General features: G+C 34.8%; 1 protein-coding gene and 2 long non-coding RNA genes across 3 annotated transcripts; 1 reads left to right on the top strand and 2 right to left on the bottom strand.

Annotated features, from left to right (window-relative positions):
• Positions 1-2142: 2142 nt before the first annotated feature.
• Positions 2143-4112, bottom strand: LOC141674644 (uncharacterized). Its single transcript, XR_012555846.1, has 3 exons — positions 3961-4112; positions 3058-3127; positions 2143-2296 (listed from the first exon to the last, which is right to left on the bottom strand). It is a non-coding gene; the product is annotated as an uncharacterized LOC141674644 (long non-coding RNA).
• Positions 4113-10944: 6832 nt separating this feature from the next.
• Positions 10945-12947, bottom strand: LOC141670737 (uncharacterized). Its single transcript, XR_012554703.1, has 3 exons — positions 12762-12947; positions 11862-11930; positions 10945-11094 (listed from the first exon to the last, which is right to left on the bottom strand). It is a non-coding gene; the product is annotated as an uncharacterized LOC141670737 (long non-coding RNA).
• Positions 12948-20925: 7978 nt separating this feature from the next.
• LOC141672027 (alpha,alpha-trehalose-phosphate synthase [UDP-forming] 1-like) lies at positions 20926-40817 on the top strand. The gene is made up of 18 exons (XM_074478512.1): positions 20926-21213; positions 21929-22331; positions 22546-22643; positions 22773-23161; positions 23729-23846; positions 23946-24047; positions 32939-33089; positions 34009-34097; positions 34637-34685; positions 34982-35088; positions 36023-36210; positions 37757-37874; positions 38576-38752; positions 38827-38949; positions 39041-39128; positions 39222-39352; positions 39444-39542; positions 40127-40817. The coding sequence occupies exons 1-18, from the start codon at positions 21154-21156 to the stop codon at positions 40439-40441; spliced, it is 2805 nt and encodes a 934-aa protein (XP_074334613.1). The 5' UTR covers positions 20926-21153; the 3' UTR covers positions 40442-40817.
• Positions 40818-72089: the final 31272 nt, after the last annotated feature.

Genomic DNA, 72089 nt, shown 5'->3' with positions numbered 1-72089 from the left:
TCATGGGATAGTGATCTCAAAAGATAATTTTCCCTTAAATCATTATATGATAAGGGCCGTATGAGAAAGTTCCAGATGCGTCAGCAATTGGATCTATAATGTGTACAATGATATGTATTTATCCTGATGTTTCGTATACTTTGAGCATGATGATCAGATACCAGTCTAATCCAGGTGAGGGTCACTTGATAGTTTTCAAGAAAATTCTTAAGTACTTAAAGAGGACTAAATATTTATTTTTGGTGTATGGAGAAGATAGGGAACTGGTTGTAAAGGGTTACACTAATACTAGTTTCTGAACCTAATTTTTGGATAGACAAGGATGATTATGAGTTTATGTCTGTTTTGTGTTTTGTCTAAATATAATTGATGTTAGCTTGAATAGTTCACAGTAAGAACATTGACGATTCTGTGGAAGCCGAATATATTGATATTTTTTTGAAACAGCCATAGAGACTGTTTAGGCATGTCCTTAGGCAATATCGCCTTATTAATGAGATTAATGATTACGGAGATATAAAGGTAAAGTGCTTAGTAATGATAGTGTTGCAGAACCACTGACTAAGGCTTTCTCGCAGCAGAAGTACGATGGTCATACTAGTTCCATGAGTATTAGATACATGGGTGATTGGCTCTAGTGCAAGTGGGAGATTGTTAGTGTTTGTGCCCTAGAGACAACACTATGATGTTTTAGTTTAAGACATTAGGATTATTAATGTTTATGTCCTATCGATTATTCTCTTTATAATTTATTAATTCTTAATTTACTGCGATATAAATGTTAGATTAATAATTATCCTTGGAATATGATATGCAATTCTATATCTCTAAGTACGTGACTTAGAAATGAGATTATGAGAATAGTATCAATATTCCTAAAGGTCCCTAGTCGAGTATTATTATTAAGATATAATAATAATAATGCATTCAGACTGGTGTGTTTGTTGACTAATGATCACATCTCATTGATCATAGGTATATTGATACTAAAGTCAAAAACACAGGCATATGTATATGTACATGGTGCTGGACATACCCAATCTGAGATTCTACATGTCTGTTATGTCATAAGTAATTCTCACAGTGATAATGATGTAATGGTTCTTAGACCTGAAGTCATTATATTTTTATACGAGAATTAATATACATCGATTCCGTTAAAAGTTATCCTTGACTGGGTAATGATAAAAGTGGACATTGGGTATATTATGAATCGTATGAGAAATATGAATGATCTAGATGGGAATTAACCCTCCTATTTTAGGAGTGATATTATTGGCCTCTTGTGTGAGCTAGATTATGAAATGCGTGGCCACGCTCAAATGTTGATTTGATATGATAGTCTACTCATTGATCAAGGAAACCTAGATTAAACATTGATGAGGATGACACATTACATGTCTCTAGTTTAATCTATAATATGTGGTTAAAGGGATTATATTATATTGTACATTATTCACGAAAGGTTTAATCGATCACCGATTCAATTATTATTACTCGGGTAGCAATGATGTATTACTAGATGTCGCTCATTGTTTACGATTTTAAATTAGATTTAAAATTCGTTGCCAGCGTAATAATAACCTATAGGGTCACACAGAAAGAATGCTTGAAGGATTTAATTTAAACTGGATTTAAATTATATTAAAGTAATTCAAATTATTTATAATATTAATTAAGTATGACTTAATTAATTACATATATATTGATATTCGAATTTACTAATATTAATTATGAAATTCATTTGTTAAATAATTAAGTGTGACTTAATTATTATACAAATAGGAATTTCAAATTAATAATAACTCCTAATTAGTTTAGAGTTATAATTCTTATTATATTCTCTATATAATATATCTTGTGTGGTTGATTTTGGGTGCAAGACTTTAAATAAAACCCTAGCTACCAAGAGAGATGATGGAGAGAGCAAAAAGAAATGAGTTTGTTCTAGTACACATCTAATCCTTGAGTTCAAGCATTCGTATGGATACCGATAGAGCATAGATGTGACGGCCTCAACCCCAGGGTCAGGAGTTGACGTCACTAAACACAATTACCAAAAATATAAACAACAGAATTATTATTAAAATATAATAACTTGACCCCAAACCAAGATCCGATCCAGGTTCAAGTATAATTCAGGTTCTCAATACTACAAACTCTTTATTCAACATCTAACACATTATAACTTTATTCAGCAATTCCTCAGACCTCATGGCCTGATACAAACTATCTTAGGGGAGCCGGGTCCAGTAGGGGCAAGAACATGGGTCGGTCTGACTGATCTTCTAGGCATCTGCGAAATATACATAACAGTTTGCAAGGGTGAGCATAATCGCTCAGCAGTACCAAGATATGAATAACAGAATAAAAACTGGAATGTAACAATAAAAGGAACAGTACTGTAACCATGATATCAACATTTCATAATGAAAATCAAAGGTAACTGGATATCACTATTTTGCATGCTTTGTTAAAACATCATAGCAGTGTGCTGTGTAATACCAGAGTCCAATTTTAGCATGCTAATCATTTTAATAAACCGCTGTATCAACCAATTATGCTCTTATATAATTCACAAATCCCAATCAGATATATAGCGGATATGTGAAGACAGCTGATCAGGCTATCAACACCAGACGGCTCTAACTACCATCCCACTTACCTGTTCGGGAACTCAGAGACTAGCTAGGTCTCTGACCTGCTGGACTAATCGGTTTTATAGTGCGCGCAACCGAATTAGCCTCTTACGCCACCTCAATAGGCTACTCTGGCCCCAATGTATCCCATATCTGACCGTTTTATCCAGTTTTCAAAACTCTTGTACCTATCTTCAAAATCATTTAGTTAACCAGCACACATATAAAATCCGTTTCACAAATCATTCCATTCGAGATAGGTATCTTTTGAAGTTACTTTTCCCCCAAAACAATTTGAAAACAGTGAATTATAACTACAGGGGATACGTAACTTAAAACGTTTCTGTTCCATTACGAGAATAAAACATTTAGCTATTCATATGCACTGAACCATAAAAGAATGGTCAGGGGTACTTGCCTTGCAACGCTTTACAAAATCCTAAGTAGCTTTCACACTGACTTCGATCCTGGGAAAACTCGACTGGTATCTACAAATACAGAGTACCCTAATTAGTTACACCGACATGCTTGATATCCTCAAATCCTAACAACTCAATCCGATAACCCGACTCGTATTATTATTATTATTCACATAAACTCGTTATCACATAGTCACATAGTCAGTATATTGATAGGGGTAACACGTATAATATAAATACGTACATTTTCGAATATATTTTTAGGAAATTTTGGCAGCATCTTATTTATTTATAAGACTACCCGTCGACTACAATCGACGTCATCAATCACATAATTCACAATATTACTTCATCCTTTTATACAACTTACATCCCAACACCAATCACAATTAATTATTTAAGTCCGAAAATATTTTACGTAATCCTTTTTATTTATTTATAAAATTTAGGACTCAGAACATCGTCATCACCGTCCACCGTCCGCTCGTAAAAGTCATCGCGGACGGCGGTAAAATTTCACGGGTACCCGATAATTTTCGGGTTTCCAACGCAAAATTTCACCGATTATTCCTTAAAATAATTCCGCCCGAATAATTAATATCATAAATATTAATCAAAATCCTACAGAAAATTATTAGAATTATTATAATAGTCCAATTTACAATCTGTAAAAAAAACAGAACAAGAACCCATCATTCAACACGCGCAAACGCGCCACAGAAACGGACAGGGTAGCAACACAGGCGGCGGTGCCGCCTTCCACCACCACTCACACAACCACGCTTAAACACACACACACACCTAAACATACACACATCATACACACAGATATATACATGAGTATATATAACAAGCCAAACAGGGAACAAAGAAATCGCCGGAAATTCGGCCGGAGAACTCACCGGAATAAACCGAGAGCAAAACGGCTGGAAACAACGGGAAAAAGGGAGAAAAGAAGGAAACGGAGAAGAAAATAGAAGATGACAGAATAAAGAAGGGGAGAGAGAGAGGAGACTGCAGAGAGAGATCGAGATAGAGAGAGAAGGAGCAAGAGATTGATGCTGCGATCGGAAAGAAAAAGAAGGGAATGAAAAATAAAAACAAAAAAATATACAATTCTGCCACGTATTAACTGATGACCATGAAGTGCAACACGTAGCACTAGTTTTACTAAATGCTGACACGTAGAGTTTGGGATAAATATGAAGGTTTGATAATATGTTTTGCCCCGAAACTCAAAATTTACGGAATGAGGTGCGAATAAAACAACCTCCGAAAATTAGGAAAACAGCGTTAAAATATTATAAATATCCCGAAGTAAATAAAAACGTAAATTTTGAAATTTTTAAATAATTTTTAAGGTACGCTTTATACCCGTTTTTTAACGAATAACGAAACAACGCGCGGGTAAAACCATTTCCAAAAATTTCCAAAATAATTTTAAAATTCTCAGAATAATACGAATTTAATAAAATATAAGTTTCATAATTTTTAAAGATTCCCATAATTAAATATGGATTTTAGCATTTAACACACTCAGAAAATCATTTAAAAATGAATAATTAACGAAATATTGATTTCTCAATTTTATAAAGTCCTAAAAATAATTATTGAAATTATTAAATTAGAAAACCAATTTTAAAGACAACACAAATATTTATGGAATTAAAATTACAATAAAATCACTTTTACAAGCAAAATAAAATCATATAACTCACCAATAAATCACATAATTCCAATCTCACATATCAACAAATCATAAATAATTAAATAACAATCAGTAACCGCTGCCAAAATCAATACACACCTTTTATTTATTTACTTAAACTTTTATTACACTTCCAAATATTAGAAATAAAATAAAAATATACGAGTCGTTATATCCTTTCCCCCTTAAAAAGATTTTGTCCCCAGAATCTGACTTAATTAAACAGATGAGGATATTTATCAAGCATGTCTGACTCTAATTCCCAAGTAGACTCTTCTACTCGAGGATTTCTCCATAAAACTTTTACTATAGGAATCGATTTATTCCTAAAGACTCGTTCCTTACGATCTAGGATTTGGACCGGTTGTTCCACATGGGATAAATCTGGTTGAAGCTTAATCGGTTCGTATTCTATGACTTGATTCGAATTAGGGACATAGGGCTTCAACATAGACACGTGGAACACATTATGAATGTGCTGCCACTGCGGTGGTAACGCTATCTCGTAAGCGACCTTTCCCACTTTCTTCAAAACCTCAAAGGGTCCTATGAATCTAGGGCTAAGTTTACCCTTCTGACCAAATCGTACTAACCCTTTCCAAGGTGATACTTTTAGTAACACCAGAGCCCCTATCTCAAAGTCCATATCTTTCCTATGCAAATCTGCGTATTTTCTTTGTCTATCTTGAGCTGCTTCCAACCTTTTCTGAATTAATACTATGGCATCTTTGGTCTGTTGAACCAACTCAGGACCTAACACTTTCTTTTCTCCTACCTCATCCCAGTACAACGGGGACCTACACTTTCGTCCATACAAAGCTTCGTAAGGTGGCATCCCTATACTAGCATGGTAGCTGTTATTGTACGAGAACTTAATCAAAGGTAGGTGCTCATCCCAATTACCTTTAAAATCTAGAACACAGACTCTCAACATATCCTCTATGGTCTGAATCGTCCTCTCACTTTGGCCATCCGTCTGAGGATAATAAGCGGTGCTCATATTCAATTTCGTTCCTAGGCACTCTTGGAATTTAGTCCAGAACCTGGAATTAAATCTCGGGTCTCGATCCGACACTATAGAAACAGGAACTCCATGTTTGGTAACTATCTCATCCAAGTATAACTTAACTAGCTTTTCCAACGAATACCTTTCATTAATCGGAAGGAAATGCGCCGACTTAGTCAACCTATCAATGATTACCCAAATAGCATCATGATTCACTCTCGTCTTTGGCAATCCCACTACAAAATCCATAGCAATTTCTTCCCATTTCCACTAGGGAATCTCCAAAGGTTGTAACAATCCACTCGGTCGTTGATGCTCTGCTTTCACCGTTTGACACACGTGACACTTACTTACCCAATTGGCAATATCCTTCTTCATTCCTGGCCACCAAAAATTTATCTTCAAATCCTGGTACATCTTGGTACTACCAGGGTGGATAGAAAACCTAGAGTTATGTGCTTCCTGCAATACTTCGTTCTTCAACTCTATTACATTAGGAATCCAAACTCTGGATGAAAATCTATATAACCTTGACTACCTTTTTTAGTACACAACTCTTCTCATGTCAAAGTATCCAACTCTTGTTCCCTAACTCCTTCTTGACATCTTTTGATCTTTTCCATCAATGCCGGCTGGAAAGTAATTTCATATAGTTGCTCCTGACTTCCGTTAGATACTCGAACTTCAATTTCCATTCTTTCCAAGTCTCGTGCCAATTCCTCCGCAATCTTAACCATATCCAGCCTTTCTTTCCTACTTAAGGCATCAGCCACTACATTGGCTTTACCTGGGTGATAATTAATCGAACAATCATAATCCTTAATCAAGTCCACCACCTTCTCTGTCTCATGTTCAGATCTTTCTGCGTGAATATGTACTTCAGGCTCTTATGATCCGTGTAAATATCGCATTTCTCTCCATACAAGTAGTGACGCCATAATTTTAAAGCAAATACTATAGCCGCCAATTCAAGTTCATGAACTGGATATTTCTGCTCGTGAGGCTTTAGCTGTCTAGAGGCATACGCAATCACTTTGTCATGCTGTATTAACACACATCCCAATCCTTTCAAAGAAGCATCACTATAAATTACAAAGTTTCTTGTCTCATCTGGCAATGCTAACACTGGAGCCGTCACTAGTCTTCGTTTTAACTCCTGGAAACTCTCTTCACACTTTTCCGTCCAAACGAACTTCTCATTCTTCCTGGTCAACTTAGTTAGTGGGGATACAATCTTCGAGAAATCTTTCACAAACCTTCGATAATATCCTGCTAATCCAAGAAAACTCCTTATTTCCGTTGGTGTCTTCGGTTGCTCCTATTTTGATACGACTTCAATCTTTACCGGGTCTACTTTGATACCTTTCTTACTCACCACATGTCCAAGAAACTGTACTTCCGTCAGCCAAAACTCACACTTAGAACACTTAGCATACAATTGCTTTTCTCTTAACTTTTGAAGGGCAATCTGCAAATGCACTGCGTGATCTTCTGGATTCTTCGAATATATGAGGATGTCATCAATAAATACAATAACAAACTTATCCAAATACTCCTTATATACCCTATTCATCAAATCCATGAAAGCCGCTGGCACATTCGTCAATCCAAATGAGATTACTAGAAACTCGTAATGGTTATACCTTGTTTTAAATGCGGTTTTGGGGATATCTTCAGGCTTTATCTTCAGTTGGTGGTAGCCAGATCTTAAGTCAATCTTTGAGAAGTAACATGCTCCCTTAAGCTGATCGAACAAATCATCGATTCGTGGCAATGGATACTTATTCTTTATTGTCAACTTGTTCAATTCTCTATAATCAATGCACAATTTCATGCTTCCATCCTTTTTCTTCACAAATAGCACTGGAGCACCCCACGGGGAAACACTGGGTCAAATAACTCCTTTATCCAATAATTCCTGAAGTTGCTTAGCCAATTCTTTCATTTCCATCGGGGCCATTCTGTATGGAGCCTTAGAAACTGGTTCAGCTCCAGGTATCAAATCAATGGAAAACTCTATCTCACGATCAGGTGGCAATCCTGGTAATTCTTCTGGGAAACCGTCAGGGAATTCTCTTACTATAGGGATCTCATCCATAATAGGGTTCTCTTTCTTCGTATCCACTACATGAGCCAAGTACGCTTCACATCCTTGTCTCAACAATCTTCTTGCTTGTATCACTGAGAGGAACTTCCTATCTTGCCTCTGCCCTTGGTAACTGATCCTTTTATTATCTGGGGTGTACATAACGACTCTCTTTTTCTTACAATCAATATTTGCCCTATATCGAGACAACCAATCCATACCTAAAATAACATCAAAGTCTCCCAACTCGAAGGGTATTAAATTAACAGGGAACATATACCGTGAAATCTCTAGGGTACAACTAGGACAAAATTGTTTTACAAGTACTTTATCTTTATTAGCCACTTCTATGGTTAGAGGTTCGTCTAAGTCTTCTATCATCAATTGCATTTTATTCATGCAATTCACAGATATAAAAGATTTGTACGCTCCTGAATCAAACAAAACGTTAACAGGTACGGAATTAAGAGTAAGCGTACCTGCAACCACATCAGAATCATGAAATGGAGACTTCTGAGTCATCTTAAAAGTCCTAGCTCTCGCAGTACTGGTTGCTGGTCCTTGGGACACACTCCTTCCGACATTACCTTGAGTCACTGACTTGCAATTCCTAGCTATGTGTCCTACTTTGCCGCAACTAAAACAAGTAACTCTTTGAATCTCAGACTTACACTCTGTGGAATAGTGACCTTTCTGTCCACACTTAAAACAATTAACATTCTCTAGGCACTGTCCACTGTTCTTTTTCCCACATGTCTTACAATCAGCCACTGGCTTACTCATCCTCGTCGGGGCAGAGTTAACTAATGTTGTACCGGGTTTAGCTTGGGGAAAGTTCTACCTTCTAAACTTCTTATTTTTATTCTTGCCAAACCAACGCTGGAACTTCCGACTTGCTATTCCTGATTCTGACTTAGCAGGTCCACTTTCAAATTTCCTCTTCTTCTCACCCTGCTCCTTTGCAGCTAACTTCTGATCACTTTCTATCACTAGGGCAGCCTGAACTACCGAAGTATAAGTCTTAAGCTGTAAGGCTACAACTCCACTCCTTATTTCTGGCTTTAATCCTTGTTGAAACCGCTTCGCTCGTTGAGCTTCTGAACTCACATATTCCGGTGCTGTACGGGCCAACTCCGTAAACTTCGCTTCATATTCCGTGACACTCTTATCTCCTTGTTTCAGTTCCAAAAATTCCATCTCCATTTGACTTTGGAGACAGGTTGGAAAGTATTTTTCCAAAAACAATTCTGTAAATCTGGCCCAGGGAACTGGACCTTCTCCTTCTAGGGCTCGCGTATATTCCCACCAATAATTCGAATCATTCCTCAGAAAATAACTAGCATAATCAGTTTTTAAATCCTCACTCACCTTGGTGAGCGCAAACGCCTTTTCCATTTCCTTTAACCATATCCTGGCAGCGACAGGATCTACTTCTCCTTTAAACTCTGGGGGCTTGACTGCTTGAAAAGACTTAAAACTAACACCTTGATTTGCCCCTCTCATCTCGTGCTGCTGTTGGATTTGTAGTTGCTGCTGTTGGATTTGCTGTTGTTGTTGCTGTATGAGCTGCTGTTGCTGTTGTTGTTGCTGTTGCAATTGTTGCTGCTGCTGCTGGAATTGTTGTTGCTGTTGGGCCAGCTGTACAGTCTGCTGACACAACAAATTCATCAAGTCACTCATGGAAGGATCCCCAGCAGATCCGTTATTGGGCTGAGATTTTCTCTTTGGTGGCATCTCCTGAAACATAATAGTCATATATAAGAAAATGGATTGCTCCGGCAGTTTATATTTATGCATCAGGAGAGCGTTGCCACTAAGACAATATTCTCATCCCATCATAATTGGATCCGTCCTGAGTGAATGATTATAATCTAAAAAATACCAGCAACAGAAACAACCATAATAATAACAACAATAATAGCAACGCACAATATATAAAAACTGAACAATAAGATAAAGCAGCTGAAATACAGTAACCAACAGAATCCACTAGTACAACTGACAATCCAACTGAAAAGAACCATCTGAATACACACCAAAATTGGCTGTCATAACAGCCTCGCCTACTACAACCTACCACAACATAATATACATATACATAGTAAACAACTACAGATCTACCAGAGGTCAACTCGGAGCTCTGCATCCCTCTACTGCAGCTCTGTCTAGCCACTACCACTCCAACCAATGGAACATAGCTCAAACACTAGCCAGTTTACTAGGTCCTGATACTGCACAACTCTGAACTCTAAACTAATGAAACGGTCAACAGATCTAGCCCTCTCTACAACCATTTGGGTCAATGCTTTCACACAGGCTCGCACCTCAGGGGAAGGGGCAGAAATCCCCTGAAAATGTGCAATAGGTACCTGGTCTAACTGAGCAGCAAACTCCGGACTCTGATCTCTGATAAAGGAAGTATTCACCGCCCTATGAACATGGTAAGGGATCGGTGAAGAAGTACCACTAGGGGCCATAGGAGGTCTCATCATGGAAGAACTGGGACCGCAGCCGCGAGGGAAATCCCTGACAGCAGACATAGACCTACGTACCCAATGGGGACGAGGACCTGATCCAGGGATGTCTCGAGGCATAAAAGAGGGGACTGGTGGAGGAGGCATAAGGGTCTCCTCAGTAACAGCATCCGGGGGTCTCTCAGAATCTGAGCTATCTGAATTAGAAGGATTCTCCCGAGATGGAGAACTCGAAATCGTAATAGGCCACTGTCCACATAATAAATATACAGAAAAGACACAACGAGGTCAAGGCAATTCTATCAAAACATTTAATAGATGCCAGGGTAATGCCGTTGGAACCCTCGAATGACTCTAAAGGTTTGCTCCTCTATATGAGTTGTTGACTCACACTTAAAGACTCACGTTATCACCTACTTGACACAGTCCCTAACCTGAATCAGGGACTTGAACTTGTAGCTCTGATACCAACTGTGACGGCCTCAACCCCGGGGTCAAAATTGACGTCAATAAACACAATTACCAAAAATATAAACAACAGAATTATTATTAAAATATAATAACTTGACCCCAAACCAAGATCCGATCCAGGTTCAAGTATAATTTAGGTTCTCAATACTACAAACTCTTTATTCAACATCTAACACATTATAACTTTATTCAGCAACTCCTCGGACCTCATGGCCTGATACAAACTACCTCAGAGGAGCCGGGTCCAGTAGGGGCGGGAACATGGGTCGGTCTGACTGATCTTCTAGGCATCTGCGAAATATACATAACAGTTTGCAAGGGTGAGCATAATCGCTCAGCAGTACCAAGATATGAATAATAGAATAAAAATTGGAATGTAACAATAAAAGGAACAGTACTATAACCATGATATCAACATTTCATAATGAAAATCAAAGGTAACTGGATATCACTAATTAGCATGCTTTGTTAAAACATCATAGCAGTGTGTTGTGTAATACCGGAGTCCAATTTTAGCATGCTAATCATTTTAATAAACCGCTGTATCAACCAATTATGCTCTTATATAATTCACAAATCCCAATCAGATACATAGCGGATATGTGAAGACAACTGATCAGGCTATCAACACCAGACGTCTCTAACTGCCATCCCACTTACCTGTTCCAGAACTCAGAGACTAGCTAGGTCTCTGACCTGCTGGACTAATCAGTTTTATAGTGCGCGCAACCGAATTAGCCTCTTACGCCACCTCAATAGGCCTACTCTGGCCCCAATGTATCCCATATCTGACGGTTTTATCCAGTTTTCAAAACACTTGTACCTATCTCATTTTCAAAATCATTTAGTTAACCAGCAGACATATAAAATCCGTTTCGCAAATCATTCCATTCGAGATAGGTACCTTTTGAAGTTACTTTTCCCCCAAAACAATTTGAAAACAATGAATTATAACTACAGGGGATACGTAACTTAAAACATTTCTGTTCCATTACGAGAATAAAATATTTAGCTATTCATATGCACTGAACCATAAAAGAATGGTCAGGGGTACTTGCCTTGCAACGCTTTACAAAATCCTAAGTAGCTTTCACACTAACTTCGATCCTGGGAAACTCGACTGGTATCTACAAATACAGAGTACCCTAATTAGTTACACCGACATGCTTGATATCCTCAAATCCTAACAACTCAATCCGATAACCCGACTCGTATTAATATTATTCACATAAACTCGTAATCACATAGTCACATAGTCAGAATATTGATAGGTGTAACACGTATAATATAAATACGTACATTTTCGAATATATTTTTAGGAAATTTTGGCAGCATCTTATTTATTTATAAGACTACCCGTCGACTACAATCGACGTCATCAATCATACAATTCACAATATTACTTCATCCTTTTATACAACTTACATCCCAACACCAATCACAATTAATTATTTAAGTTCGAAAATATTTTACGTAATCCTTTTTATTTATTTATAAAATTTAGGACTCAAAACATCGTCATCACCGTCCACCGTCCACTCGTAAAATCATCGCGGACGGCGGCAAAATTTCACGGGTACCCGATAATTTTCGGGTTTCCAACGCAAAATTTCACCGATTATTCCTTAAAATAATTCTGCCCGAATAATTAATATCATAAATATTAATCAAAATCCTGCAGAAAATTATTAGAATTATTATAATAGTCCAATTTACAATCTGTAAAAAAAACAGAACAAGAACCCAGCATTCAACACGCGCAAACGCGCCACAGAAACGGACAGGGCAGCAACACAGGCGGCGGTGCGGCCTTCCACCATCACTCACACAACCACGCTTAAACACACACACACACACCTAAACATACACACAGCATATATACATATATATACAGGAGTATATATAACAAGCCAAACAGGGAACAAAGGAATCGCCGGAAATTCGGCCGGAGAACTCACCAGAATAAACCGAGAGCAAAACGGCTGGAAACAACGGGAAAAAGAGAGAAAAGAAGGAAACGGAGAAGAAAATAGAAGATGACAGAATAAAGAAGGGGAGAGAGAGAGGAGACTGTAGAGAGAGATCGAGATAGAGAGAGAAGGAGCAAGAGATTGATGCTGCGACCGGAAAGAAAAAGAAGGGAATGAAAAATAAAAACAAAAAAAATACAATTCTGCCACGTATTAACTGATGACCCTTAAATGCAAGACATAGCACTAGTTTTACTGAATGCTGACACGTAGAGTTTGGGATAAATATGAAGGTTTGATAGTCTGTTTTGCCCCGAAACTCGAAATTTATGGAATGAGGTGCTAATAAAAAAACCTCCGAAAATTATGAAAACAGCGTTAAAATATTATAAATATCCCAAAGTAAATAAAAATGTAAATTTTGAAATTTTTAAATAATTTTTAAGGTACGCTTTATACCCGTTTTTTAACAAATAACGAAACAACGCGCGGGTAAAACCATTTCCGAAAATTTCCAAAATAATTTTAAAATTCTCAGAATAATACGACTTTAATAAAATATAAGTTTCATAATTTTTAAAGATTCCCATAATTAAATATGGATTTTAGCATTTAACACACTCAGAAAATCATTTAAAAATGAATAATTAACGAAATATTGATTTCTCAATTTTATAAAGTCCTAAAAATAATTATTGAAATTATAAAATTAGAAAACCAATTTTAAAGACAACCCAAATATTTATGAAATTAAAATTACAATAAAATCACTTTTACAAGCGCAATAAAATCATATAACTCACCAATAAATCACATAATTCCAATCCCACATATCAACAAATCATAAATAATTAAATAACAATCAGTAACCGCTGCCAAAATCAATACACACCTTTTATTTATTTACTTAAACTTTTATTACACTTCCAAATATTAGAAATAAAATAAAAATACACGAGTCGTTATAGTAGATCGCGAGAGCGGGATGCGTGGTAATTGAACAAACTTTGGGTCTCTATTAGTCAACCAATTGATAAAGCTTCTTAAGATAAACAATCTGATCTACGAATTAAATATATTTTTTTTGCATAGATCCTGCGGTAGGTTTCGAAAATTCTGATTTTTTACGTTTTAATTACTGTTTCCGTTGCGTTTATGTGCTCGAAACCCAACAAGAATCTACTACCAAGATGGCTCCTTCATTTTTCTTAGCAAGACAGTAATAGAAATATTTCAACTACAGAACGGAAGAGAGTAATCAGCTTGATGAAGGACAAGGAAACTAGTACAAGAATGTGGAAGGCTGTGAAGTCTGAAAGGTTAAAAGAAAGGGATAAAAGATATGCAAGGTTGAAGGCTGAAAAGAGGAAAGGGACAAAAAATATGCAAGGGAAACAGAAATATTTGAGCACAGGTCTAATGAACTCAAGGTAAGGGGGTTGAGTAGAATATCAAAGGATGGACACTTTCATAACATATCAGTTGGCAGATTCTCCAGATGCAGAGTTGGTTACCTTAATGGTTACTCATTGGATGATTGGCTCAAGCTTGTTAAAACTCTAAGAAGGACTGAAATTATAGAGGAACTTCAAGTGCTTGTAGATCTTAAGGACCTCAGTAGAAAACAATCAGGCTATGAGAAATTTATGAAATGGCTGTAATTATTGAACTTTTGTAATTACTCAATGTATAAAAGATGTATTTGTTAATCTGTCATTATTATATAATTTTCTTTGAAGTTGGGGTTGGTCTTGTTATCAGGCATAAATTTGTGATAAGCAATTTTCTCATAAATTGGGGGAGATTGTTGTGCAAGACATGCCTGTATAATAACAAGACTAAGTCACATTGACAACACTAAGATTTACTTGTTTGATAATCAACTTTGTATTTTATATTGTATTACTTGAGTCTATAAAATGGTTAGAATATTAGATTGGAGTATTTTCCGTAAACATATTCAAGCTAAGGAATAAAATTTGGAAGAAGATCAAGTCATGATAATGCCTCGGAGAAAAGTGAAGAAGCTTAGAGTTGAATAACCTGTTTTATGAAAAATATTCTAATTCAAGATATCGACAAGTCACAGATCAAGCAATATAGAGAAGTCATTCGAAAACTCTAGAATGACTTATCGAGAAGTCCAAAATGGCTTATAAAGATGTCTCTGAGATATCGACAAGTCAAATGAAGATGTGAAGATTAGAGATATCGACAAGTCATTTCTGCATGTAGAGAACTCAGAGATATCGACAAGTCAAAATGTATATAGAGATCTTTGAGATATCAACAAGTCAAATTCTAGATATAGAGATTTCAGACATATCGACAAGTCATTTAACATGCAAATATCAAAAGACCTCGACAAGTCAAAAATACCTATATAGATTCATATATCTTGATAAGTCATTATACTTATCGAGATGTCACTTCTTTATAGATCAAACTGGAGATCTACATGCCTCTTAAATACAGAATGCAAACAAATGAAGATTCAATATTATCTGTCAACAAACGATCTATCAACTAGATTGAAAAGTTTATAAAGTAGCTGGAGAGAGTACACGATCAAGGGCCAAGATTAACTAGACAAAGGATGGTCACAGACCTACAAGATTCTGCATATATTTGCTAAGCCATAAATGTAAATAGAAAAGGGTTGCTTTAGAAAAGGGTTTAGTACATTTTAGTGCAAGTTTTGTAAACATGTGTTGCTGGTGTATAAAGCATGAACAGGTCCTTAGTTTAGAAGTAACAAACAAATTCACATTTTTCTTGTATTCTCTTAAGTAAGAAGTTGAGTTCTTATTTTTAAAAATACAGAATTTGTAGCAAGACAAACTTAATTTATACAAATTAAGTGAGTTTTGAAATATTGTATTTGTTGTGCTTGTTTAAATTCTGCTAACACATTAGCTCTACAATTAAACTACTTTGTTCACACACCATATCCAAACACGTTTTAAAAAGGGTAAAAATTCATAAAACACATTCAACCCCTATGTATTGTACAAAATATCTAACATAGATATAAGATACTTTTTATGTCGTCAATATATTTATATTTACGAAAATACACATAAGATATGATTATTAATGTCTTATAGTCAATTATGCACTTATACTAAAAAAACTAAATAAAAATTATAATTTGAGTTTATTATATATTGATACGATATATATTAATTACACATATAAGAAATGATAATTAATATCTAATGATCATGTATACACTTATACCGAAATAGAAAATTATAAAACGTGTTTGTTCAATATTTATACAATGTATTTGTTAAGTACTATGTAGATTAAAATCATGGATACAAGACACATGAACATTATATCGACTAAATAATTAAAAAAATAATATTTTTCATACATACACCCGCACATATGACATTATCTTTACTAATTATAAAATATTTATTGGTAATTACTCATTCAGATTCATTGATCAATTGAAGAATAACAAAAAAAATTATGTTATGAAATTAAGAATGATAGATTGGTTTTGAAATTCTGTTCACTGGGATAAAAATTGTGTGGATTAGATCAAATTTAACTGATAATTTATGATATTGACAATTATCCGACATCCCATAAAACTATGACTTTGCTCAAAAGTTTAAAAAATTAAGTACATCGAATCAAGTTTAGTTTACATGTTATGAAATTGATAGTAATATAATATCAACCTAAATAGTGATATTTCATAATCTAACATTTTTTTGTTAAAAAAGAACTTATTTTTATGGTTGCGTACTTTTTAAATTATTCAATACAACGATTGTAAGTTTTTACGACTTTGTTCAACATTACGATTGTAAGTTTTTGCAATTTTTGTTATACATGTTAAAATTAAGTATGGTACTTGGAAGTTGGTAGTAACTTCAATAACTGATAGTTCATTTATCCAAAACTCAAAAGTTATGCTGAATTATGTAGTTCACACTTCACAATATGCATTAGTCTTTAGTTACTTCTCTTGGACACATTGACCGTATTAACTTTTAAGCATACACTGACTTGCATTCATTCAGGAAATACAAATTACATGGCATAAAAAAAGAAAATGTATAATTTATTTAGTGAGCTATATTAGCATATTAGCAATGTTGTGTAGGTTGATAACGTATTACATACAAATCAACGCATTGATAATTAATTGATTATATTTGATATATCTGATATATTGCATAATATTTACCGATTAGAAAATAATAAAAAACGCTATAATTACATAATGCACAAAACAAATCTAAATAATGACCCGTGCATCGTATAGGTTATTATGCTAGTTCAAAAAATAACACGAACATATAAAATTTAAATTTTATATCTCGAAATTTTTAGTTCAAATTAAATAAAAAAATTATATAAAATAAAAAATTGGTACATTTATAACCCATTAAATCTAACCTTTTCTATGTATAATAGAAGAACATGATGATAATATTCATGAGATTGAAAAGTCTCATCGAAAAGACTAAATTACCTCAAATTTTTAATATATATATATATATATATAAGATGTGTTATGTGGGAATTGAACTCGCGATATTTCATTCAGCTATAAAACCTCGTACCACTACACCATATTATCACATGTGCTTTTTATCCTACACATGATATGTAAGTATGTTAAATGAATATTTTATTTAACTTTAAAGATAGTTATTTGAATTCCAAAAAAAAAGATAGTTACTTGAATCTTTGTACAGTTAATTTTAAAGAATTGAATTCCAGATATAAAGTTAGGCATAGTACATAAATGGATTATTATCTTATTTATTAATTATTTTTTAGTTTAAAAATATATCTAATATATTTTTAACATATTTTTTATTATAAAAAGTAATTAAAATGTACATATACAATTTTAAAGAAAATATTAAAAATAGAATTGATTATATATAAATAATCTATATTGGTATTACATATTTAAATAAGTTCGAATTATAATGAGTCAATGCATTTTAATTTTTTTCGAATTTGAAATCAGAACTTGGCCCATTGTTCAAAAAATACGCGAAATTTAACTACATGACCTGGCCGAAAAACATCGTCACATTTTATATTTAGTAAATTTAAATTACAAGCTCGACAGGAATATCTTACTAATAATGTAAAAAAATTCAATATCTTATGTTGATATAAATAAATGTGTTTGAGGTCTTTATAGGATCAAGTCAATTGATTATTTGTATTAAAATTACTAATGTCACTGGTAGCGCATTATTGTTTTTGGGAGTTGGCCTGATTTTAAAAAATATTTGAAACTTGATATGAGATCTCACGAAATTTGTTAAACTAAGATGATATATTAAATCAATTTATTTTTTATTTTTCACTTTAAAAAAAACTAGCTTTTTAAAAAGAATCATTTTAGATAAGCCATATTCATTGATCAAGTACAAATATTTTAAATTATTCAAATAAAAGTTATATCTATAATATATTGTAGCATTTGATTCAATGCATTTTATACTATTTAAAAAAAATATACGTTGTTCAAAAATTTGAAAGAATTAACCAGTTCAAATGATATTTATAAAACTTTATCGAATTAAAAATATTTAATTTTGAGAGAATAGTATACAATATTATCAAATTATTATATGAGGAAATATTAGAGTCGTAATGAAAGAAACTTAAAAATGATTTAAATAACGATATAATTACAATTTTTCCTTCGAATTATTGGAAAAATCATGAATATCAATAATAAGTCTTTACAATATAACCTAGAGGTGAGCAGAAAACCGCACAAACCGCAAAAACCGCCCGCACCGCACCAAACCACACCGAAAAACGCGGTTTTTAATTTTCATGGTGCGGTTGCGGTTTGAATTTTTAATAAACCGCGCGGTGCGGTGCGGGTTGTGGTTTTAAATTTCTGAAATGTGGTTCAAACCGCACCGCACCGCAATATTTAATATATTATTTATATATATATACACACTTATATTCCTATCGGGTAACATAAACAACCATTTTATGTTCTTAGTTAAACTGAATTTCACCATATGGCCATAACATCCTTATTGAGTTAGAATTATATGTTAAATTTATTAAGGAATTCAAATGGACCACACAATCTTCTAACAAATAAAAAAGAGACTACACAATCTCTTGTTTGTATTTCTTCACTGGGAAAACCAAAATCCAAGTATTTATACTAGTGAACTAAGATGTTGCATTCTGATTGACTAAAACTATTTTCGGAAATTTGATTAAATTTAAGTTTTGTATTTATTTAATTTTTTTGAACTTGTAAAGTATAAACCGCAATGAACCGCACCACACCACACCGCATTTTTGTGATGTGGTTTATGCGATTTTCGAGGGTACGCGGTGCGGTTGCGGTTTGGAAACTTGAGCAAAACGCATGTGCGGTTTGGTTTGCGGTTTGAGGAAAACCGCACCGCCCGCACCGCGCTCACCCCTAATATAACCCGTAGGGGTTGGCTCAGTGGGTTAAAAAAAGGATAATTATCCTCTTGGTCACAGATTCGAATCCCACGGGAGGAGAATTTATAATTATGCCTTTTGAACCAGAGCATGTCGCTTAAGTGTAGTTTACCTTGGTTCGCATGATTTGCAGGATATTGCGTGAGCCTGTTGGGTTTACACAGTGCGCACCCGAAGAGTAGCGGCAATTTATTTTTATGGTATAACCATGATTGATACTCAGTTGCGTAAAAAATAGATATGGATTGTTTGTTAATGATAATGTGAATACCATATATAAATTATTGCAATTTATTTATTACATAATTTTAATTTTTGAATAATTATAGATGCATGTTATTTAAGTAATCAGTTGCCTCACTAGATGTTAATAATGATTATACATGTATATAAATCAAATATTTAGCATATAAATAATTGAAACTATCGTAATTTACTAAAAAATGTACACAGACATATAACTTAATCTTATTTTGTTAACAGTAGTGTAAATACATACGTTGAATTTCAAAATTTAACATTTTTCTTTAAAATCAAATTTTATATTAACAGTAGTGTAAATTTTACATTATTGTATATTATGATTGCAAGTCATTATGACTTCAATTATGCCTTTTTTATCTTTTTAAATTAAATCAATTGTAAGTTAGTTGTAAACTCGGTAATAATATAGACCAATCTGGTCAACTCTGTATTTAACATATATGTTAATTTTTAGCTTTTTATTTGTTAACATACTAACAGCATTTTATAGATTAAATTTAATCGTTTCGTTTTAAACATACACTGACTGCCATATTTATATTTATTTATTAAATACAAATTATACAACACAAATAAGAATATATATATATATATATATATATTGCTTAATTAATAAGTTATATTAGAAACGTCATGTGATTTGAAATGTCTTGTATAAAAATAATCACATTGATAAACAATCAACTTATATTTGATATATGTTAGACATTATACAATATTTACAGATAAGAAAACAAACATTATAATTGCATTATGTATAAAAAAATTTATAGAAAATGACACGTGTTTCGTACGGGTTATTATGCTAGTTCATTTTTAACCTATAAATCTAATTTGAAGGTTGGGCAAACCGGATCAATTTATATTTTGTGCAGTGTAGATCAGTATAAATAACATTGTTACTCCGAATCGTAGTTAATAGATTTTTTCTTTTGCAAAAATATTTTTAAATTTTTATCCTCATGATTTCGATTCTAAATTTTAAAAAATTGGAGAAGAAAGGATTAATTTTTTTCGATCCTCTAATATGTACGAGGAAAAATCAGTGTAATTCATATTGCTACACTTGATTTAATTCTATCAATTTAATTTCACCACTTATTGGAAGATATCAAAATCGTTAATAAATTATCAGAAGAACTTGCTCTTTTATGTCTCTCGATTTTTCGTAAGACTTCGATCTCTTACCCTAAATAAAAAAGATTGTAAAAAATACAATCCGATAAAAACTAGTGAGTTGCATTTTGAAGGCGGTGCCACACGTACACATAAAGATACGCTGCAGAGGCGTCTGCATGGCAAGAAAGTGTATAGTGTCCATCTCTAAGTAAAATCTTTGAGGTGTATGGTGTAATGAGTTGTAACTCCCTTTGGTTCTTTCTCAACCTCTCCACACAAATTTCTTTCTTTGTTTCATCACTATATACATTCCCAACTTTCTTTCTTTCTCTTTTCTAATTATGGATACATACTCGTCATCATGTGTATTTGCTTCTAAAGATTTGTGTCTAATCATACTCACCCAAAAAACCCTCCTACTGCCCCCTATTAATTTCCCCTACTTGTATATATACATAAACCTTGCTTGGCCTTCTTCACAATTTGCTTTAACTTTCTCACTCTAGGCCTCTCTCTCTCTCTCATTATGACTGATATGATCAGGGTCAAGTCTTGTGAAGAAATCGCCGCTTTACAAAAAGATTTGGTAATTTTTGTGCTTTTTGTATGAGTTTTAGTTATCCTTTTGCTTTTGATTATTACCCCTTTTGATTTTAGTCAATTTATGATACTGCATTTAATGGATTTTGAATTTTTTAAGGTATTATACATTTAGTTTTTTTACTCTTTGTAATTAATTGTATGAAGTTTTCTGTTTTTAGGGTTTTATTGATGAATAGTAGTAGTATCAGATTGTTTTAGTTTCTCAGGACTGGATAATTATCACCATTCTGTTTACTGAAACTTCAGTTTGTGATTTTCGAATCGCACTTTACTGAAAGGATGCTGATTTACTAGTGCGGAAGTGTATAGTGTAATATTATGGCTGATATATATGTTAGTGCAAGTAGAATGAAAGTGACCCTTTTGATTGATAAGTTGATGAAAGTGGTTTTATGTATTATGGATCTGTTGCTGATTGATTTTAAAATTGCTTATCAAAAAAGTTGCAGATAGAGACCTTTGTTGACAGCGAACTTAATGAGTTTTCCTTTTTTGAGCTCGAGACATATATAAGCTGCACTTCAAATGATAATTAACTTAAGTTCTCGTTATGTAGTTCTATACAGTGGTCACTTATGGAAGCACTTGCTTCCAGAAAGTTCTGTACCATATAGCATCGTACTAAATCCGAGCAATTAGTATGTGACAAACTGTCCATGGGAGGCACTAACTCACGTGCAATCTATCACAATATGCAGGCGGAATTGCAGACCGGAGATATGTCTTCTGAAAACTATGATCACAGTTCTGCCATGCTGAGGACTAGACTGGAGAGGCTTTTAAAAGAAAAAGAACTCAAGAAATCCAACAGGTCACTCAATGCAAATGAGGAAGAAGGGAAAGATTTTAAAGGGGATAATGGCACTGTCGAGGACGGCCAAAATTTAGTTGGTGGGGAGGGCCTCGATAATGAACAGTCATCGGATGTAATCACAGAGGCAGGAGTTCTTAATGTCTATGGACAGAATACACAAAAGAGAAGGCTGCCAAAACAACGTTTATTGGTGGTTGCAAATAGGCTACCTGTAAATGCAAAGAGGACGGGGAAAGACTCATGGACACTAGAAGATAGTGTAGGGGGACTAGTCAGTGCACTTCTGGGTAAGTGTCCATTCAGTTTACATCTATATGATCATAAAATTTTACATCAGTTCTTTCTTGTCTATAATACTACTGCTGTTTGTAATATTAGTTTCACCTTAAGGTCAAAGTTGATATTTTCTGTATTACTTGTGTCATTCTGTATTCAGTATGCATGAATAAAATTTTGAGGACCATTGAGCATGCTGAAAGATGTTGCAAAATTTTAATGTAGGCATTGATGAACTTGAAGCGAAATGGATAGGATGGGCTGGGGTGAATGTACCTGATGAATTTGGACAAATATCACTTACTAATGCTCTTGCGGAAAAGGTTTTTATCATTAAGTCTCATACCATTTTTCTAATTTGTTTAAGAGTGTACACAAATTTACTATGTAATGTTACTGCTTTGGTAGCAGCTGATGTTATTTATCTACTCTTAAATTCTCTTGTATTTCAGAAATGTATCCCAGTTTTCCTTGATAAAGAGACTTTTCATCAATATTATAATGGCTACTGTAACAACATCTTGTGGCCACTTTTTCATTATCTTGGCCTTCCACAAGAAAATCGTCTTGCCACAACCCGTAGTTTCCAGTCCCAGTTCGATGCATATAAGAGAGCCAACCAAATGTTTGCAGAGGTGGTCAATGAACATTATGAGGAAGGCAATGTTGTTTGGTGCCATGATTACCATCTGATGTTTCTTCCCCAATACCTCAAGGAGCATGACAGAAAAATGAAAGTTGGATGGTTCCTTCACACACCTTTTCCTTCTTCAGAGATTCACCGGATGCTTCCATCTCGGTCAGAGTTACTAAAATCAGTACTAGCTGCTGATTTAGTTGGGTATATCTCGAAATATCATGTTTATATCAATTTTATTTTCCATAAAAGACTTTTATTTTAATAATATGGAAAGGAGTCTGTATAAGACATACAGTGCTGGAGAAGCATATGGGTCTAATATTGTTTGATATGTCATTACTCATGAGTCACAAGCTTAATCTGGTTAACTGTGATAGGGTTTTAAGGCTTTGAGGTTAATTTTAAAGGGAGGAGTAGAAAATTACCATGTTCAATCTTCCTTGGCCTCATCTACGAAAAGGAATTTCATTGTTACTATTGTTTTGTCTTCATCATTTAAAGTAATATTTCTTAGTTTCTTTCATAACATTAGAACAGTGAATCCAGATCAATAAATAGTTTCTAGACCCAAGAAATCACCATATCATAATGTCATATTTGTAAAATTAGATATTTTAAACATCATTCTTGAAAAATAACGTTGCTAACAAAACTTTTAATAAGCTTGTAATATAACTTACAATTTTAATTGCATTTAACTGTACATATATTATTTGACAAATTAGCGACACACTTGCAAAAGAATCTGATTTACTCTTTGTCTCTCAGATTTCACAGTACTTATGACTATGCGAGGCATTTTGTAAGTGCTTGTACTAGGATTCTTGGGCTTGAAGGCACACCTGAGGGAGTAGAGGATCAAGGGAAGATTACACGAGTGGCTGCGGTATGCACCTGTTTACTTGTATTCTTTTGACATGTATTATTTTTGAGACTAATACAATATTATTATGTAATAACATTAACTATGAAATTTCAAACACAGTATCCCATTGGGATTGATCCCAGTCGATTCATTAAAGCTCTTGAACTCCCAGAAGTGCAGATGGATATCAAAGATCTAAAAGAAAAATTCTCTGGTCGCAAGGTAAGTGATTAATTTTAGTCAAGATGGTTATCAATTTATTATTTTCTAAATAAAGCTACATTACTTTCAAATTTGAAGAAATGGTATTGCCTTCAAACTGTTCAGTATACTTGTATAGTGCTTTCTAATTTTTGTCATACTTCTGGAACTGTTACATATTATTGTCTGAATATTCTTTGCTGTTGCATTCCACCGAGACTAATAAATTTTTAATGCAACTTAACTTTCTTTCTTTTTTTGCTACAGAACTTTTCTTTAACATATTCTTGTTAATATTTATATTTTTTAGGTTACGTGTAATAATTTCAAGTGCATAGATATCGCTTTCAGCTATTTTCTTAAACTAGGGCAATCCAATTTATAGAACTCATACATGATAGAATCAGTATAGGAGGAATCACTACAAGAAATTTCATTATTACCAACGCCAGATTCGGTTGGCAAATCAAGCAAATCCATAGGTAAAAGACATTCCTAACGAAACGCCCACTGAACTAGACCGTTGGAGGAAACGTCGTTGGGAAGCACCTTACTAACCGATTGAGTGTTCGTTACTAAATTAGTAACGGATTAATAACAAACTAATAACACACCACCTCTTCAGAAACTAACAAAATAAACACCATAAACTAACAGAATATTTCGGTTGCTAAATATAGCCACAGAATTCTAATGAAAATCTGTTATTAAAAAATAGTAACAAAATAATATCGGAATGTCAGTTGTTAAATTTAGTAACAAAATAAATACCAATATATTGGTTGCTAAATCTAGTAACAAAATTCTAATGAAAATTTGTTGTTAAATTCAGTAACAAAATGCTATCGAAACATCTGTTGTTAAATTTAGTAACAAAATAAACACCAATATTTTGGTTGCTAAATCTAGCAACAAAATTCTAATGAAAATCTGTTATTAAATCCAGTAACAAACTAGTATCAAATAAAAATCTGTTGTTAAATTTAGTAACAAAATAACCAACAAGGAATTAATAGGCTATCCGTCGTTAAATTTGGTTAAAAAGAACCAAACAAAATGTATGTTAGTAAATTTAAAAACACACAACAGTTTCCCAACAAAATAAATATCAAAAGAAACACTTGGCTAATATCCAAATTCCAAATTGGGAGTAAGAGTTAAGTTATCTCAACCCCTTGGAATAGTACACCAACATATCCAAAAGCAAGCCTTTAATTCTGCTGAGGTACTAGTTATACTATCACAGTTCACAACCAAGTGTTCACCCTTGCAACACTATTATAGTGTCATACAACAAAATACAGTCAAGTGCACAAAATATAGTCAATTGCACCATGAAAAGTCTAAACTAGTTAACATGCGAAACTAGTTAACATACTAAACTAGTTACTCATCATCATTCTCGCTTTCCAGATCAGCGTTAGGAGTGGTAGGGGACTGAACAGCTTGAGCAGAAGTAGCCTCGAGAATTTTGGCAATTTGGTTCTCCATTTTTTTCATTTTATCCTTCATAAATTTTAATTCCTCTTGCAACTTCTGATTTTCTGCATTGGGAAAGGATGAACTGCAAGTAGGAGTAATCTTTGAGCCATAAAAGATACTTTGCGATGAACCAACTCCATAGACCCTCTTTTTCTTGTCAACACCTCCTGCTGCCTCAAGAAAAATAGCATTCTTATCAACAGGCTCTCCAGCTTTCTCATGGAGCTCACAAAGTCTCAGGAATGTTTCCTGCACCCATCCACAGTATTACCGGCTATTGAACATAAAATTGATAAAATTAATTGTAACCAAAGAAACAACATTTCCTTCCTACATAAGCACATTTCCCCAGTAGAGTAATCTTCATAACAACCCAAGGTCATGTATAAAACCGCAATTCTAAGAAATCACAATGTGCATAACAATTCATACCAACATAAAAATTAAATTGTCTTTCATATGTCGGGTATTTCATTTTTCCAGTTTAAGACCAAATTAGACCAAATCTAAATATGTCTAAAAATATCAGCGGTTAAATTTAAAGATTCGACCAAAACTATGTTAAACATATAAATCACAACATAAAGAATCTGGTTGCACGTACAGTAATATCAAATAGATGATGATTTAATAATTATTGGTCACATTGAATACAAATAATTGGTAGATTAATATGCATACCCTTCACGCAACAACAAAATGGTCAAAAAGCGGAAGAACCACATAAGATAATACTGACATAAAAAAATAATTAGGCAGAGGAAAGGAGGAAAGAATTCTGCAACTCCTAATTTATCTTGTACTTGTAATTTATCTTGTACTTGTAATTTTTTACCATTTTTGCATAAAAGCAAGCTAAAAATAAGCACATACGAAAATTAAAATAACTTACATATGTTTGTTGGCTTTTTTTATCAACCCAAATCCTTTCGACACCAGAGTCAAGGTCATCTTCATCATCGTCGTCATCCTCGCCATTCTCGCCATATTGCAAATTCTTCTTTTTCTTCACACGTTTAGTGTGCGTCAATAAAAACACCTGATCTGCAGTTGGCTCGCGATTGTACTTCATTTTCTATAAAAATGAGCAGCACACCTTAGAGCATGGGATTATAATTTAAAAAAAACATATAATGTATCAATAAAAAATTACCCAACGAGCTGTAACCGTCCTATGGGAGGCAGAACCTCTCGTGTGTGTTGAATGGTGGCCATCAGCCCCGCCGCAACGATTATTTTTCTGAATCATCGACTTCCTTTGAAAATCTGGAGATTGCCAAAATGTTACCCATTTCTCATAAACATTCTGGCCAAGTCCTGAATGTCGTTCTTCACCCTTTTCCCAGCGAGCTCGAGCAACACTACACACTTCTGAATACTTCTTCCGTGCAGTTATTAACCAGCCCCGATATACCACTGCATCCAATTGCTTCCACACAAAATATTTCTACAACAATAAACGACTCCTTGTTACAAAGCAATTCATAAATTCAAGTACAAGAAGGAATGAAATTACAAGATGTGTATTTACCTTAAATTCCTCAAAATAAAAATCTCGAGTTTCTTTTGAAATTGACTTCCAGTTATATCCTTCAGGCTCAAGTCTCTCGTATATGATTTTCCTAATCCTAGAAGAGCACTGATTTGACGGTTCCAACCTTAAGAAAACAAAATTTATGCAAGGCATATGAATAACACTCCTAAATTTACAAAACAGAAACAATTTTGCGATAAAACAATTAAATAAAAACTTACACATCCTCAATAACTTCTACTTGAATCCGTCCGTCAATATGTGTAGAGCCAATGGACCAACAACCAAAATTATTAGCAGCTGTAGAAGATAAATTTAGTGTGTTTGGTGTCAGTTGATGTGATTGAGCAGAGAGCTGCTGGGATTGTTGTGACTGATCTGGGGTGTTTGGCATTGAATGAGATGTGTGCTGGGATGCCTGCTGTCTTGATTGAACAGGTGATTGTTCTTGTGATTGAGTTGGTCTGCTTCCAGTGGGACTCCCAAAGTCAAGCACTTCCTTGTTTTTCTAAAATTAATTGACATATGAACTTTAGTTCCGTGATTTTGATTATGCACCAATCCAATTATAATATTGTATGTAACTACAATGCATAATGGAATTAAAAAAAAATATGTATGTGTGTTACTTGTTATCAAACACAGTATACAAACAAAGTATATTTTTTTATGTGTATTACTTGTAATCCAAATTATAAAATTGTATATAACTATAATACACATTGTATGTCTGAAAAATACCTAGCTTACAATAGAGGGAAAAACAAATCTTGTTAATATTTTTCTAATCAGAAATAATTCATCACTTACTTGTTTGTTGTAACGATGTTCTGATCGAGCTGGAATCCTCTTTCCTAATGGAGTTGAATTGCATTTTCCTGATTTTTCTGTTACGCGTTCTGCAGATTGGGCTGGTTTTCTTTGTACTGATTGAGTTGAATTTTGTTGTCCAGGTTTTTTTGGTACACGCTGTGCAGATTGGGCTGGTATGCTTGATTTTTGCGATACGCGCTCTGCAGATTGGGCTGACATGCTTCTGGCAAGCCCCTCCTTTATTTCCTGAAATTAATTGCATTTTGATTAATATATATGATGGGTTCAAATACCCTGTTCACTTGTATCCACTGTTGAACGTTGACCTATCAGCCCCATATTCTCGTGTATGAAATTTATACCCATTCACATAGTAAATTGGTACCGACTTAACCGAACGAAGAGGTCCCAATGAAATATCGCGAACATATTCATTTGGTACCAGTGATGAATTTTGAGCCTGAAAAAATATAATGGCGACTATTAGAATGCGGAAAAAATAGTTCACAGTTATATAATATTAAATATAAATGTATCAATTTAACTTACATAAGCTTTAAACCACATCGCAAAATCACTTTCCAAGCACCGATCAATTTCAACACTAGTTATATGTGGATTATGTCCACGCAGCTGATTTATGAAAATCCTGATTACACAAAAATAAACTAATCAGATAATAGGGATTAATGGGGAAATATAAGTGTGTGATTATAGTAAATTAACTTACTCGATATATGATGCAACCTCAGGGCAGTTAAACAATATATAGTTGTGTGCTGCCATGTACTCTCGATCATCAAAATAACGAATGCTGACACTCCCATGTGAATGTCCAGGATGAGAAAATATAGAAATATTTCCTCCAAAACTCTCCCCACCTCCACTAGGATCGTTTCTTGGAACTTTTCTATGCTTTGTTTGAACATGGGGCTTAAAATAGTGTGAGCAAAAAGTGGAAGCTTCCTCAACCAAAAAAGCATTGCATATTGATCCTTCAACTCGAGCTTTATTTTTCACATTACTTTTCAAGTGACGTAAAAATCTTTCAAAAGGGTACATCCAACGATACTGTACAGGACCTGCAATGCGTGCTTCGTATGTCAAGTGCACTAAAAGATGTTCCATAGAGTCGAACAATGACGGTGGAAATATACGCTCTAACTTGCAGAGTATAACAGGAATTTGTTCTTCAAGTCTACGCATGTCACTTGTCCTCAAAGTAGCTGAAGTGAGATCTCTAAAGAAAAGGCTTAGTTCTGTCACAGCCTCCCAAACATTATTCGGAAGAAATTCCCGAAAAGCAATGGGAAGAAGTCGTTGCATAAACACGTGGCAATCATGACTCTTCATCCCAAATAACTTGTATTTCTTCATGTTAATACAACGCCCCATATTTGACACATATCCATCAGGAAATTTCAGATCTTTCAACCATTCACACACTTTTTGCTTTTGCTTTTTGTCTAAGCTATAACATGCTTTCGGATACTTCCGTGTCAATTCATCAATTGCTAACTCTGGTCTTCGACAAATTATTGCAATATCATCTCTTGCCTTAGAATTATCTTTCGTTTTTCCTTCAATGGCCATGATAGTGTTGAAGATATTTTCAAAGACATTTTTCTCAACATGCATGACATCAAGATTGTGTCTAATCGTTAATGTCCTTCAATATGATAAATCCCAAAAGATGCTTCTCTTTTTCCATCCACAGTTGTAAGCTTGAATGACTTTAGCATTGTGCTCAGCACCTCCCAATTCTATAATTTTCATCAAACCAAGTGACTGAATTTCTTGAAACACATCTTCACCTGTTCGGACCGGAGGGGCAGATTCAGTCACTATCTTTCCCTTTGTAAACCAGTTTTTATTCTTTCAAAATGGATGATTGGCGGGTAAAAACTTTCGATGATTATCAAACCATGTAGTCTTTCCACCATGTGAAAGATTATATGCATCATGATCGTGAGCACAATGAGGACAAGCTAAATGGCCAGCAGTTTTCCATCCAGACAACATTGAATAAGCAGGGAAGTCACTAATAGTCCACATCAATGCAGCTCGCATACGAAAATTTTGTTTCAAAGAATTATCCCATGTCTCCACACCAACTTCCCACAACATTTTCAACTCAGCAATCAATGGTTGAAGAAAAACATCTATCTTCTGTTTTGGATTTTTTGGCCCGGGCACAAGTACAGACAAAAACAAGTATTGCTCTTTTGAACACATCCACGGAGGCAAATTGTATGGAGTCACTATAATTGGCCAAGAAGAATATTGTTTACCTGTTGCCCCAAATGGTTGAAATCCATCAGCAGAAAGCCCCAATCTAACATTTCTCGTCTCTGAGGAAAATGAGGGATGTGCTCTATCAAATTGTTTCCACTCCTCCGAGTCTGAACAGTGACGCATCACACCTTCTTCTTGATCATGTTCAGCATGCCATCTCATATGGGTTGCTGTCGTAGGTGAAGCATACAATCTTTGTAATCTCGGTGCCAATGGAAAATAGATCATCCTACTAAAAGGAACTTTCTTTCTCTCCTTCTTGGATCTGTTAAGTCTTGTTTTGTATCTCGCATGTGAACAAAATTTACATGACTCTATATTGATGTCTTCACCCCAGTATATCATGCATCCATTAACACAACAATCAATATGCTCGGAAGGAAGCCCCAATTCTTCCATATACTTCTTCGTGTTGTAAAAGCTATCAAGAAACATATTATCTTGGGGCAAGATGCCTTTGAAGAACTGTGACGTCTGATCATAACATGTCTCTGACCAATGATGGTCAGATTTCAAACTTAACATCTGAGCCATAGCGGACAACTGAGAAGTTTCACAACCTTCGTATAACTCTTTCTCAGAAGACTTTAGAATATCATACAACTTTTGTGCCTCTGCATTTGGAATCTCCGGATCAAAATTTGGACCAGCAACATCGATCACCATGTTATACATTAGGTTGACATCATCTCTTTCACCTTGGGTATTGGAATGATGTGTGGAGGACTGTTCTCCACTTTGTCTAGCCACATATGGCTCTCCATGTCGATCCCACACATAATAACCCCTCACAAATCCTTTTTTCAGTATATGTAATTTCACGGTCTCCGCATTCCAGAATTGACGATTCTCACACTTGAAACATGGACATTGAATACTTGTCCCATTCATGGACTCTTCTCGAGAAATAACATATTGCATAAAATTTTCCAACCCATTAATAAAATTTCGAGTTAAAAATCCCCGACTATCTTTTCTTTGATACATCCAATCCCGATCATTATTCATTTTAAACGTTTAGTAACCTGCAAAAAATATCAAATAATTATACGTACATACAGTTTAAGAAAAATATCAAATAATTTATATGTTAATTAAAACCCACATTCACCAGGTATCTAAATGAGCAGAGTATAACCAAATATCTAAATGCACATATCCTCCATATGTTAATTAAAGTACATGTTCATATTTTAACAACATTTAACAGATCAATGTACTTGGTCACTAGCAAGATAAATGCAATATCTGTTCAAATTGACAATAATAAGAAAATTAAGAAATCCCTAAATGAGCAGACTAATTAACATTTACGGTATTTTAATGCATAAAATTAACAAAAACTATAATTCATTTCATTATTGCTAACGACCTATTCCGTTGGCGAGTAGAAAATCGGTTGGTAACATATATTCGTAACAGAATGGCCACAAAATTGCCACACATCGTGTAAACTTTTTCAAAAGACTTGCAAGCTATAATAATTACAATGCATATATATATAGCAACATCAGTAAAAATTTGCAAACCGGCTACTGAAAAAATTAATTAATAACGTAAAACACAGTTTAATTAGTGAAGTTACAGAAAACCACTGACCTTAATTTGATTTTCAGATGAGAAGAAGAATGTTGAGAATGTTGAGATGCTGTTTATATTTTGAGATGAGAAGAAGAAAATAAATAAAGTAAGTAATTAATCTGAACTCGGAAGTAAGGTTGGTTGAGAAGGTAGGTGCTCGCATTAAATTTAATTATTACATTTACTAACGGAACAATAACAGATATAACGTTAACCGATCTACATTTATAACAAATTAGTAACGGAATACTAACGGAATACAGTTTATCATTTTCGTTAGCAAATTGTTAGCTTTTGTTAGTAATTATTTGCTATTCCGTTACTAATTCGTAGCCAAAATTCTGATTGTAATCCATTGGCAATTCTGTTGGCAGGTTTTGGCGGGCTTTTTTGGCGCCTATTTTACCCACGAAAAATTCCGTCATTAAATAATTTGTTGGTGTTCAATTGGGCTTCCGTTGTTATTCTACTGATTTTTTAAAATCTTATATTCCGTTGGCAATTTGTTAGTAACCGTCAACGGAATGTTATCCGTTGTTAATTTTCGTTGGCATTATCGAGAATTCTTGTAGTGAATCAATAATACTATGTCACATAATGAGATGTATGAATAGGAGACAGTATGTCCAGCGCACATAGGTAAGCTGCCAATGGGGCCAGGTATCCTGACGCAGGGCTGCGATGCCCACTATGCTTTCATCTTTATCTGTACTTTTTGCTGTCGTGTGTACTTTTTGCTGTCGTGTCAGTAAGTAATTTTCTAGCTGCTAGTCAAGCACTTGACAATTTCCTAAAAGCATGGTCTAATCCAACAAAAAAGGCTCTGATTTGGCTTTTCTGGCAGCCTCAACATCACAGTAGATTTGATTGTGTAACAGGCTTTCCCGAGCCAATCACACCACTCACACCAGCACATAAAAATGCTACACCACACCGTTTTTTTCTGACATCATAGGCTTATTCAGTCAGCTCAATTCTGGGTGGTGTAGCACTTAACTGTTCATTGTGCAGGATTCTAGAGGAGATTCCTACTTATGGGGTGGAATTTCCCCATCGGCTACAATTATAATCCCCTTACTACCCCCTTCCCCCCGGGTGTATGCCTAAACTATTTTTAATTGTCAACTAACTTTTCTACAATTATTTTGATGTTTTATTAGTTAAATGGTAATATATTCCGGTGACTCACATTGATTGTCATGGAAAGGTAATGCTGGGAGTTGATCGTCTTGATACGATTAAAGGCATTCCTCAGAAGATTTTGGCATTTGAAAAGTTCCTGGAAGAAAATCCAGATTGGCATGATCAAGTAGTTTTGATACAGATTGCTGTTCCCACGAGGACAGATGTTCCTGAGTGTAAGCTCTTGATAATTACCTGGTTTTTGCTTATTTTTATGATTTGCATTATACTAATTAGAATGTGGTACAATATGCATATTCACAAACTCAGTCCATAGGAGCTCTTAACATTTGTTCTCCTGGTTTAGCCGGATAAAGTCTACCAGGCGTACATTGCATGTTAAGCATAGCTTTTAAAATTCATCTTTGGACGTTTGAATGTTAAAAAAAAATTAATGGAGCAACGAATTGACTAAGTGGAGTTCAATAAGTTCCATACATAGTTTATTCATTTTGTTTTAGAGAAGTTATTAGAGGAATGGATGTTGATTGACAATCAGATAGTAAGCTATGCATTTTGAGGTTGGTTTAATGAAGAGATCAAGGCCTGAAGATACTTTCTTCCAGAAGAATAAACTTAACCATGTTTCATGCCACTCAATGTAAATGATCATATCCCCAACTTAGCTTTAATACCTACGAAACGTGTTGACTTTATAGGAAATTAGAATTAAAGATTTGGACTTCACAATTGTTTGCTCGGCAGATTGGTTGAAGGGGATTTCAAAAAGGTTGGATTCAATAAAGGAAAACAAGTTAATTCTATTTTAAATAGAAAGTCTAATAAATGTTAAGATTATGCAGCATGCTGACTTGGCATTCAGTCTCATTGAAAAAATGAGTTGAAATAAATCATTATTGCCATAGCTAGGATTATTAGATTAATTAATATATGATTCTTTCTTATGATGCTTTCTTTCCATTAGAGTTTTTTCTGGAACATAAATCTCTCTTATTATCATGTCTATTGAATTGTAAAATTAAATCTTTGATGAATGTTGATTTTTAAAAATTTCCAAGGTTGTGTCCTTATAATGTTTTTTTTGTTAGTTTGTTGATGCAAGCTTGCGTATTTCGTGTTCATTGGTTTTGACAGATCGAAAGCTTGCACGCCAAGTTCATGAAATAGTTGGACGCATAATTGGAAAATTTGGAACGCTTACGAATGTTCCAATTCATCACTTGGTTTGTCTTTTCACCCCACTGGAAATTTCCTACAATTAAGCTTGAGTTACTCTGCAAACATAAGTCTTCGTTTATAGTGATTTTCAGTATTTTTAATTGTTGTTAATAATATAATGATTGTGTATTAACACAATGTTAAACTGTGGCTAAAGTTACTTATTTGACTCAGCTTGTGTTTTTGGGCTTATAAATTCACTAGAATGGAAGCGGATCATTACTTGTCACTGTTATACTAGAAATTGACATATGGTTAAGTTTACTACATTTCAGGAGTAAAGAGTGATAATAGAAGCTTCCTGTCTACCATTGTGTTTCCGAATATTACGCGTGACAAGTTATTCCTATTTTATTAAAGTTCACATGTTTCCTGGTATGTCATGGAAACAATAGATTGTGCAGCTCATTTTGTCTGTTAGTATTATGAGGATGCAAGTTTACTTTATGGCTGCATGTCAAGTACTTTCAATTTTTTTCTGAAAAAGTTAATAATATAAATGAATATTTCAATGACTTGAAAATTATTTCTTGCTTATTTACAGGATACATGCCTTGACTTTAAAAAATTATGTGCACTCTACGCCATAACTGGTAACTGTTTCAGCCTTAATCCTCATGTATTTGATCATTATTATATATGAAAATGTTGTTGATTCATTGAGATGGAGTGGTGAAATTTTGGATTCCAAATGATATGCAGAATGGGTTCAGATCTTTTAGATTACTGTCATTAGTACACTTTCCTTTTCTTTGATCTATTTTCACTGATAGCTGTAGACTATTTGATGATATGCACTGAATCTACCTTCCTAGTAAGAGTTTTATATATAAGCTCGAAATTGATAGTGTTTTGTTGTCTCACTTTCTAATGTTTCGTTGCTGCTTAGATGTAGCACTGGTTACGTCCTTGAGAGATGGAATGAATCTTGTCAGCTATGAGTTTATTGCCTGCCAAGCCCAAGCTTCAAAGAAAGGTGTTTTAATTCTTAGTGAGGTAACTAAGTTTGTGCCTTCTCCTTACTATGATGTTATAGTTATTTCATTTTTAATAACAAGCAATATTTTGAATTTTTTAATTGACTTTGTTATTTAACGAAACCTAAGACAGTAGACAGATTCTCTGATGAGTTACCCTAAATATATATATATATATATATATATAATTTAGTCGACTGTTGCTGCATATACTCTAAACATGTAAATAAATTTGAACCTAATGAAAGGGATAACATAAAGCAACCTGCATAGCTGCATTTAAGGGATCCTTCTAAGAGCATCCATTAATATTAGCCAAAGAAATACCATTAAAGAAAATGATGGAAGTATTACTCATCCTTAATTAACTACATCCTTCCTCTGTGTAAATCCTTGAAAACAAAAAACATGGACCAGGAGATCTTCATATATTGCCATCTTGCGCATTGTGGAGGCCACAATCCTCATGCATGTAAGCATGTTGCATATCCAAGACCCAAAATGAGCTTCCAAATTGCATACCTAAGACCCAAAACTGAGTTTCAAATTGCAAATCGAAGACACAAAGCTGGGAATTATTGATTATATCCCAATTTGATATACTCCTTGAGCTAAATTTCAGAACAGATGTTTTGAGATAAAACTACCACGGTGTAGCATGAGGTGCACTATTGGGAGTAATTAGTATTTCTGGTTAGTTCATTTTTTGAGGTGTATGTAATGTAATTTCTTAGTATTCGAAAATCAAACTTTCACTTCGTCGCATTGTTTGACAGTTGTAATAATATTGTGGTTCAGTGGTATTGAGAAAAGTGTTATTACTGTTAGCTTTCTTTGTTTAGCTTTATGAGTCCTAAGAACTTTAGCAAAATAATCAGGGAAAGTAATTCTCTAGTAATCTTTCTCATGCGTTTCCTTTTATTGAAATTAGGACACAACTTCTACTTCTTTAGTTTGCAGGTGCAGCACAGTCTCTTGGTTCCGGAGCGATTTTGGTAAACCCTTGGAACATTAGTGAAGTTGCTGCTTCAATTAATGACGCTTTAAAAATGGAAGATGATGAAAGGGAGAAACGGCATTACCACAACTTCAAGCATGTTATCACTCATACATCCCAAGAATGGGCTGAAAACTTTTTGAGGTACATGCAGTTCATGTTATAATGTAGCATAATAGAAAAAACTGGTCTTAAGATACATTTAACTTATAATTTAATGATATTGTATTCCGTGTTATGTTCTTGGTTCATTTGGAATCTGAAATAAATGAAATTATTTGAAAATTATTCTCTCCTAACAAGTAACATGAAAGAAAGAGATTGTCATAACCTGGAGGTTTAGAGTTGGTTATACAATAAATTGGAGGGATTCTCACCATAAGGGCCATGTGTAAAATAATCTAGTTTCACATAAGATTATATTTTTATCAGATTATAAGCTTCTGATAAGCTGCCCTTTTAAGTGATGAGAGCAAATGATGAAAAACTAATAAACAAACTTTCAGACTCCAGCATTTCTATACTTTAATTTTCCTGGTATCTTTTTGATGTCTTTCTCTAGTTCAACTGTGAATGATCTGATTACTGTTGTGGTGCAACCCAAGTCCCAAACTGGAAGATCGAGGAAGACTTATCTAAAATATAACTAACTGTTCCACTTGGTTTATTTCTTTTCCTTCCTAATTAACGATAATTGTGATTACAAATGATGCAATGCATAGGATCAAATTCTGATCTTCAAAATTCAGATGAGGATAACCCTATCTGTGGGTTATCCTTGTGATGTTCACTATAGTCAGCTCCAATCTTTATACTGAAGTATCAGGGACATGCTGCTTAATTTATTTTCAGACAGATTTTTCTATGGAGGGTCTTCTTATCTGAGACCCCTACTTTACCCCTCTCTTTCCAAATTAGTTCTAAGTAAGCATTTGGGTCTGAATCTCCCCTGTTTTATTCCATTTTTAGCAATGTTCCTCCTCTTCTCTGATGCTTACTGAAAGACAGAAATGTGAAACTTTATCTCAGTGCATGAAGAAGTTAACTGCGACCAGTGATGATCTAATGCTTAGATAGGTTGTCTTTATTGATTGGAAGTATACAGGAGTTCAAACCTGTGTTCGTAGAACTTGTATGTTAGAGGAATTCAGAACTAAGCTCTAACACTGGGGAAGAAAGTTTGATGTGGATGGTGCATCCACTAGAAAATTTTGTGCCTGAGATCTAACAGGTCTGATAAACAATTTTAGTGCCCTTTATACATTAAGATATCTGATAGAAAGGAAAAGAGATTGTGTGCTACCTTATATGCCAGTATAAAGCATCATTTGCTGGAACTTGACATGGAGTTGTCTTGTTGACCAGAATAGGTGATTCCTGAAATGAAGTGAATTCCAGGATTGAAGAAAGAAAATAGATATATACATGTTTTTTTCAGGTCACTAAGGCCTCTCACCAAAATTCCATGTTACCTTCTGTTAGATAAGGTAACATTGACACACTCAGCAGCTGATGTTAGTAATGCAGTTTAGAACTTGTGCAATTGTGCTTGAAAAATTGTCAACTCTTTGTATGAAGATATTACATCATTAAATTTCCCTACATGTGTTTTTTTCTTTTCAATAAAGATGACCTTCCCCTTGTACGTTTTACCTGATATGCGCCTTAATCCTACTTTTCTTCTGTATAGGGAATTCAATGAAACTGCCAATGAAGCTCAGATAAGAACAAAACAAATTCCACCATCACTTCCAAGTAGGGATGCATGTGAAAGCTTTTCACAATCAAATCATCGGTTACTGATCCTGGTATTCAATCTCGCCTCTGTTTAACTTTTAAAGGAATGTAGATTTACTGTTTAGCATTGAAATTGTTGAAGCTCCATGTTCATCTTCCATCCAAACACATTGTGGTTTAACTTTCTTGTTTAACTTTAATAAGAATTAAACCTTACCTGATAAGGATTCATAGAATCAGTGCACGTCTTGCTATAAAAGATCTGCAGTCATTTGGTGTTGTCATGGTGCCTATGTGTAGAGAGAGATAACTCTCATTGTGCAGACATTTTAACTGACTCGAGATGGGATGAAATTCTTCACAAATCAAAAATATTATATTGTGTGTTTGAAAATTTAGCATCATAAAGTGCCCAAGGTAATTAAAATGAGGTACTAAGGTGTTTCATAATTTCTTCTTTATCATGATTATAAATAGTGATCATTCCTGGGATAATGTTGAAGAGAGGTTTAATTATGTCATAACCAAGAAGTACGGTGATACATGTACAATCGACTTGCTAGTTCTACCCCCTTCGACTCGCATGTAGATCAACTCCAGTAAGTCTGGAGGAAGCTGCTCTCAAGTGTATTTTAGGAAAGGACAATTTGGTTACACTTGGACCTGTTTGTGTTTTTCTACTGTGTAACATGCTTTATACAGGGGTTCAATGCAACACTTACTGAACCACTAGATTTCTGTGTTTTTCTAATGTACAACATGCTCTATACAGGGTTTCTATGCAACACTTACTGAACCACTAGATGCTCATGGTAGAAGAATAGACCAGTTCACAGAAATGCAGCATCAGTTGCATCCAGATATTAAAGATCCACTAAAGAAGTTATGCAATGATCCGAGGACTACTGTTGTAGTTTTTAGTGGAAGTGAAAGGAGCATTTTAGACAAGGTAATCTTATTTTACCACAATATCCCTAAGCTTTAGCAAATCTACTTTCATATGTTGACTGATTACTCCGGCAGATCTTTGGAGAATATAATATGTGGTTGGCAGCAGAGCATGGCATGTTTTTACGTTCTACTCGGGGAGAATGGATTATTACAATGCCAGAAAATTTTCACAGGGACTGGGTTGACAGTGTTAAGGTGCATTTTATAGTACTTTTAATTTCACAAATGACTTGTCTATATTTAAGTTGATAAAACTAAAAGTTAAGGTTCTTGTACATCAATCCAGAATGTTTTCGAGTATTTCACTGTGAGGACGCCCCGTTCTTACGTCGAGCTCCGTGAGACTTCAGTTCTTTGGAACTACAAGTACGCAGGTAACTTTCCTACACTTATCACTTTTATAAGCAATAATATAATTTAATTACTCTGATCTTGCTTGTATTTCCCAAAATTCATGGCCACTGTAGATTATGAGTTTGGGAGGAAACAGGCAATAGATATTTTGCAGCATTTGTGGACAGGTCCCATCTCGAATGCTTCTGTTGATGTAGTTCAAGGTGGCCGCTCAGTTGAGGTCCGAGCATCTGGGGTAACCAAGGTGCATGTCTTTGTTATTTTTTAAATCTTTGTTCCTGTTGCATAAAATGTGGTAGAATTGAATGATTATGCATCTCCATTTCTTTAATCAGGGTGCAACTATTGAGCGTATAATGGAAGATATTATTCGTCACAATGATTTGAAATCTCCTGTAGACTTTGTCTTCTGTATCGGCCACTTTTTGCCGAAGGTATATGTTCTCTTTCAACTATATCAATTTTCTCTTCATTTGACTAATTCAGGTATAACAAGCTCTTGAGTAAGAAAACGTACAATGACAGTGAAAATATGAGATGCATGATTCACATTTTGTTTGTCAAACATTTACAAAATAAGTTTATTTTGCTCCTCCTGTTTATATCTTCTCCATTCCTGTACTTCTCAATTACATCAAAAAAGAGGCATCAACTTATATGAACAATATGACTACATGAGCCGTGCTATGTACTCTTTGGATTCTTAATGCACAAGTTACACCACTACTACCATTTCTTATGTCAGTTAAAGCAACACCGAATACGTTCACCAGTTTTGATCATGAAATTAGCGACTTTTCTTCTATATGCATTTGCTTAGATACAATCTTGAACTACACATGCTCTTAAAAAAACGAGGAATAAATATTATATGTTCTGCTTCCGTGATAACGTTGCATTGTTAAATTCTGTTAGAGTATGAAAGTTAACAGTTAAGGGAACAGATTCAAGGGCTTGTGTCAATGCATGTGTAAGTACAACAACCTAGTTTTTGATTATTTATTTAATTTTTACTCAGGATGAAGATATCTATACCTTTTTTGAGCCACACTGTCAAGAACGTAAAGCAAGAATCTCCTCAGCCTGTCCTGTCAATAAATTGGCTTCTAAGACCATTTGTTGCAAGGGGAATGGGAATGGAACTGACAGGCGTTCTGCAATGCGTAAGAAACAAGCAATCCGCAAGGTTTCACATGTTCTTGATCTTAATAATGAGAATTATTTCACATGTACGGTTGGGCCAAAGAGGTTGTCAAGTGCCCGATATCATCTTAATTCGTCAGCAGACGTCGTCTCTCTTATGAAGGAACTTGCGGAGTCACTACATAACTAGTCATACATTGTCTTTGCTTCTCATAGTACTGCTAATCTGAAGGGTTAAAAGTCAAGAATGAGAATTTTGGTAAGTGATCTCTGCCATACTTGGCAAAAGATAGGAAAAGTGGTAAAAATATATGCAGACCTGGTCACTTGGGCTTCTGTTGTGTGGTACTCATTATAGTTGAAATGGTTAATGATACATGTACATTTTTGACAATTACTGCTATGTTTTGTTGAAAACAATCTCATTTAGCCTTAAACTTTCGGGTATAATCTAAAGTTTGATTTAATAAACTTCTGAAATCAGTCTGGCGATGGAGTCAAACAAAGATAACTCTCCTATCTTGAGGTGTGTACGCTGTGCAGTCTGAATACTTGTACGAGTTGAAGTCCAGTCTCTGTTCAATTTTGTATCAGTTGTTAAGTAGTTTTGTCTTAATTCGTGTCATTTTAGCTTGGCACGTAGAGGTGCATGCGTTAATATATTTGATTGAAGTCCACTCTTAGATGGTTGAAAATCGACGTATTTTGGCATGAATCATTGAGCAATAATCTTGTTCTCCACAGGTTTGGAAATGGGACTGAAAGGCATGGGAAAGAGATATACATAGATATTGCAAGCCTACAAATTATCTGATGAGTAACTAATCTCATTCTAGAACACATATGATAACACAAGTTGGCAGTCATGGTCATGGGAGTAGTTTTCTTCTCAACATATTCCATTTTGCACTTTAAAATATATATCTTATCCGTCTAATTTTGCTTAATTAAAAACTAAAAATAGCATTTATTTTTTAATAAATCTCGCAACAAGCGAGAATCAAACACAAAATCTAAAACGACAAGAAATAAGTGCGGCTAGCTGCTTGACGAGGGTGACTTTGTGGAAATCCGGGATGTAATCAAATTAGGACAAATAAACTTTAGTTTGGTAGATAATTAATTTGTGTATTTCATTCCCTTTTCTATTAAGTCATGAACTACAGCTTCTTCTGCAAGAAAAAATTTTTTGGTTCAATCATGACATAACATTACTACAAAGAGAAAAGACAAGTAATATGAAAACTTTGAAAATCCAGTTTAAAAAGGTTTTCAACAAAGCTATATGATCCATAGGCTTGAATTTGCATATACATGGTATCCTTGAAATTGCATAAATCAAATATTGGTCCCGTATCCACCCGATTTGGCTTATCATATATACATTGATCATCTTGGATTTTGATCAAAGGAAAATGTGAGGTTGTACAATTCATCAATACATAGTCAATACATGATCTTTTAGAACAACATTACATAATCCGAATTTTTTTTAAAAATATTTCCAAATAAATGGGGCGTTATTTTATTAACAAAATTTTTATTAATATACAATTGATTCATTTTATTAATGCGAAAGCAACCAATAATAACACGACACTCAGCATTTGGATTGGAAATGATATTGAGGACTCTAGTATTTCTTTTTTATAAATATTGTCATAGCTTTTGATTTTGTGGTTGTGATGCTTTACAATTTCGTGGAGGGGATCTTGGATGTACGTAATAGCGGAGATATCGAAAACCGAATATATAGCGAAAATGTGGGTCAAATGTTTTTTTGCGACTATGTTGCTCAGTATATGATAGAGGGAGTATAGTATATAACTTAGAATTCATGCACGCCTTGGATTGCAACAACTGGTCCATTTCAAGCAAGCCCCATCTCGTTAGTGGATTTATTTATCACTAGATGGAGTCATGAATGAATAATAATATTACAAATACTCAGTTCACAACGTAAACTAGTTTCTAGGCAACTACCAACGCTCTAAGCTAAGGTACGTAGAGCTATCTATTCAACCTTCGAACTCAGACCACCGGCTGAAGTTATAATCGATATTCACTAATTACGAGAAATATATAAGAGGCGTTCGGATTCTGAGGAATAAGAAATTAGACCGAAAGTGAAGGTATAAGAATGGAATTTAATAAGAATTAAATTGAAATTCAAGAAATATTATGAGAAGTTCTCCGTTTACGTCATTATTATTTCAAACACTCTCATTTTTACATCATTGTTATTTCAAACACTCTCATTCAATGCCATCAAATTGTTAATTCAAATATTATTATTTCATTCATGACTAAAGTTCTGAATTCTGTATGTGAATCGAATACAACTATAATTATCAATTATCCAATTATATAGTATGTGTATATTAGTATAGTCGTACGAGCTCTTAACTTCCATGTAAGGGTGTGTTTGGTATTGCTGTTAGGAACAGCAACAACAGCTTTTCGCTGAAAAGTATTAAAAAAACTGTTTGGTAAAATTTAAAAGTTGTTTTTCTAAAAAGTGTCTTTATCCTAAAAGTTATTAGAGAAACCAAGTCTCACATACTTTTAGAAAAAACTGTTTTTCAGCTGTTGCGGGAAGCTGATACTAATTTCACCATCAAACCTTACCAAAATCATCATTATTTTTAATTTTTTGCATCAAAATATACACATATCAAAAAAATTACCAAACAGTTATCTGATTTTTACAACATCACTTTTTCCAGCACTTTTTCTAAAATCACAGCAATTTTTAACAACAATTTCAAATAGAGTCTAAATTTCGGGATGTACATATAAAAAGAACTATCCACCCTATAGTCAATTTTATACATAATGCAAAAGCTACAGGTTGTTAAAATATATTAGGTCCACTTTATATATATGCAAAAGCTTCAAATTTTTAAAATACATGAGGTATAGCCTAGAAAATATCAGGATATATAATTGGTATACATATTTACCTTTTTCTCTTCATTTAAAAATAAAATTTATCTAAAACAAATATACGCACACTAATGTTGTTTACACTAAAATGGAGTTGTTTACACTAAATTGATTTGTTTACACTAAAATGGAGGTGATTGAATATGTTGTATATTTAAATAAGTGATCTAGGTGTAAAATTTAAGTGATTTACATATAATATAGGTATAAAATTTAAGTAATTTACATATAATACAACTCAGTTTTGTATTATATACTGAATTCATATTTTCGTAAAGTATCTCTAATGGTGTAGTCTTTAGCTAAAATCACATGTTATATATAATATAGGTAATATGTAAACTTTTATATCACTCCAAAAATCCAACTTGCACAATATTTTTTAGAAAAAAATTTAGATAATCATCTATTATTGACTATATTTTTTTAGGAAAAAATTTAGTTAATCATCTATTATTGACTATATTTATTGAATCAATTTTTTATATAATTTTTCCTAGCTGGTATTATATGTAACATTATATTTGTTGAATCAAATTTTTACTTGGATATAATTTTACCTAATTAGTATAATATATATATATAACACTATTAGAGCATTCGTACAACTCATAACTAAAATATTTATAACCCGTCAATTTAGCCGACTAAATATAATATATAACATTTGAGATACTTCAAAAAGCATGAGAAATCATTAATTTAAAAATTTTACGTATCATTCCTCAAATAAATAAAAAATATAGAGATTTTGTAATATAATTAATAATAGGTCTTAACCTTTAGAAAAATTTAGCCAACCGAAAAATATTGACTTTATTTGTTGAATCTGTACAAACTCGTATAATATCATACGAGCGAAATTCAAAATTTCTCTCTACCCCGCAAATAGTCCAGATTATTGCAGTGCTTCCTACTCCAATTTAATTTTGATAATTCTCAGAAAATATGTAATAATATATGTAAACATGATCCATATATGATATATGTAAACATGAAAAATATATATTAGCCTATAACCCATGCAACAGATTTATTTTTAAATTTGTTAAATTTGTATTATTTTATTTTAACAGATAATATATAATACATATGAATCTTTGAAATTAATGATATTTATTTATATTTCGCCTATAATTTGTGTGGCACGCGGTTTTATTTTAAAGTTTGTTATTTTTTTATTATTTATTGTAACAAATGAAATTTTTTAATATATAATAAATATGAATCTTTAAAATTAATGATGTATATTTATATTTCGCTTATAATAATATAATACATAAATTTTAAATAAAATTACTAATTGACAACGTTCTTACTAATTTAAATAAGCATATGTGGGTGACGAAATTCAAGTGTTGGTACTTTTGCACGACCTATAGTCATAAGCAAGACCATGTTTCATTTGGTCGATTAAAACCTTTCAAAAAATATTTGCTTACACATTTACAAAACTTATGTTATGTATTATTTATTTTAAATTTTTAAAAACTTGATTGTGTATAAATTAAAAGATCGTATTAATCTATACATTATAAATTGTTGGATAACACTTTCCTAAAATTTTGTATCCATATTTTGGTTCAAATATAATTTCAGTTTTAATTTGACCCAATATACTATCTATTTTTAGGTTTGATATTCATATTAGGTTTATAAAAGATATATGTACTTATTATGACCATTTTAATACAAATTTTAAATAAAATTTTAAATATGAATTGTGTTACTTATGATAAGTTTTAATACAAATTTGAAGTAAATTTTAAAGTTTAACAGATTCATTTATAGAAATGATCTCATAAAATATATAACATATAAAATAACTTATGTAACGAAAGTACTTTTTAAATAAATTTATCATAATATATAAATGCAACATGTTTATTACATAGATAACTTAATATTTCAAAATTATATAATTCATTTAATTATAAAATAAATTTATTTAATTTTATTAAATAATTTTTGAGATACGCTGTGTGAAAAGCATCGATTATAATTTAGTGTTTCTAATTGCTAATGCTGCCCTAAAATAACTGAAAATTCCAAGAAGGTATGGAATGTTTTCTAAACGATAGCTAGACATCGACCATTAAAACAGTTAATAACAATAATACTTAATCCATTTGATTATCTTTAACTACCATAGTAATCACTCAGTTACAAACTTCAATCCTCTCTCGACTTCTCTTATTTTATTTAAAATCAGTTTATTCAGAATACAACAAACATAAAAACAGAATAATTCCCTCGAAAACCAACTCCAAGATTGTTTTTAAAAAAAACTCCGAGGTTAGTGTTGGTCTCGGACTCTGCACGTGTATGTAATTGTATTTATTAGTTTTTTATGATATTCAAATTTGAACTATTTAAATTAATTTTGGAAGTGTTTGGAGAAGATTGAAAAGAAGTTGAGTGCTATTAAAAAATTTAAATTGAATTATCATTAGAGTTTGTAGTTAGGTTAGATACTTGATTTATTATTTTAAAATAAATTTTATTTATTTTAGCATTTTTCGGAAGGCATTAATAATTTTTTAGGAATGTGTTAACCAAACGAACCAAACGAAATCATGTTTCGCTTATAATAGTATAGTATACATTAAAATGCTATACTCTATTTATAACAAGTTAAAATATTTATAACAAGTTAAAATATTTATAACAAGAGAAATTGCCAAAATACCCTTCCAAACACTACATTCCACTCCTGGCCTCTCCCCTAACCCATCCCCCAATTAACTTTGTATCTACGTCTTCTAGGTATCTCTCTAATTTCGGTTACCGCCAATTAAATTTCATCTCTCTCCTTCAACCAAGTATAGGTAATACGGATAATAGTCCAACAAAGCATATGACTACATTGGTCAGGTTGAATCCACAGTATAAAGTTGCAATTATAAAGGCTACTGGCTTACATCATCTGAGATAAAAGCTCTATTTATAAGTACAATGGACATACTAAAGAGAATTGCTTCAAATTAATCGTTTACCCTTCCAATTGGAAAAAGAAGAAAAAGATTAATACTGCAACACAAGGCAACTCCTCACAGTTTAAAACCTTGCCTAAACAGCCACAAGCTAATTCTTCTTTGACTGGATCTTCTAGTTCTTCTCCTTATCAGATAAATTAAATGCAGATCAGGTCAATTAGATAAGCCAAATGATGAGTTTTTTTATGGAAAGCAAAAAGAGTAAAGGAAGTATAGAAGATCACTTGGTTGGGATGGTTACTTTGCGGGCTAGTCTTGTTATTTCTGAGACATCTGATTACGTTTGGTTGGTGTGGTTGGTGGATGCAGGAGCCACGAATCATATATGTTGCTCATTTGATTTGTTGACCAATGTTCAAAATCTTGTGCACCCTATCAGCTTGGCACTGCCAAATGGCATCACTATCTTGGTTACACAAACAAGTACATATGATGTCCATCCTAATCTTCAGTTGCAGAATATATTGTTTGTGCCTACTTTTGGCTATAATTGATTTTTTATTTCCATGTGGCTAGCACACTCACAAGGTAGTGTGATTTTTCTGCCTGCACATTATGAATATTATGATTCTCGGTCTATGGTTCTTTTGATTACTGGGAAGTTAATTGAAGGTCTTTATCATTTAGATTATTCTTTGCCAATTATGATTGATCCTTGTAATTCTCAACTCGTGAATAGTGTCATTCTAAAAATCAACTCAGTACACGATGGCATTTACGTTTAGGGCACGCTTCCACTGATGTTTTATATCAAATTTCTGACATCAAGAACACTATCTTGGACAAAAACAATCAAAGTTGTCCTATTTGTCCTATTTCGAAATAAACTAAGTTTCCAATCATATTGGTTGATAGTCGTGCTGAGAAGGCTTTTCAACTTGTTCATATCGACTTGTGGGGGTCTTATACCCCCGAGACATATCAAAGATGTCGATATTTTCTCACTGTGGTGGATGATCACACACGAACAGCTTGGATTTTTATATTTCCAAACAAATAGTTTGTGTTTAGTCAAATTCGAGATTTTCTGGTAACTTTTGAAACCCAATTTGACGCTAAAGTTCAACAAATCCGTAGTGATCATGGAACTGAATTCTTTAATTCTTTCATGAATTCACTGTTATCTGACAAATGGATTCTACATAAGGCTTCTTGTGTTAGCACATCTTTTCAAAATGGTCGAGTGGAATGCAAACATCGACATCTTTTATATGTTGCTCGTGCCATGCATTTTCAATCAGGACTTCCTATTCAATATTGCGATGAATGTATTCTAATGGCTACTTACATTATCAATCGGTTTCCCACGCCTATTCTTGGAAATAAAACTCCGTTCGAATGTTTGTATTGTAAACTGCCTAATTACGCACAATTTCTTGTGTTTAGTTCTTTATGGTACTCTTATGTTTATGATACAGATAAGTTTAGTCCTCATGCTATACGTTCGGTTTTTCTGGGTTACCCACTTGATCATTGAGGTTTCAAACTTTTAAATCTCACTACTTACGAGATTTTTATATCACGACACGTTGTGTTTCATGAAACTCGTTTCCCATTTCATGATGCTACTTCAGGGATTTCTCAAATAGATCCATATCACTTACATCATTGGTTAGAAAATTCAACTGATTTTGACGTTCCTTTTGGGGTTTCTCCTGCTCATTCTGATATTATTTTCCAGTCATTTCTTGTTTCCGAGTCTCTTACTTTGGACCTTGTGCCTACTTCTTCCTTTTTTGATTGGCATACTTTGCCACCTGATGAAGATAGTCTTGTTACTTTATTACATGATCATACTTTGGTCAATGATAATCATGATTCTTTGCTTCTGAAATCCAACAGAGATCGTAAGCCTCTTATTTGGTGGATAGATTATCAGGTCAACATTGTACAAGGCTCTACGAATGTCAAATATCCTATGTCCAGTCATGGTTAACCACTCCGAGATCCCAATTAAGACCAGAGTTCTTGACTTTCTCTCGTTGATGTGTCTGAAAAGGGATATGGAAATATATTTCTTTCTCATGCTTCTTTTTCTCCTACATGTGTTGCTTTCTTTAGTCAGATTATTCAACATCATGAACCTAAATCATTTGCTCAAGCAGTACGGGATCCACGTTGGATAGCAGCCATGAACAAGGAATTGGATGCCCTTGAATCTAACCACACATGAAATTTGATCCTTCTTCCATATGGTAAGCAAACAATTATATGTAAATGGGTGTTCAAGATCAAATATCTGGGCAATGGTGAAATTGACATATTTAAAGCTCATTTGGTGGCCAAAGGATATACTCAAGAACCCGGTGTTGATTTCCATGACAAGTTTGCTCCTGTTGCGAAAGGGGTAACTGTTAAATCAGTCAAGGCTATGGCAGCATCTAAGAATTGGCCTTTTTTAACTGGATATTAACAACGCCTTTCTTCATGGCTATCTTAGTGAAGAGGTCTATATGAATTTACCATAAAGCTATATTATCGATTCTGATTCTATGCATCTCGTCTATCAGTTGGTTCGCTCTATATATGGTTTACGTCAAGACTCTTGTCAGTGGAACAAGAAAGTGTCATATTTTTGGTTGATTCTTGGATTCACACAGTCTTTGACAGATTATGCATTGTTTACTCATCAACAAGGTGTTTTCTTTACATTGACCGTCATTTACATTGATGATATTTTTGTTGAATGGTAATTCTACAAACTTTATCACTTATGTTAAGGATGCTTTACATGCCAAGTTTAGCATCAAAGACTTAGGTCAGGCTAAATATTATTTGGGACTTGAGATTTTTCGGAAAAATTAAGGTTTACTTTTAAGCCAATAAAATTTTATTCTCTACATGCTTTCCCACACTAATTGGCTTGATTCTAAGCCACTCCTTATTTCACTGGATCAACATACTAAACTCTTTGATAATAATAAATCTGGTACCCTTATCAAGAACCCATCTCTTTATCGAAGCCTGGTTGGCAAGCTCTTATATTTGACTTTTACTCATCCTGACATCAGCTATTCCGTTCATTTACTTAGTCAATTTATGCAAACTCCTCCTGACAAGCATTTAGTTGCTTTATTCAGGGTCCTTCATTATTTGAAGTGTATTGCTGGCATGGGCATTTTCTTTCCAGTTAACACACCTTTGAGACTCAAAGGCTATTGTGATAGTGACTGGTAAGGATGCACTATCTCTGGTCGATCAGTCACTGGTTTCTTGTTGTAATTAGGTTATTCTCTTATTTCCTGGAAGGCGAAGAAACAGACTGTAACTTTTTAGAGCACTGTTGAAACTGAGTACCGAGCATTAGCCTCAATTACTACTGAAGTCATGTGCCTTAAGTATTTGTTAAGACTTACATGTTCATGTAGACTATGTTGTGAAGTCTATTGTAATAATCAAGCAGCTATTGATACAGCTAACAAACCAAGTTCAACATGCTCGTACAAAACATATTGAGCTGCATTGTCACTTTATCAGAGAGAAAAGGTCCAGGACGGTATTATTTTAACACATAAGATTCCTAGAAAATTACAGTTGACGGATATTCTCACCAAGGCACTTGGAGGTACTGCTCATTGGTTTATATGTTCTCATCTTAATGTTCACAATTCTTGTTTGCCTCAAACTTGTGGGGGGGGGGGTAATACGGATAGTATTCCAACAAAGCATATGACTGCTTTGGTCAGGTTGAAGCCACCGCATAAAATTACAATTACAAAGGCTATTGGCTTACAAATTAAGAAGGACCTGCAGACTATTATATGGACTTAGTCTTCTAGTTTATATGGCGCAATCACCGAATACTACTCTTGGTGCGGCATATGTACTCGAAACTGCTAATGTAAAAGCGTGTCCACCACTTTTTTTTACAATCATGTTGTATATCTGAAACTCACCTGTTGGTGTAGGCGTAACTACACATACAAGTTTTTGGAGTATCATATGATAACATGAACACTACTTATATAGGCGTATCAATTAAATATTACCCTTCCATTAATATATTAAGTTAGAGGTGCATATATACAAATTGATACATCTGTTTTATTTATGGAGCATGTCAGTGATACGCTAGAGGAAAAGACGTGTTTAATGGGTAGTTAGGACAAACCTGTGCGACCGTGGGTATATTACAGTTCAACAAATTTTAGATAATCAATTTTAGTTAACAGTTTTACCTAACACCATGGAAAATGTTCTAACAGGGTAATTTGAAGTATTGTATATTATATGTTAAACTTAATCAAAGTATGATCTCACGTGTTTTATAATAAAAAAGAGATGTAACAATTTAAGAATATATTAAAAAAACTTTGATCTCTTATTCTTATTATAAGATCGTGATTGGTGCGAATACTCTAGCAGACTAATTTGAAGCATGTTAAACTTGAACAGAGTTGGATCTCAAATATTTTATATAAAAATATAATCTATAAGAAAAAAGAGATTTAACAATTTATTTAGGAATACGCTAATAGTTTGAGGATATACTGGACTTAAATTTACGGGAACATGAGATTGTATCATAATCAAATAGTATCCTTCTTGTAAAATCAAAAAACACTTTATTTTAAACAGTTTAAACATATCTTTCAAAATAAGAATGCTTTCTATTGAAGATTTCTATATCGAGTCTAGTTATAATATGATATAATTACCCAATTTAATGCGTTTAAAAGTAAATAATTTTTCGCTGAAAAAAGTTAGCAACTCAAGTAGATGTCAGGGCTTCTCTTCTCTATAGTTACAAGAACATTTTCAATGGCTTCGTCGCATTGTGTGAATACAATCTGCGATCAATACATACAATTGTAACAGTGTGTGCGAATAACAGTGCGCGAGTATAACTGTGAAAAACATAAAATAAACGAAAGAGATAAGGATATGAGAGAGTTCTCGAGTCCAGTTGAAAGGAACTGTCTCCTTAAAGCTATGTGCGAGCCGACAGCCTCCCAGGATTAAACGAGAAGACGGTGTCTTTATACAAACAACACCTTCAGCGAGCTAGAACAAAGCAAGAAACTATCACCGACGAGAGAGAGAAGGATAGGGTTTGTGTTTAGAGACGGCTGTGTGTGGTATCGTATAAGATGATTTACCCTAATCCCTATAACGATATTATATATAGACTTTGGATGACTTGTGTGCCACTCTTTACAATTAATTAAATGCGTTAATTAATTGTTGATTAATAAATCAAATCCATAATTGAATCAAATTTATTATTTCGTCAAATCAAATTATATTAATTATCCGTATCAAAACTGGAATAATTATTTGAGCCCAAGCCCAGTGGAAAAAAAATAGCAAAACTAGTCTGTGATTATACGGGCCCATATTTTTCTGCTACATTCGTGTCCACACGTCGCACGCGCGAGCAAGCCCGTAGGCTTCGCAAGCCTCAGATTGCCCCTCGAAATCCCACAATTTGCACCTCCCCTTGCGCGCACAAGTAGGAGATGGAGCAACACCTTACTAACACTTTTAAACACTACTAAAGTCTTGTGTTATATAAAGCAATGGAAACCCCTTTTCCATTTCAATGTGGGATACAAGTTTTCACATTTATATTTCCACCTTCAAGGGACCAACTTTGTATGATTGTATCTCATTCATCCCTTAACCATTTTGAGTGTTTCAAAGTGCCTCGGAAAGCCCTCACGGAGGAGAACATACTCCAAACGTCACCCACTCAAGAATGACTCAAAATGACTTGACAATGTGGGGCTCAATACCCACATTTTCCAACACATTGCTTACTCCAGAAGAAGCCTCCAAATTATCCGGGATGTTATTTTCTTTGCTAGTTAGAGACACTTACACAACAGTCTTTGACGAGGTTCTAACCTCAACATCCCTGTGAAGAGAGATACCGCTAGACCAAGAGATGTTAGATAACGTACTGGATATTTTGGTAGAGAATTTCTTCTTTATTTTTCCAAATCCTGACTTCTATCTAAAAAAACTGTTGAGAAAAAAAATTATAATCTATAGATGGCATTAAAGCCTTGTTTTAGCTCTGGCTGTTTCAGAATTCTAATTTCGCCGCTGTTTAAACATATGTATATGCATGATATATATGTAGGTGTGTGTTGGTTCAGTTGGTAACTGTGTTAATTTGTTTAACAGAGAGAGAAGAAGTGGTATCAGTGTTTGAGAGACAGCCAGACAAGTACTCACTACAGACTACAAGGTCATGGGTGATAGGGTATAAATGACCCGACTAGGATTCAACCTGGATCTAAAGGATATCAGGCTCAATCGACGGACCGAGACCCCCTCTCCTAGAACAATCAAGTGGAGAGACCAGGCCCGGGTCCATACCATGACCCAGATCTTAACCCAACCCGGGACCTGGCCATCTACCTACCTGGATCCGGATCAGGGCCAAGATCACTATGAGGGGGGTCCCAACAAATATATGCACATCCCATAAGCCGCCAAGGAAGGGTACGTGGGCACGTGATGGTGACAGCTATTAACAACCAACACACCAGACAAGCACGGTGCGTGTTAGAAGGCCGTTAGGACACCCTGGAGGTGGTCCTCCCCTGGACACGTGTAAGCAATCCACCCAATGTTGCGTATATGTTGTGTACTTGATGATTTCATGAACAAAACACCTTAGTAGATTTTACTTAGTGAAATAATGTAGCACTCGACGGATAAGAATTATAGTCTCGACGGATAATTCAATATAATCCCAACGGATGATGACTTATTTATCCATCGAATGAGTAGCTTATGTAACAATAAGTCTGTAGCACATTTATGCATTCACCATTATGTAGATTCTGTAAGTAGTATTCAAGTCATGTTGACTTTAACTAGATATGCAGAGTAGGTTGATTAATTGTACATAAATGATGTCTTGTAATTCTGCATAAGTGAAATGAAGTCAAGTGCCAGTTTGCTACCCGACGGATAACCTACAATGAAGTCGACGGATGATCAATATCTCGACGGATGATCAATCTCGACGGATGATCAATCTCGATGGATAATCATGAACCCGATGGATGAAGAATTTAAACATCAGTTGACAGTGACAACACAGTCACATGCGTTGAGTGGATGCAAATGGAATGAGGTAGCCTGTTCAACTAGATTTTCGAGAACAAAGAAGCATTGCCATTTCCATGCTATTATGAAGATATTCAAAGATGCTGGAATAGAGTAATGAAATAGCATTGTAATATATTAGATAGTTTTTGTTTTATTATCTTGTCTTATTACTTTGTAATCTTGGTGATATATAAACCAAGAAGTAGCAAATAGAAACGAGAATCTGAGAAACAACAAGAGAAACATTTGTAAGCAGAATTCTTAGTATTTCTCTGTATTCTCAGAAGTTCAATAATTGTAAGAAGCTGTGAGCATTCTTGCACACAGGGTTCTCTCGATATATAATATATATCTCTGGTGGAATCATTCAAATCCACCAGAAAGTTTTTAAAGACTCTTGTTTTTAATTACTTGTGTTTTGATTCACTTAAGTTTTATTCCGCATTGTGCTAATCAATACACTTATATTTATATTTGAGTTAGAACATTTTATTTCAAGAAAAAGTTTCAAGAATTCCATTCAACCCCCTTCTGTAATTCTTGTCATATTGTTAAGGGACTAACAATTGGTATCAGATGGAGCTCTTAACTTACAAAGAGTTTAAAGATCAAAACAATACAACAAGATGAACAAGAAGGATGTTGGAGTCAAGATTCCTTTTCTGGATAAAGATAATTACCATCATTGGAAGGTAAAGATGCATCTTCGTATGCTTTCTCAAGATGAGGCCTATGTGGACTGCATAGAAAGCGGCCCTCATGTTCCAATGAGAGTTGCAACAGGAAACGAGCCATCAGTCCCCAAGCCAAGGCATGAATGGTCTGAATCTGACATTGAACAAGTCAGGAAGGATAAAAAGGCCATGAATATCCTGTTTAATGGAGTTGATGGAGATATGTTTGACAACATTATCAACTGCAAAACTGCCAAGGAAGTTTGGGATACAATACATATCATCTGTGAAGGCACTGAGCAAGTTAGAGAAAATAAGATGCAGCTCCTGATTCAGCAATATGAGCATTTCTATAATGAAGAAAGTGAGTCTCTCACTGACATCTTTAGTAGGTTTCAGAAACTACTAAATGCTCTAAAGTTGCATGGAAGGGTCTATCAAACTAAAGATTCCAATTTGAAATTCCTTAGATCTCTTCCAAAGGAATGCAAACCAATGATAGTCTCATTAAGAAACTCACAAGATTATAAGGAGTGTACTTTGGAGAGACTGTATGGCATCCTGAAAACCTATGAGCTTGAAATAGAGCAGGATGAAAGCATGGAGAGGGGAAAGAAGAAAGGAGGATCCATTGCACTAGTTGCTGAGTTGGAAAAGGAGAAGGAAGTGAAGATGGAAGCTGTTGAATCAACTTCAAGGGTCTGTGAGAACAAGGGTAAGGGGCTTGCAATAGAAAATGAAGATTCATTGAGCCAAGATGACATGGAGGACATTGATGAGCACCTAGCTTTTCTTTCCAGGAGATTTTCCAAGCTCAAGTTCAAGAAGAACTTTGGAGCAGCCAAGCCAAATAGAAATATGGTGGATAAATCAAAATTCAAATGTTTCAAATGTGGCTTGGCAGGGCATTTTGCCAGTGAGTGTAGGAAGTCAGATTCCAGTAAGAAAAAGTTTGAGTCTGTGGATTATAAGCAAAAATACTTTGATCTACTCAAGCAAAAGGAAAGGGCTTTTATTACATAAGAAAATGACTGGGCAGCAGATGGTCTGGATGAAGATGAAGATGTCAGCTATGTCAATCTAGCCCTAATGGCCAAGTCTGATGAGACAGAAACAAGTTCCTCAAGCAATCAGGTAATTACTACAAACCTTGCACATTTATCTAAAGCTGAGTGTAATTGTAACACCCCCAAATCCGGGGTCGGGGATTCGGGTTGTCACGAGTTCCATTTCCCTTATCAATACGTAATCCTAACAGCCAACCAACTACTGAGTACTGTGACCCCACAATATACACACACACACACACCACAAGTTATAGTCTCAGAGATAAATACCAAAAATAACACAAGTCATTTTATTCCACCATTATAAATCGTTACACCTTAAAAGGGTTTCTTAATAAATTTACATTTCTTTGCCATTATTACAATTCATATAGATACATAAGTCTGGTACATCAGAAGTTGAAAGTCTAGCCTATTGGTAATTTCTACCTCAGCTACAGCGGCATCAACGCTTCCTGAAAACTGCGGAACGTTTCCTAACTGCTTGCGAATTGGAAGCTTGGTCCTGTTCATCTTTTCTATCTGTTGTTGTGTGATGAAAGAAGAAAGCAAGGGTGAGCAACAAACCCACCGAAATAATATATATAATAATTAACAATGTATGAGCATTCTCATCGTACTCATGAAAGTCTTGGTCAAGAAGAAATGAACTAAGTTTGATATCTTAACGCGACCAAGTCGCAAAATATTCAGTATATACATACATATATACTTTTCACAATCTTTGAAATCCTCTGACATGTATAATATACATAGAGTTCCAGTTTATAACTGTATAAAAATATTGTTGCAAGGTGATCTCATATATCTAACCTTGTCTCAATGTTTTTCTGAAAATCTTTGATATGCATAAGATAATCATTTACTAGATATAAGTTTAAAAGATGAAGTTACAAGATACTCCAATATACTTATATCTTTTCCGAATACTACTTGAACTACCACCGTTCAAGGTATAATCTATGTCAAAAGTTCATCACATAGATGAGACTACAAGATATGATTTGAATAGATTCAATCCTTGAAATATCATTCAAAAGAAATGAAGTTACGAGATACTTCATTAAGTCCCGATATATATATCCATATATATATCTCTCATACATTTCCTGAAAACCTCTGTCATGTAAAGTATGAACAGAGTTGTAATATCCAATGAATTTGGAAAGAAAAGAATTTTGGCATAAACCTGATATCTTGCTGATCAGGCAAAGATACCAATAAGTAACCTTTTCTACTAGTAGATGGACGAATTCCCCACTGGTCATCACCCTGGCCGCAATAGGACCTTATGCTGGACTGCCACTCAGCCACTTACGCATTTGATGGACTCCCACTAAGCCACTTACACTTTCATGGACGTCCACTGAGCCCATGTTACTTATGCCGACTCAATAGATGGACTTACTTCCCGAACGTTGGGTAAGTAATCAATTCATTTACCAAAGCAGCAACCTCGTTGCGAATATAAAATACACCACAAAGCCGGATCCCTCAGGTTTTGAGCGAATATTAAAATCCCCTTTAAAAGGAAGATCTTAAATATAAAAATGAGTTTTGGAATCCGCTCTAACTTTTAAAAATCATTTTGAAGACTCGAAAACACTTTAAAGAGTGTTTGGTGTAATGTTGATTTAATGAAATAAATCAGTCCCGACATATTAGAAAATATCCGAATATTATTATTTAAATAATATTCCCATAAAGAATAATCTTTATAAAAATAATTGAAGTAGAAGTTGTAAAACCTATACTTGAAATGAATATTAAATAACCAAAGATATACTTATACAAAAGTAATATCTTTATTTGAATAATCAAAGTGAGTTTGATTATCGACACATTATTCTTTAATAAAATAAAGAATAATAATTAGTAAATAATCGGAGTCATAAGTCCTCGAATGAATATTCAAAATAATATTCATTAATAAAATAAACGGAGTCATAAGCCCTCGAATGAATATTCAAAATAATATTCATTAATAAAATAAAGTTATCGAATAAACCTTATTCGATTCATAGTTTTAAAAACTATATCTATATATATATAAATATATATAATATACTCGGAAACATCGACTCCCGGTTTTAGAAAAATGTCCACATTTGGGTCCCCTATACTAAGGGTATACGTAACTACTGCTTATCTCTAGCATAGGTATTATGCAACTATAAGCATTTGAATCACCAGATATATATCAAGATTACGAAATAGACATACATATATATCATATCACATGCTCCAATATATCGCAAGATTTGCTAATTAACCATCATGCATCTATCACAAGATAATGCATATACATATGTATACATCACAACAACAGTATAACGGGTAGAAAACTTGCCTGAGCGACTGGGGGTTATAAATGGCTTGGGACGAGTCTGGTAACCTATAAACAACATTTAAGTTGGAATTAAATCAAGGTCACTTATAAATCTATACTTTAACCAATTTAGACTCTAACGCTCGCTTTGCGCTTAATGATTCTCTTAAGTCGCTCGAGTACCCTCGGCTCCACCATTTTTAATAAATTAACCATTAAGAGTTTTAAGGCGATTATTTCGCGAGTGCCTTACCAACTGCCTAATACACTTTACATAAATTTTTCATATTCCAATTAGTCCTTTTAGGTCTTTAACCTATGTTTCAAAGTAAGGCGAGGGGTAATGGTTCGTTCGCGAAACGTCGTTACTTAAAACGGTCGTTTCTCCTAAACCGTACATCAGATTCAAACGAACCACATATCAAAACGAAGCTCGTAACATGAACTATCTAACCATTGAAATGGTCAAAACCTAGCAGTGAGTTCACGGGTCCTAATGTTAAGAACAAAAACAGTCTAAAGTAATTCGGGCATTACGACGGCTATGTTTACGCGATTACCCAAATTTGTACCACTCCAAATCAACCCACAACCATCCACAATCAACATCCCAACCAACCTCCATCCATACTTCACCATAACAGCCCCAACAACTCAATATTATCAATTTATACTATTCTCAAACATGAATTTAAACTATATTTAAGTTCATTAATCAATAATCCAAGAATTACAACTCCAAAAACATCACAAAACCAACTAACCTCTACATACACAACAATCAACCTCTCATGAACTATAACAACAAAACTAAACCTAATACTCAAAGTAAATTTAGGGTTTGGAGGGGTTATACCTTCCTTGGAGAGTGGAGAATCAAGTAATTAGCTTGAAATCACCCTTAAAAGTCCTTATCCAAGCTTAATCTAAACAAAAACTCAAGAACAAAAATTTTAGTTCTTGAAAAACACTATTCACCCTCTTCTTCCATGATTTTTAGGAAGAGATTGTGAATGAATTAGAAGCTCAAACTTATAGGATAGCTATATCTATGCATAAGGAGTCTTAGATAATTACCTTGCTAATTAACAAAGCTTGGAGCTAAGTTTTTGACTTTTTCTTTCTTTGAAGAAGAAGAAAGCCGAGAGCTTTTGATGAAGAAAGGGAAATAACTTTATGTTTTTGGTGAAATGAATTGTTGGTTGGCTTGGTTGATTTGTTTTGTTTTGATTTATTACCTTTTACCATGGTAACTTTTGTGTGGTTCTTAATCAACCAACAACACACCTTTCTTTGTCATGCTTATGTCACCTTGTTATGTCACCCTCCCCCACTTGTCCTCCTCTTATTGGTTTGAGTACATCATCATCCCTAACCTCCTTGATTAACTCTTAATTGCTTGCCTAATGACCGCTGATCTGTTGTGCGGTTAGCTTAACTTTCGTTTTCGTTTATCGTTTGAGGGATCATACCCGGGATCTTATTACTTAGGTTTCCTTAACCTTTCTCAATACATTATATTTCTTTTATGATCCTCTCTTATAATCCTTGAATTTAAATCCTTTTTATTCTGTTACTTTATACTCAATTCTTTTTGTATCTGGTAGATTTCCGGGAAAAATCAAAGTGTTCGGATTTGGATTCTGACGATCTTTACATACACTTATATACCACATAGAGTACTAATAATATCCCAGAAGATCAATAAAAGAACCCCTACATAGTGTGGCATGAAAAGTTTTCTTATCCAGCAAAATCAGCAAAACACTATTCATAAGGGTTTCAAAAATTTCAAAAATTGGGGTTATTACAGTAATGATGCCATTAATGACATGTCTACAGAGTTATATCATTTGCGTGTTACACTTAAGTCTCTTACTAAAGAAAATACTAAAATCAAAAAAAACAATTTGTTTTTGAGTGAAAAGAATAATGTGCTTGAGTCTCAGTTTATTGATTTTGAGAAATTAAAAATTGAGTGTAAGATTGCCATGGAGGAATTAACTGAGTCCTTGAAAAAGGAAGAAATTTTGAAGAAGCAGCTCGAGCGTGAACAAGAGGTGATTAAGGCATGGAAAACATCCAGGGATGTCCATGCTCAAATCACCAAAGTTCAAGGAATCGAGTCCTTTTGTGATGAAGCCTGGAAAAAGAACAAAGAGAAACTAGAACCTAATTTGGTAGATGGACTGCTAACAGATGTAGACTGGACGGATGATGAGGATCATCCGTCGGATAACAAAAAGTGATCCGTCGAATGATGAAAATCATCATCCGTCGGCTGTGAGCAAGCCCATAAGTAAAGCCAAACTAGTTAAGCTGAATGAGAAGTATGGGTCTGTTTCCAAGAACTTTGTTTCAGGAGAGTCGAGTCAAGCTAAGAAAGGGAAAAAGGCAAATGTAGGTCACATGACTGTCAAACAGTTAAGTGACAGACTTGAAAAGATTGAGGTAAGAACAGAGACTAAAAAGAAAAATAATAGGAATGGTAAAGTAGGGATTAACAAACACAATAACTACACACCTGATAAATATGCTCCTAGAAAAATCTGTGTCAAGTGTGGTAGTGTAAATCATCTGTCTGTTAATTATAAATCTATCATGCCTACTTCCATGTCTGTGCAACCTCAATTTCCTAACATGAATGCCATGCCTCCCATGCCTGTTAATGCTATGTCTACACAGAACATGAAGGCACAATTTGTTAATATGCCATCTGTACCTAATCCTTATTATGCTGCATATAGTATGCCACAAATGCCATTTAGCATGCCTTACTGGAATAACATGTTTACACATAGCATGTCATTTCCTGTTAGTCATAATATGCATGACAATTTTGTTGCAATGAATGGTTTCAAAGGCCCAACTTAAATAACTAAGGATGAATCTGAAATCCCTAAGCCAAATGAGATAAAGCCAAAGAAACAGAAAAAGAAAGCTAACAAGGCAGGACCCAAGGAAACTTGGGTACCAAAATCAACTTGATTTGATTTTGATGTGTGCAGGGAAACAGAAAGAATCTTTGGTACTTGGATAGTGGTTGTTCAATACACATGACTGGTGATTCTACCCTGCTCACAGAGTTTAAGGAGAGAGCTGGACCAAGTATTACTTTTGGAGATGACAGCAAGGGTTATACTGTCGGATATGGCTTGATTTCAAAGGACAATGTCATCATTGAGGAGGTTGCTTTAGCGGATGGTCTCAAACACAATCCGTTGAGTATCAGCCAGCTTTGTGATAAAGGCAATTCAGTAACCTTCAACTCAGAAGCCTGTGTTGTGACTAATAATAGGAGCAACAAAGTGGTTCTCACTAGTATGAGAAAAGAAAATGTGTACCTAGCCGATTTCAACTCATCTAATGCAGAATCTGTAACTTGTCTTCTCAGTAAAGCAAGTCAAGATGAAAGTTGGCTATGGCACAAGAAGCTCTCCCATTTAAACTTCAAGACCATGAATGAGCTAGTAAAGAAAGAACTGGTTAGAGGCATTCCTCTAGTAGAGTTTTCTAAGGATGGACTGTGTGATGCCTGCCAAAAAGGGAAGCAGATTAAAGCATCATTCAAGAAGAAACTTGATTCAACAATTGAAGAGCCTCTGCAACTGCTTCACATGGACTTGTTTGGACCAGTCAATGAATTGTCCATCTCAAGGAAAAGATTTTGCCTAGTAATTGTAGATGATTTCTCAAAGTTCTCTTGGATATATTTCCTAAAGTCTAAAGATGAGGCTAGTGAAATCATCATCAATCACATAAGGCAAGTCAATAATCATCCTGATTTCAAGGTTAGAAGAATCAGGAGTGACAATGGAACTGAGTTCAAGAATTCTGTCATGAGAGCATTTTGTGAGTAAAATGGGATTCTGCATGAGTTTTCAGTAGCAAGGACTCTACAACAGAATGGAGTAGTGGAAAGGAAGAACAGATCACTTATTGAAGCTACAAGGACAATGCTTGAAGAATCAAAATTACCAACATATTTCTGGGCTGAAACTGTAAATACTGCATGCTACACTCAAAATATTTCTCTGGTCAATCAAGCATGATGCATGACTCCCTATCAATTGTGCAAGAACAAGAAGCCAACTCTTAACTTTCTTCATGTCTTTGGCTGTAAATGTTATATTCTGAGAAATCAAACTGATCAAAATGAGAAGTTTGATGCTAAAGCAGATGAAGGAATTTTTGTTGGATATGATGTTGGTAAAGCATATAGAGTCTACAATCTAAGAACCAACATTGTTGTGGAATCAATACATGTTGTGTTTGATGATAAAAAGATTGAAGGACTGAAAGATGGAGATTACCATGAGAGCCTCAAATTCGACAATGTGGAGATGGTTAGTGATGACAGTGATGGTGAAAGTGATCAAGAAACAGTGTCTAAGGATAATGTAGATAAATCTACTACCAATGATGCACAAAACTCAACATCTGTCGAGTTGCATAATGCTTCATCCGTTGGGAGGCAATCTGTGTTATCCATCGGGAAATAACCAGCTTCATCCGTTGGTACTCAAAATTCACCATCCGTCGGATTATCAAAAGGAGCAGGAAGTCAAGATAGATCACCTATAGAAAGTTCCCCTTTCTCAAATCAAAGATCCACAAACTCAGGGGGAGTTTCTAACAATCAAAACTCAATCACACATTAAGACAACAATGAGGTTTCTTCATCTAGAGCTAATCTACCTCAACAAAGGAAATGGACAAAAGATCACCCCTTTGAGCTTATCATTGGTGATGTTTCTTCTAGAGTTCAAACAAGAAGAGCAACTCAGGAAGAATGTCTATATAGCAGCTTTCTTTCCAAGGAAGAACCAAAGAAGGTAGAAGAAGCTTTGTTGGATCCTGATTGGATTTTAGCTATGCAGGAGGAGCTAAACCAATTTGAAAGGAATAATGTATGGAAGCTGGTGCCCAAGCCTAAAAGAAAGAATCCAATAGACACCAAGTGGGTATTCAGAAAACAAGATGGATGAAAATGGCATAGTTGTCAGGAACAAAGCTAGATTGGTTGCTAAGGGCTATTGTCAGTAAGAATGAATAGATTTTGATGAAACATTTTCTCCTGTTGCAAGACTTGAAGCCATCAGAATCTTCTTAGCCTATGCTGCCCATGCCAATTTCAAAGTCTATCAAATGGATGTCAAAAGTGCCTTTCTGAATGGAGATTTGGAGGAAGAAGTTTATGTCAGTCAACCTCCTGGTTTTGAAGATCCAAATTTTCCAGAACATGTCTATTATCTTTTGAAAGCACTTTATGGACTGAAGCAAGCACCTAGAGCCTGGTATGACACTTTATCAAAGTTCCTTTTGGAAAATCACTTCACAAGACGTACTGTAGATAAAACTTTATTTTTCAGAAATGTTAATGGCTCTAGTATACTTGTTCAAATTTATGTAGATGATACTATTTTTGGCTCTACAGATGAGAAACTTTGCAAAAAGTTTGCCAAATTGATGCAAAGTAAGTATGAAATGAGTATGATGGGAGAACTAACTTACTTTCTTGGCTTACAAGTTAAGAAAGTTAGTGATGGAATATTCATTAGTCAAACTAAATATATTTTTGATCTTTTAAAGAAGTTTGATCTAATGGATTGCACATCTACAAAAACTCCCATGGCCACTGCAACTAAGCTTGAATTAAACACTACTGAAAAGTCTGTGGATATTTCAAGTTATAGAGGCATGGTTGGCTCACTTCTGTACTTAACAGCTAGTAGGCCAGATATAATGTTTTCTACATGTTTATGTGCTAGATTTCAGGGTGATCCTAGAGAATCTCACTTAATAGCTATTAAGAGAATTTTCAGATATCTCAAGGGAACACCAAACCTTGGCATTTGGTACCCTAGAGATTCTGGTTTTGATCTAACTGGTTATTCAGATGTAGATTATGCAGGTTGTAGAATTGATAGAAAGAGTACAACAGGAACCTGTCAATTTCTAGGAAACAAGATTATGTCCTAGTTCAGTAAAAAGCAAAATTCAGTTTCTACTTCTACAGCTGAAGCTGAATATATTGATGATGGCAGTTGCTGTGCACAGATTTTATGGATGAGAAATCAATTGTTAGACTATGGTTTGTAAGTTGAGAGGATTCCTATTTTCTGTGATAACACAAGTGCAATTGCCATCACTGAAAATCCAGTACAACATTCAAGGACAAAGCACATAGATATCAAGTACCATTTCATAAGGGAACATGTAATGAATGGTACTATGGAACTACATTTTGTTCCCAGTGAGAAGCAGCTTGCAGATATCTTTACCAAGCCACTGGATGAATCCACCTTTTCAAGGTTGGTAAGTGAGTTAGGTATGCTTAATTACTCTTAAATCTATCTGAGTTAATTTGCAAGTTGAAATGCAGCCAGAAATTTAATTGATTTTTCAGTCTTGGATTAAATTTTGGCTAAGTCAAAATTTACATCTCGACGGATGACCCTTATCCATCGAGTTTGGTCATCCGTCGAAATACAATTTGCTAATAAAAATAAATTACTTTTCTGGAATATTTTATGTCTCGACGGATAACAGTTTATCCTCATCCGTCGAATTGTTTTAATCTCAGTCGTTAATTCCCTGTACATTATCCATCGAGTATACTTACAGTTTGTAAGCATAACACGACGGATAATGGGGGGAATTTTTACAGTTTATTTTTAAACGACTATTTTAGGAAATTTCTATTGGTTACTTTATTTTACTTTATTATTTTTATCAGTTATTTTTTAGATAGTATAAAAGCTTATTTCATTGCAATTGCTTTTCCTTTATCATTCTCAATTCAATTGCTCTAATTTCATTCTCTCTCAAAGCACTTACTCTCTTTCTCTTCAAGCTCTTACTCTCTAACAATGGCACCTGTTGTAAAAATTATGTCTCAAACTGGGTTCATTTATGAGAAGAACAATTTCACTGCATTAGTGAACAAGGGTATTCAACAATCGGATGACTATCACAAGATGATGGACTTTGTGAAGAATTGCAAGCTCAATTATGCCATGCTGGAATCACCCACAATCTTCTGTGAAGTTGTTGAAGAGATGTGGACCACTGCTACCTATAACTCTATAGATAAGACCATCACTCTAACCATTAAAGGTAAAGAATTCTGTATAAATAGTGATGTGATAAAAGCATGTTTCAAAATTCCTGATAACAATGTGACTTCACCACACACTGACACTGATATAGTCAATATGCTCAATTCCATGCACTATGCACTTTCTACTTCTAAACTGAGTGTTATTAGGAGAATGGGTCTTAGGAAAGAGTGAAGTTTCTTGTGTGATGTAGTTACAAAGGTTTTCTCAGGAAAGATCAGTAATTTTGATTCAGTGAATATTTCCATACTTAACATGCTATACATGCTAGTTACAAATAAATTTTATAATTACAGTGATCTTGTCTTGTTTGAGTTAGGTTTTAAATTAGGGGAGTTAAATAAAAGAGGTAAAAATATGTATTATGCTAGATTTCTTATGCTATTAGCTAACCACCTCTGTGAAGAGATTGTGCTTGAGAACCCCAACAACAAACTGGATTGTTGGGTTCAAGAGAGAAGGCTCATTGCAGATTTGAACAGGGCCAATCATCACAAGGATGTGCCAATGTTCTACTTTCCTGTAATGCAAGCACCTCAGGTAAGTAAGGTAAGTTCATCCATCCCTACAACTATTCCAACCTCCACAATTTCTTTGAGTTCAAGAGTAGCTATGACAACTGTGCCAATGACCAAACAGTTGCCTACCAAAGCTGCCAAACCTACTATTATTTCAAAATCCAAATCAAAGAAAGCCCCCTCTGGTATCTCCCAAAAGATGCCAGTTGAAAAATCCACTAAAGCCAAAGAGGGGAGTGTGAAGGAGGGTAAGTTAGGTGAGGGAAGGGGTGAATATAAAAGAAACCCCAAGGACAAGGTTGGAGAGTTGAGTGAATCCCAGCCTAGCCACACTACAGTTTCCCATCAAACTGCAGTGCTTAAAAAGGAAAAAAGCTCATTTCTAGCTGAATCCTCCATAAAGGATGTAGCTATTGAACAAAGCTCTCAACCAAGAGCACAGGCCAAGAGGGTTAGGGACACAAGCTCACCCCAAACTTATGCCAGAAAGAAGAAATAAAAAACCTTTGGGGATGCACAGGGTACACACACTGTGCAAACTGGTGCTAAAGACACAGTCACTGCACCTTCACAAATTCAGCTTGATGTGGCTCCAACAAATGTGGAGTCATAGCCAAAATCTCTAGTTATAGAAGCTCCTCAAACACCATACTCACCAACAAATTCTCTGGATGTGGATATGATAAACACATCAATTCTTGATTCCCTTTCTTTAACTCTGTTGGGGAAGCCAAAATCTAGTGCAAGTGAGCATCATCTTTTAGATGATTTGTTGGCTCACTTGCCAATCCTTTCAGGAACTGTTGTGTCATCTGTGCCTAAAATATCTTCAATCAGCACAGAGTCAACAATAGTTTCTTTTCCCAGCTCATTCATTTCTACTCTCTCGACGGATATTGTTCATCCGTCGAGTAGTGATTGTATCCTGATGGATAAGCCTAACAGCAGTTATCCGTCGGATAGCAAAACCACTCACTCGATGGATATCACTCATCCGTCTAGTATCTCTGCACAGCTTCAAACTTGAATTCTTTCAAGTGCAGAAGATTTAGTGGTTGTACAGTCAATCTTAGGATTGAGAGAGAAAAGTGTTTTGAGTGAGAGTATGGGTTGCTCCTAGGAAAAAGTAGAGGAAATGAGAGAAAATCTGCAATCCATTTCTTCAGGATTGGCAAAAGGGAGTGAGAGGAGTCCCACCTTAGTAGGTGAAGGTGAGGGTGTGAGGGTGGGGAGCCAGGGTGAGACCCTGATGCAACAAAAGAGAGAAAATGAGAGAAATGCAGGTACTGGAGCAATAAGGATGGATGTCATTGCTAGTGAGTCAATGAATGTCCAGGATGCAGACAGGGAAGGACTATCTCAGCATCCTAAAGCTGTTATAGATTCTACTTCTCTTGATGCTGAGGCATTTACTCACCCTGTTCCAGCTTATCAAATTCTAGCTAAACAGGGCAATGACAATGTAAAAAGGATGCTCAATCTGGTGCATACCTCCCATTCTATACAAAGGGCTAAGGATGCCATCACAACTTTGCCTTCTATAGCTGGTGATGTGGACTATGAGACTGGGGGTTCAGCTGATTTCTTTGGAGATGGGAGTGGGGATAGTGAAGATGAAGCAATGGACATACGGGGAGAAGTAGGCTCAAGCTCAAGGTCAGGTATGCCATCATGGGCATTCTCAAAGCACTGTGATGAGCATTACTTCAAGACAACCCTGATCCAGTTAATTAATCAAACTCACACTGCTCTTCAAACTACTACTAATTCTAGCACCAAGAATCTCCTTCAGGCATATCTAGCCTCCCTGCAACTTCAGCAAATCCAGGGCTTCCAGTATGCTAGAGATGTGAACACCATGAAGGGTGATATTGAGGAGATGAAGAAGGCCATTTCAGATAAAATAGACTCTAAACTTCCAGACACTGCAATGATTGACATCAAGAGGGAATTAAGGAAAAATTATGATCTTGCAACCAAGATAGAATCCTTGGATATAAGAGTGTCAGCTATGGAAGCATCTTTGACTGCCATTCATCTCCATCAAGCCCAACAGACTAATCTACTTCAAAAACTGGTGGCAGCTCAAACCCCCTCCATAACTCAACTTGATGATAACAAAAAGGGGGAGAAAGGACCAAGTGAGGGGGAGAAGCTTCAGATACAAATCAGTAAAGTAATTGTGCCTTCAATTACTATCTCAAAGCCACCAGTCACAGATGGTATAGATCTGATTCAAGCAGCAGCAGCCAACTTGAAAGTTGCTGAGAAGGAAAAGTTGAGTTTAGTCAACTGGGAGAAGATTGATGAGGAGATACAGAAGAAGTTTGAACTTGTCAAGGAGCCAGTTAAGTCAGCCATCCATCACTCTCAAGTCAAGCAAATTAGTGTGAATGAGATAAGCATGAACTATCTGGAAAGAGGACAATCTTCCTGCATCAAGTCTCCAAAGGCTGAAATGATTCTTAAACCAAGGGCAAACTACTCAAAATCATCCTTGAAGAACCCCTTGGACACTGTGTATGAGACACCCAAGCCTGATAAGAAGAAGCTTCTATCAAGATCAATTGCCTTCTATAAAGATCCAGCTGATACAACTTCTAAAAGGAGGATTGCTAAGATTTTCAGGAATGGGAAAGAAATTTGTGTGGTGGCTGGACATCCTCAATTTGCTCAAGCAAAGAGAGAAGAAAAAGCTAGATTGAAGCAAGAAAAGAAGCAGGCTGCTCTAGATGCTAAAAAGGCTAAACAGAAGAGAAAGCAGATTGCTATCTTGGCCAAGCTACATGCTGTAAATTCATCACAACAAATTCCCTCTCAACCATCTGAAGCTACTGAATCAAGGAGGCAAGTTGAAGAATAGAAGAAATCTCCAAGAAAGAAAGCATTGGCTAAAAGAACTAAAAGGAAACTGGATATTGTTGACAAGGAATTGGAAGATCAATTTCCTAAGAAATCCATACCAGCTACAACTCAAGCATCAAAGCCCTCTCTGGTATTTGAAGATATAAGGGCGGTGGATCCCTACAGGAATATTCATGGTGAACCTATTGTGCCCAAGGATGAGCCAATAGAATGGGAGAACATACCAATTCCAGACTTCAATCTACCAATCCTTAGCAAGCCAAAAAGGACAAAGTCAAGAGCAGTCAAGAAAGTGAAGCTGTCACCTCTCGAATCCAAATCTATAGTCAAAGTTCAGCCCAAAGTCAATAGGGGAGACTATCTGTACTTGTGTGACATCAAAGAATTTTCTGACCTAAATCTCTATCTGGATGAACTAGATGAAGTAAGAGGTATTGATGCATACAGAAACCTACCTGAAAGGTTAGTGTTCAAGTACAGAGGAGGAAAGGAGATTCAGTGGCCACTTCACAAGATTCTTCAAGAAACCCAAGTTGTACTGATTAAAGTTTACTCATCCTTTAAGAAGAACTTTGGGTCCAATGTCACTGCAAGAAGACTAGTATTGAAGAAGGTTGAAGAACTAATGAGTGTTAGAGCTAAAGATGCACTCCCAAAGACTCTAATCATCCCTTATACAGGGAGAAGAGTGCATCTAAGGCCCTACTGGCTGATGGAGTTCATTGATGACAAAGGTGTGAGAAGATTCTTCAGATTGGAAGACCAATTGAGTATCTCTAGCAATGAGACTCTTTTGGAAATGCAAGGAAAGCTAAATCTCTCAGAATCTGATGAACTAGAATTCCACAGGCAGCTCCAAAATCAGATTGAAGAAAACAACAGAAAGCTTGGAAAAAGATCCAGACCTTCAAGGAACTAGATAAATCTGCTCAGGCTAGAGGAGCATCTTGAAAATGACTGTGAGCAAAATTTTGTATAATTTTTGTTATTTAAAGTACTTTTAAGTAATATCTACTTTTTTTAAAGTTATATTTTTAGGGTGTTTTGTTATCATCAAGTATCTCTTAATTTATGGCTACAATTCCAGTAGACATAAATTGGGGGATATTGTTGCGTATATGTTGTGTACTTGATGATTTCATGAACAAAACACCTTAGTAGATTTTACTTAGTGAAATAATGTAGCACTTGACAGATAAGAATTATAGTCCCGATGGATAACTCAATATAGTCCCGACGGATGATGACTTATTTATCCATCGAGTGAGTAGCTTATGTAACAATAAGTCTGTAGCACATTTCTGCATTCACCATTGTGTAGATTCTGTAAGTAGTATTCAAGTCATGTTGACTTTCACTAGATATGCAGAATAGGTTGATTAATTGTATATAGATGATGTCTTGTAATTCTGCATAAGTGAAATGAAGTCAAGTGCCAGTTTGCTACCCGACGGATAACCTACAATGAAGTCGACGGATGATCAATATCTCGACGGATGATCAATCTCGACGGATGATCAATCTCGATGGATGATTATGAACCTGACGGATGAAGAATTCAAATATCAGTTGATAGTGACAACACAGTCACATGTGTCGAGTGGATGCAAATGGAATGTGGTAGCCTATTCAACTGGGTTTTCGAGAACAAAGAAGCATTGCCATTTCTATGCTATTATGAAGATATTCAAAGATGCTGGAATAGAGTAATGAAATAGCATTGTAATAGATTAGATAGTTTTTGTTTTATTATCTTGTCTTATTACTTTGTAATCTTGGTGATATACAAACCAAGAAGTAGCAAATAGAAACGAGAATATGAGAAACAACAAGAGAAACATTTGTAAGCAGAATTCTTAGCATTTCTCTGTATTCTCAGCAGTTCAATATATATAAGCAGCTGTAAGCATTCTTGCACACAGGGTTCTCTCGATATATAATATATCTCTGGTGGAATCATTCAAATCCACCAGAAAGTTTTTAAAGACTCTTGTTTTTAATTACTTGTATTTTGATTCACTTAAGTTTTATTCCGCATTGTGCTAATCAATACACTTATATTTATATTTGAGTTAGAACATTTTATTTCAAGAAAAAGTTTCAAGAATTCCATTCAACCCCCTTATGTAATTCTTGTCATATTGTTAAGGGACTAACATCCAAGCCAGGCGTCCTCTACTCCCAAGATCCAACGGCCCTGATTTAGAGGTAACCACCCCTAAACCCTACCTTTGGGCTATATATACCCCCAATGGTGAAGGGTTTAGGGGTTAGAAAAACATTCACACTTTTGCATACTCACTCTCTCATATCCATACACACACACAACAACCTCTCTATTACATACATACATCTTCATCTTCTCCAAAACCCTATTCTTATTCTTACACCGGAGGCGCTGTGGGAGCCAAACCCCCTTCCGGTGTTGTTTTGCAGATACCCAACCAACAACTACACCTCATTTACACCCAGAAGGTCCAGGAACGGTGTCAGACGGAGCCGCCCGCTCACCGGAGTTATCATTTGACGCTAGAAGGAGGGGCGCTCCATCCTTGGGTCTCGGTGCCCCTGGATTCATCTTCATCAGCAAACTCTTAAGAGAGTCCACATCTTAAACTTGTAAGAACAAAAGCAACCATACCCTTTCTTGAATATGAATGTTCATTTTAGCAACGTTTGTGTGAGCTCATTACTTTAGGGTTTGATAATCTTGATAGTCTTGAAGCCTGGGGTTTGATAGTGTTGATAGTTTTAAAACCTAGAACTGCTTTAGCTTACATATTTTCTTTGCGTTCTAGAGCCTGCTGTTCTTGTTTAGTATTATTGTTGGCAAAACCCAGAAAGTTTGTTTAGTGTTATTCTGAAAAAAAATTGTAATCTTCAAAAAAGCAACCTTAGATCCATATTTTTAGCCTCAAATCTTGGTCAGTTGTTTGTACAATTGTGGTAATGGCAAGAGCAGGAAAAAGTACAGTTGGTAGGCCCTCCGCCAGTACCCAGGTCCAGGATCAGGACCACTCTTAGGCTCATGAACCTGGGGGAGATCGAGAGACCCTCCAGGAGCAACCATTGACACAACATACCCCAGTCTTGGAAAGGCTAGTAACACCCTGGGATGCCAGAAATGTCATAGAGCTCAATCAGTATAAGTAAACCAATGTTCCAGTCGCAGAGGAGCATATGGCCAACTTAATAAGCCATGAACTGGCTGAAGCAATCAGACTCTACAGAGATGAACAAGCCCGGGCTCAGATAGAATATGAGCAAGATGAGGAGCAAGAAGAATCTGGGGATTCTCAGCAATCTAGGAGATCTGTCTTCGACCAAATCAGAACTAAGGCAAAAAAGAATAAAAAAGAGCTTAGTAAGAAGGAGACAGAAGCAACCAGAAAGAAAAAATTGGAAAAAATCAGAGAACAGATAAGAAGGGAAGAAGAAGCAAAGCTTGAGCAAAAAATTCAGAAGAGAATGCAGTTGGAAGATGAGAGGCTCTTGGCTAAAACAAAAGGCAAAAGAACTCGGAGAGACCCTACCCCCGAGCTGATTTCTGACGACGAAGAGGAGGGGCAGAAGGACCTAAAAGACATGATTTATGAGCTCCAGAGAAAAATGGAAAAAGATTCCGGGTTGGAAGTTGGGGAGACCCTCACGACCTTCAGTCACTCCCTCGAAGCCATCCCTCGACAGAAAAATCTCAAGCATTACAACTTTGACTCTTTCGATGGATTGGGGGATCCGGAAGAGCATCTCAATTACTTCGAACAGATAGCTCAGATATATTACTACAACGACCTAACCAAATCCATATTCTTCGCCTCGACCCTCAAAGGGGGGGCTCAAAGATGGTTCAGCAGGATCCCATCAAGAAGCATTCACTCCTGGAAAGAATTCAGAGGAGCCTTCCTTAGAAGATTCAGAGCCAATAAGACACATGAAATGAACATGTGTCACATGGAAACAATCCACCAATATGATAATGAAGCACTCTCAACTTATATGCGGAGATTCCAGGAAGCCATCAACAAAGTCTCGAACCTTGATAAGAGGGAGGCTCTAAGCATATTTCGAAGGAACTTGGATCCAGAACACAATGAGAGGTATATTGTAGAGCTGATAAACAAAGAGCCACAAAGCCTAGCTACTGCCTACTCTATGGCGGCTAGGTTCATAAAAGAGACAGATGTCCTTCAGGCAATGAGAATGACTCGGAATGGAGGATCCAGGAATAAATCTTCTGATGACTGACCGAAAGGGGGT

The sequence above is a fragment of the Apium graveolens genome, chromosome 7 (genome assembly GCF_009905375.1).
Source record: "Apium graveolens cultivar Ventura chromosome 7, ASM990537v1, whole genome shotgun sequence".
In the NCBI taxonomy this organism is placed as follows: domain Eukaryota; kingdom Viridiplantae; phylum Streptophyta; class Magnoliopsida; order Apiales; family Apiaceae; genus Apium; species Apium graveolens.
The sequence above is the reverse complement of the archived record's forward strand: the minus strand, read 5'-3'. Positions and strand labels throughout refer to the sequence as shown.

Coding starts and splice junctions, on each gene's coding strand:
- LOC141672027 (XM_074478512.1), top strand. CDS start 21,154: ATGACTGATATGATCAGGGTCAAGTCTTGTGAAGAAATCGCCGCTTTA. Junction 21,214..21,928: donor CCGCTTTACAAAAAGATTTG/GTAATTTTTGTG, acceptor CACAATATGCAG/GCGGAATTGCAGACCGGAGA. Junction 22,332..22,545: donor ACTAGTCAGTGCACTTCTGG/GTAAGTGTCCAT, acceptor ATTTTAATGTAG/GCATTGATGAACTTGAAGCG.